The following is a 72,089-nucleotide window of genomic DNA, read 5'->3' as shown; positions in this document are numbered from 1 at the left end:
GTAACCAGACGACTGCGAGGTGACGTGAGCCCCGGCGAACCGTTGGAACGGGGACAATTTTGGGGTCACGCTCTTGTTTTTTCTGTGTTTAATTTTCTATCGAGCGTGACACAGACCGTGGCGTGATCCTACCTGTGGTATCATCCTGTTTAAAGTGCATGCGCACACACACGCACGCAGCCTGGTAACTTACAGCCAGGCCCAAAGCGAGCCAATTGGCCCACCAACTCTCATGTAAGAGAAACATGGAAGTGGTGGCCTGCAGCGCCCCCAAGTGTACAATTCCCGAACTGACTTTGGGTTTCTTGACAGTATGGCAAAACGAGCGAGCACCTTTGTACATATACTCAATAAATAAGATCGAGAATATAGTGGAAAACTCGACCTACCTCATTTCACTAGTTCAAAAAGTGAAACCCGTGCATATTAACTACACACAGAGTGAACATTTTCATTATTTACTATGAATATAAAAGATTGAATATGGAATTGATGATTAGCCTCCAGCTACAAAGATCCCGAATTCATCATGAAATTAGATTACAAAAGAAACTATCAACATAGTATCAGAATTTGGATTCAGAAGAAGCATCACCCCAAGTATTTAATCAATCTGATTTTCCAGATTGGACTCTCTTTCACAATCTGTATATGCAGGTTGCAATTAAAAAAAATAAATATTACAAAAATAAATAAAAAGACAAAAGTTGCCTTTGAACCTGAATTACCTTTCATAATCTTTAATGTGAAGTAAGAAACTTACAGGTAATAAACCACAATTTCAAGCATCCAAGAAAGATGTATTTAGAAATAACTACATTTTAGAGACAACAGAAAATATATGCATGCAATTTAAGTGTCTGCATAGGAAAATGTGATTGTGAGGTTTGTTTTGAAGACCTGCATGTGAGATTTCCTGGAAGGGAGACATCGACTCATCCTTACTGTATTATGCCGTATTTATATGTTGACTTTTTTTTTCTTGACCGTTATTATGGAGCTATATGCTGCACTATCACCTGAGCTCAAAAGTTTGCTTCGGCAGCCTCCTTGCGCCGCTCAAAGTTCAAAGTGACACCAAATTCTCAGAGAACCCGTTGCATCACAAGCACGGTGCTTCCCTTCATCTGATGCTAATGTAGAACAAAAAAAAAAAAGAGAGAGAGAGCTATTCTGGCTTTAAAGACATGGCCGTCTGCTGCGCTCGGTATTTGAAGCCTTAAATGTGACATAAGACTTCAAGAGGAAACCCGAGACTGGCGGTTTAAAGATGAGTGCGAGGCAGGCACGAGCATCACGGTTCGTCTCCATCCAGAGGGATATTCTGCGGCCAAGCTTGATTATTGGAGATGAAGGACAGCCTGAGAGGATGTGGGATTGTTAAACCCTTGAATCCTTTCAACAAAGCCCTCCTATAACAATCTTCTCTTCGCCGTCGCTGCATTTATTTGTGTGCACCCTTTAGTTTCCTCTCTTTTCTCCCTCCCGTGTTCACATTCAGACGGAACAACCGGCGCGGGTATCATTTTGGCATTCACTGGTGAAATGTAGGTATTTTATTTATCATCAATTGTGCGTGTATCGTTTGTTCAAAAAAACAAACAAACAAACAAACAGACCTTGAATGGCTAAAGGGAAAAGTGTTGGCACCATTTCACAGGTTCATCCTCGGCACCAACTAATCACGACGCCTTGCTGTATATGTAGATGGCACTTCAACCGTCATTAGTATTATGCGAAACCCTGGCTGTGGACTCAAAACCTCTGCTTCCCCCCCCCTTTTGCTATGAGAGGGCTACGCTTCATTTAATGCCCGGTCCATTATTGCCAGCATATTTGAAAGGTGCTAAGCCTTGAAACGCTTCCCGTATTATTTTCGGGCCGGGCTGAATATTTCACGGCGGGAGGCAGAAAATGAGACCTTCCCTCAAGAGACTGCCTGCGGAGCATTCTACACGGCAAGGTCTCACACTGTGCAAAAACACCCTTGAACAAACAATTATATATTCATCCGTGCACTCTTTTGAGGTTCTGCTTTATTTTTCCTGCACGTGCGCCGCGGTTACAGGTAAAACGGGAAAAGAGATTCAACATTGAAATGCGCCGCAACGAAAGCTTCCTCTAGCTAGCTTGCGGAGAGCCAAGATCAGTATGCGGTGAGTCATCAGCGACCCATAAAATAAGGTGTTTTATCATCACCTCGGCGGCGGGAACGTATTCCCGGCAAAGTGGAAATCTCTTCATAGAGCGGCAAGCAGGTTAAAAACAAGGACGGCACCGCAGTGATTGCTGAGTCGCCTTGTGCTGCCTTGAAAACCGATCTCAGTCTTGAGAGGTTAGCCAGAAACGGTCGGTGGGCTATTGCTTGATTTGAGAAACGTGTCGACAATTGCCTCATCTGTTGACAAAGTCTTTTTTGGGGGGTATTCAGTTGAAGGTTTTCTTAAATGCTTGAAGGCGCATGATTCCTTAGTTCTAAAGAAGAAAGGCGAGGAAGTTTGAAAGAAAAAAAAAAACAAAACTCGAAAGTTGTCTACACACATTCCAATTATAGGATCAAATTTTAGCATTTAGATTCTGAGATGTCTCTAAAGCAGATCCCGAGTGTACGTATGTGTGATTATTTACTGCGGCTTGGGATGCGACGAGTGATTTTCCCTCCCAGATCAGCTCGGATAACGAAAATGTTAAACCTGTTCACAATTCCTTACGGGTGTGGTCAACAACGATTCTGATAATGGCATGAAAATTGGACCGCAGTAAATTAGGAGATTTGCCGAAGCGCAAACTGTTATCAGAGAGAAAAACTGTCAAGTACTTATAGAGCTTGTAACTCAATCAACACGTGAAAAAATAGAAAAATAAAAAAACCTTGACAATTTGAATCCTCATAATTTCTTTGAAAATTTTGGTATATGTCAAAAGTGGAGTTGTGTACCACGCCTAAGCGGCATATTGGAGCTATTCTAGTCGTCAACCCACTAACACTGACTTCAGCACATGTACTGCAGACAGTATCGCTTTATGATTCACCATATTCCACTTGGCAACTCGCAATATTTATGTTTATTCAGATATGCAGTTTTTAAATGCCATTTCCTGCGCAGCCCGTGATGTTATCGAAACATTTCTTCCCCTCATTGACATTTTGAGTCAGCATTCATAATAAAATGATCAAACCCGGAAAAAAAAAAAAGACAACCCTTTGCAATTTACGAGTGACATATAGAAAATGATTTGATTCCATTCACCGAAGGTTGATGTAACGGAAGCGATTTGCACCTAAAAGTAGATTTGTTTTCACATAAGCAAAAAAAAAAAAAAAAAAAAAAAGTCAAACAACAAAGCTTGCGCTTAATCATTGAGACTTCAGCCGGCGCTGACCTTTCGCGAAGGATCCATATCTCCCTTTTCCTAGAGGAAACGATGTGGGTAGCCAGGCGCTTGTGTCCTTTGTGCTTTGTGAAGATATTGAGCGTTTGATGTGTTAACACTGACACTAAGCCTTTGGGGTGAGCGGGCAGGGGGAACATGTCATACAATGGGACGGGACTTGGATCTTTGCTTCACCTCTGCTGACCTCTCACTCTTATTGGGTTTTCGGGCTTGCTCCAGCCGAGGCTCCTTGGGAGCTCACTGTCCTGAGTCCTGGTTTCCATTTATTCTTCTACTTTCCGTTTCTGCATGACAATACTTTTAGTGTGTTACCGTCAGAGGAAAGAAGGTGGCGGTAATGGACAGAAAGTCAACACAATTGGGGAACTGGGGATTCAGGGTGCCGGTCCAAGTCCTGAAGTGGCACCTGAGAATAAGTGGCACGACAGACCAAACTATGAGGAAAAAGTGCGACCTAACGCTGTTGTAAAATCCTAATTGCAGCAAATATGTGAATAAAACCTCATCCCAAATATCAAATATTTAAACAAAAAACAATGACAGAAGAAATAATTCCTTGATTTTGACACTTTGATTTTAAAATTTTATCTCAGGAATTACTGGGTCAATTTGCATAAAACAGATATTGTAGGAAAGGGACTCTAACGAGGATTCCAAATCTGCAATCATTTAGAAGACCGGTATGCATTCGAGAAACTTTACATCTTCACCTCTAATTCAACATTGACTTTGTGGATCACGTGACCTTAAAATTTGTCACGGAATGTTATCACTCGCATGCATATTTTCTCTACAACGTGAAAACGTTTCAGAGATTTTCAGTCTTTTTTTTCTGGTTTTTTGGCAATAATAAGGACTGAGAGGATCCATACTCTCAACAAGTACAGCAAGTTTTATCCATACGTCCATTTTCGAATCCACTCATCCTCACAAGGGTGGCGGGTGTGCCGCAGCCTGTCCCAGCTGTGTTCGGGCACTAGGCGAGGGACACCCTGAGTCTTGACTTGCCAGCCAATCACAGGGCGCCCATAGACAAACAATCATTCGCGCTCACATTCACACCTCGGGACAATTTAGAGTGCACCGTTGTCTTGCCACGTATGTTTTTGGAATTTGGGAGGAAACCGGAGCCCCCGGAGAAAACCCACGCAGGCACGGGGAGAACATACAAACTCCACACACGATGGCCTGGAATCGAATCCTGCACATTTGCACTGTGAAGCAGACGTGGCAACCAGTCATCCACCGCGCCACCAGCAAGTTAGTTATATTGTGATCAAAATCCGCTCAGTAAAACCCATTGGATGATTTATGACAAAATCCTAAAGGATTTAAGAGTCCTGAGGCGCACCTTTGATGACATTTTTCAGCGCTGACTTAATTGGAGGACGACATGCATGCTTCATGATAAAAACTATTCGAACAGTGGCGTGACTCCAGCTTTCATTGTCCTGCCGACTATGAGACAACATTCACTGTCACGCAAATGACCTTTGTTAATGAAGCTTTGGATTTCGGATGACAATGTTTTTGTGTGATCTTCCCATGTTAAATGCCTCCGGTACCTTGTCTGACATACTCCATTGAGGCCACACATAAAACAGTGTGCCATCTGCACCTGGAGCATTGCTATCGGCCCACGGTGCCCCCCCCCCCCACCCCTCTTTCTCTCTGTGCCTGTGCTCGGGCTCCTTCCTGCCTGACCTCGCTCTTCCCATTCCGGGCTACACAAGCCGAACCAAAGGCAGCTTTCAAGGGGGCGACTGTCTGCCCGTATCAAGTCAGGGGGCCTTTTCAGAATAGGTTCAGAGATCATAGCAAGTGGAAGTCATGGAAGAAAATGACCCTTTCCTCCAGGCTTGATCGGATCATGGCCCAGTCAAACCCGGCAGGGCCCGGGTCTCTGGACAGCTTCGTCTCTGCGGGCTTGGACTCTCTGATAGTGGGAATGAAAGGGGGCACTGAGAGAGAGCAGCGGTTCCGACGTGTCAGGCTCAATGTTCTGATCGTCTCGCAGAGCCAAGTGGGCAAAGCAAAGGACACCGCCAGCAGGCAGCAGGCCAGAACAAGACCCCTATATTGTGTGACATGTCATCTAATGGCTGTCGTTTTGCTTTAAGTCTGTGCATCGGGGACAGTGACATAGGTCATAACGGGTAAGGAAAATAAACAACTCTGAGCCTACCGATGAACATACTGCTGGTAACACAAAACACAAACAAAACAAGAAAAAGCAACAACATTTGCCTATTAGTGCCAATTAGCATTTGTTGATGTGATAAAAACCTCTCTTAACGCCATTGGTATTTACATGCAGATGTTTTTATGTTTGTTTACATGGTGATAAAACAACACCTCGCTTGGAAAGTTATTCCTTTTGGATTCTGGCACCTATTTTTGCAGCAGGAGGGTCAAACATCTTGCAGACCTTTGGACCCCGCTCGCTGTAAACACGCATACGTTGAGACAGAGAGAGCTAGTTGCTTCTTGTTGACGCAAGATTATTCACCGTGCGTGTCTGACCCGCCTCTACTTGACTCGGGAGGGCCCCCTGTCCTTGTCCCCCCTCTCGCACCCACCTCCGCAGAGCGCAGCATTCATTAAGATTACGTATTTACTTTAAGTCTGTCGCCTCTTTGCATAATGGTGAGCAGGTTCCCCCGGCTGGTACTGTCTCTTTCAAGTGCTCGGCAAGGATGGGACTGAATTTTAAACGCACCGCGCCTCGCCTCCAAGTTGACCTTGTGCAGAAAGCCCAGTGATCTCATTCTTTGCCGCGGCGCAAAGCTGCTGATTTCCTCTGTTGCGGCGTTGCTCATGTTGAAGAAAGGAGCCTTGTACGGCCCGCACATCACTGCAGGCTACTTCCACAGACTGGCTCTCTTGAAACAGAGCGGCTAGGCAGGGAAAAAGGCTTGATTCATAACGCTTTGATATGGAAATCTAGGTTAATTTCTCTCTCCAAAGGGAGTAATTTCCAGGATTATTATCCATCTTTGGCAGGTAGATGAGCACAGCCATTTTAAAGCAAAGCACTGAAAAGCGCCTCCAGTTATTCATTTGAAATGGCAGAGAGAAAAACAAGACTACACCTACGGAACCAATTAATATCGTGTGGATGAATAATATATGCACGCTGCGCCAAAAGTATTGGAACGGTAAGACCGAGTCATTCGGATGCCGCATTGCAGTTGTGATTTTCTAGAAAAAATATATATATATATATAACACACGGATGCACCATTGTGGGCTGTAGGCAGTCTCTAATTGCCACACAGAGCAGCGATCAACGTTACATGATCCGCAAGTGGAGATCTTGCAGTCTCCTATAAAGGTGCTTAACGAGCTCCAATCTCCTGCAAGTGACTCCAGCGAGTGTCTCTGCGCTGAATTTAAAGGCAACAAAGTCTGACAATGGAGACTCATTCCTACTGCTGTGTTGTGTTGAAAGCTGAAATTGGCCACGTTGCTTTTGTCTATTGTCGGCATATCCCATTAGTCTACAACGTTTAACATTACATGTGAGGAAGCGGCTGCTTTGTGCGGTTTTCCAATAGATGCAACTTGATCTGAGACTCACTTGAGACCTATAAAATGTCGGTACATCGTCAAAGTACTGCACTCTTTACAGTGAAACCAGATCAACTCTTTTACAATTGAATGAAACAGAGTATCGGCAGCGGTAGCTTGTTCTTCACTGGACCTGAACATCATCATACTGTATGTATTAGAAATCAAGCGTTTCAAAATACATTTAAAATGGAGTGCGGGGGGTTGGGGGTGTCAGCTCTCTGTGTCGTATTTACACTTGCAAAAAGTAGTTGAGACGTTTCGAAAACGAGTCCCTCACTTGCCAGTCATCATGCTGGCACCACTTCATCCATGTCTCTAAGTGCCTGAAAGCATTTATTAGAGTGTCACCCAACAGATACTCTGATACTGTGCCTGTCAGTCTCAGGCAATGCCCGATACGACTCAGGGAGGGGTGACGAAGGTTAATATTGCCGAGCGCTCCAAATTCAAATGACGACAAGACGGGTTCATTGATGAATGACTGATAGCCCACCCCATATTTCACTTGTCATTGCACCGGTTAATGCTTCCTCAGATGAGCGTTGTCAGGGAGAGGTTTGCGGCTTAACCCTCGCTCATCTTCGCCTTTCCTCTGCGTCGCCGTCACAGCCGATGACTCGACAGAGCTTGTCGTCAAAAGTGATTAAGAAGACTCGGCGGCATCGGTCGGCGGGTGGATTTTCTTCACATGTGTACGATTCGATCACACAAGTAAACTCACTAACTCTAATAATCAGGTCAGCAATCCTGCTCTCAACCTTGTTGCGTGAACTGACGAAGCCTACTCAGATGAGAGTCAAAGAATCTTCTAAGACTAACAGTTTGGGCCAGTTGCAATCCATTTAACGCCATGGGAAAGAAATGACAATATCCACAAGCATCTTACTGTCATCTTTTGACCTGTTATAATGGAGTTGGGGTTCGTTTGGCCACACGCGGTCAAGTGAACATCAATCAACACAAATCTAGAACACCAATTCTTCTGCCATTTCTCCTTGAGCGGGACCAGAGAGAATTAATTTCAATGTATTTCTTGTTTTTTGAAAACAAAACCAGGATCAGATTGTGTTCAACCTTCGAGGTTCCACTTGAAAACCCAAGAGAAACATCGACTGTTCTACTTGCTGGCACTATGTAACGTCTTGTCTGTTAATCGTGACCTTTAAAAGAGAGAGACTTTAAGGCTATGATACATGGATCACCTTAGTGATGTCGCATGCTATATTGTTAGATGGCCTTCAGAGAGTAACCTCCTCAGCTCCGAGCCGGATCCTCGATATGCCATCGCTGTGTTCAGGGCTCGATAGCCGCGTCTTGCCCCTGGGTTTTGCTCTTTGGAGTTTGACTGATGAAACCTTGCGGTGCATGAGGGCAATATGCCAGATGGGAGCACTTTGAGCGGTAAAGGGAAGCGGGCACAATAATGACTTGATGACATGACATCTGTGGGTCAGCGGGCGCAAAGTCGAAGGGCAAAAGGATATAAAAGCCACAGTGAGATGTAAAAAGGTCGCCTCAGTCAAAATGGATACCGTTATGATGTTAGGTGAGTTGTTTGTATTTCCCCCCACCCCCTTATTGGTAGATTTTGAAACAATTTGACCGCGGTGACTGCAGAACAGGTAGTTGTTAAAAGTCATTTCTTCTTCTTCTTCTTCTACACTCGAGCATGTTTCATCATACCTTGCTATTGGTGAATAAAATATATATCAAGCTTATATGGAGTAAAACATCATAGGCTTCCTGTGTCTCGGTCAACATGGTCGTGTTCCGTCTTCCCAGACTCGGCACCACACAGCCATTAAGCACCATTAGCGTGCAGGGCCATTTCATGGTCAGAGAGCATTTCAGTGTCGGCCCTCCCTGGGGCCACTGAATCAGCCAAGTGACTTCCAACAACAAATGTTTGACATTTTGTTGTGTTTTTCATTCCACATTTTCCCTTTAACATCTACCCACCATGCACTTTGACTCATCAAGTGTAACGCTGCTATACATGACTGATGCCAGTTCGGTATAGACGTATTGAACTACAACCCCCATAGACGGGTTTTAAATTCTGTTCCTACAGGCAGTTATAGTTGACATTGCCACCCTGCATAGTAGAAATAACCACAGAAAACAATTTACACAGTCAAAGCAAACTGTGAAATCAAATAAAGTTGATGTCAAGCAGATTTGCAGAAGTTGTCTCCCAAAATGAGCAATCTAGATCGGAATATGGACAAACTGTAACATGTTTGTGAACAAACAGCAGCGGCTTATGGCATCGAGACCAGCAGAGTACTTGTATATTAATATCAAACTAAATTCACGAAAACCATTTGTGACCTTTGAAACTAACGGCGAAGTTCTTCAAACCCTGACAAAAACACATTTGCCACGTGCGCACACACATGCAAACCTTCGCCCCTCAGCTAGTGTAATGCCAACGATGCTAAACTACATCAACGCGCAAACAAATGGCATCAACATTGCACTCAGACAGTACCGTAATATTCACAGGCATGTACCGGTATTCTTTTTCCCCTGCAGAAATCGACAAATATTACTGCAGTTTACTGAGTCACAATATTTGTGAACTGCTTCTTTGCTTGTTTAAGATGTTATTATACTGCCCTCGGTGGCCACATCTCACGCAGCAGAAGGAGTTGCAGTCAAATGATGAACATCATAATTAATTGTTCGGATTCATGGCATTTCCATTGATTGCAACCTCGAACGCCTCTCGAGTCGAACGACAGAAGAGAAGGCACGGAGACGGAGAAGGACGTGCCTGTATTTGTTGAGACTGTGAAAAGCATTAATAAAGTATACATTTTAAAAACCAACACCACAGCTCTCCTTTTTCGGAGCTGCAACATCAGGCACCAATGAAATCCAGAGATTCAGCAACACAGACTTGTTGTTCACTGCTAAAGGTCCACCCGCCAGTTATTTATGATAACTGGCAGCGTGCACAAGAGAAACTGACTGAAATTTTCAGAATACAGCTCAATCAGGGAAGTAAGGAAGCGGCACATACATTTTATAAAGATGACACCACCACTGGGCGAGGGGTGAAGAGACCACCCGCTGTCAAGTTGTGCATCACCTCAATCGTCAAGTGCTGACAGCCACCACAGATGCACTCTTTACGTTACCTGATGTCTCGAAAATTTACATTGCTTTCAAACGACAGAATAAGACCCCCCCGCCCCCCAAAAAATCCTTCTCATATATAAGCTACTCGTTTAGATTTTTGTGTGATGAAAGTGAGTGCGCAGGTTGCTTATTAATTTGTGCCGTCACACCCGTCAACTTGACGTTGTCGTTCAGTACGGCGGGAATCCAAACATGCCGCTTCTGCCTCACGCTGCTGGCGGATGACACTCGGGGAGAGATCACTGAAGCTCAGTAGGAAGCTTCCTCTCAGCTGAACTACGCAGCTGTTTAGCTCTCAAAACTTGACTGCTCGGCATATGTTGTGGAAAATCATGGCGGTGGCAAATGTCTGCCTCATTTCAACACTGTCTTGTACATGTGATGGATTCCTTGTGGAACTGCTTCTCTCGGTATTCAAACTTCCTGAGACTGGCGAATTTGGCGAATGAAATCATGAAATACTTCACTCGTTGAGGAATTAATCGATGTAGTATGTTTTTATGTTGAAATTGAATTCTTGAAATAAATTTGCAAAGTTTACAACAATATTCGAATTTATGGGTTGCATTCATAATTGTGATGGTGGTGGTGGGGTAGGGGATAATATTTAAAGACTGTCAATCATCAGTCAACATTGGTGCTGATGTCCCCAAATGTGATTAACTGTGAAACGTGTGAATGATATTAAATTAATTTGACTTTCAACAGGGCAGCACGGTGGTCGACAGGTTAGCACGTCACCCTCACAGTGCAGAGGTGCAGGGTTCGTTTCCGGCTCCAGCCTTCCTGTGTGGAATTTGCATGGGCTCCGGGTTTTCTCCGGGCATTCCGGTTTCCTCCCACATTCCAAAAACATGCATGGCAGGTTAATGGACCACTCTAAATTGTCCCTCGGTGCGATAGTGAGCACGAATGGTTGCTCGTCTATGTGTGCCCTGCGATTGTCTGGCAACCAGTTCTGGGTGTAGCTTGCCTACGACCCAAAGACAGCTGGGATAGGCTCCAACACACCCCGCGAGACCCTTGTGAGGAGAAGCGGATTGGGAACTAGACGGATGGACGAAGTTAAAAACCGTCAATCAAAGTGAGGAATAACTAGATGAATAATTTGATTGTTGTTGCACCAGACTGTTTCTCAGCATTTACACTTTGAATATTCGCAACACCAGGAGGGTGCTGTTGACTAATGTAGCAGAGCGTTTTTTTGTTTTTTTTGTGCGTGTGTGTGTTGTGACCTAGCAGGACGACACAGCAGGCCTCAGGACAAACCTCCCTGTCTCCTGAGATGGCGAAGCTGGCCAACTGTGTTGACTGATTGTTAGCATTAGTGGCTGTGAGTGTGATTAATATGGCTGCCCCCTAACATGGCGCATGGGGGGGGGGGGGGGGGGGGGGGGGAAGAAAGAAAACGACGGGTGTAGAGTATGACTGAAGTGGCACGGCTACATTTCACACGTTTGAAAGCAGAAAATGGCACACCGTGAACACAGCTCAGGTGTTATTGCATTAATTCTTCCAGCCTGGTTCTGAGGGAGGACAGGCCGGGTCTAATGAGCTTGTTGTGTGGGATGCTGTAAGTGCTGCCGAGGCGCTGGCATCTATTTTCGTGAGTTTTTGGGAAGGCGGTAATTGCTGCGGTGTGAGGAGATTTTCTCCTTTGACGCCTAAAGCTAAACACTTCCCGTCTGGATTGAATGGTCACGGCATTACGACACCTCTTTGGCCAATAATTTAAGAAGTCACATATCTCATTACAGCCTCTTACTACGCTGGCATCCTTTAAGTACTTGATGACACGAGTGCCAAACCGTTTCTAATAAAAGCCAAGCTCATCATGGAGATCACGGTTTTAATAAAACAATCTTTTTTTTTCTCCAAAGATTTGCATGAGCCTGCATACAAAAGCCTCCATTTTGGCATCTTACAATTGGGATTTCTTTTTCTTCTTTCAGGTATTTCAACAATTGTGGCTCCATTAGCCGAATAAAGCAAGATAGACACCACAATAGTTAAGATCTTAGCTAATTCGTTTGAGGGGGAAAATACAAGATGTGCTGCATTTGACACTAAGCACTGCATCCATAATTCATGTCAGTTGTAATACCAAAACTGACCCATGAGAGGCAGCATTTTGTTTAAGGCCATGTAGACTACATGAAATTAAAAGAAGAGTGAATTTAGATTTTGATCGTGATCATGATTTTATTCAAGTAATAGACTGCATCCCAAAAGTAAAATAACTTAACTAAGACATTCAAACTTTGGCACAATACGAGACCCATTATCGTTTAAAAAAAAAGTGACGGGCGTGGTTGGTTGCCATGGTAACAGGGACTCTAAATGAGTACCGTGATTTCACTAGTAATGCTATTTCTCAGGCACTACGGGTTGTATTTGATGTAGGCCTGTTGATACTGCATACTTTGTGGAAGAGTTTCAATTCCTGGACAATGCTACACACCGTGGAGGGTCTGCAAAACTATTAGAGGAGAAGATGGTTGTGACCGGATGCAGGTTAGTCCATCAAGATCTTGATGAACGGTAGCTCAGCAAGGTGGCAGTGTTCTTGCGACGGCTTGTAAAGTCGTCAGACAAAATAAGAAGAATCCTGTATTGATACTAAATGGGGTTCGGCAGCTTCCCCGAGCTTCCTCATTGGCTATCGGAGTCAAAGTACTACGGCTCACTCTCTGACTCTGCTCCTGTTTGTGACGTTGTGCCAACCGAAGTGTCTGGTCCTTTAAGATGACGTCCAAACAGTCACTTGTAATGGCTCTATAGTTTTCCATTTGCGTGAGGGCCATAAGATAGCGTAGCGATTACGTGAGCTGCTCACTCAACATCTGCCAGAGGTTCATCTGTGTAGCATAGATCCATGACTCGGGCACTCCCTCCGTGCCCCCATGGAAAAAGGGGCCTGCCAGAATGAGGAATGATAGCCAAAGCCCTTATTATGAGAATTAATTGTCTTTTAGTCATGCAGTGAAGCAGGAGTGCCAGGGTAAAGCAAGGTGGGGAATAATGAGGGCTCTGCAGCAGTCTTCTGGTTTTCTTTGAAAGGCACCCCATCATAAGGCAATCACTGGGAGCCTCTCGGCTCGATCAAGGTGATTTTAGCTCGATGACAAGTGGGAAGTCGCGATGATGTGAAATGGGTTCCGTTTATGAGCAGCGATGAAAAAATAAAAAAAGATCACAGTGATGCTTGTTCACATCAAAACACAATTGTGCTCCCGTCACACTGACCTCCTTCATGTACTACTTTGGTTTGTTTGACTTCTTACCAATGGAGATTAGGTTCAAACAAAGAGTACTTATGAAACGTTTCAGATATTTTCAAACAGTTCCATTCCCGCAGCGGTGGCACAACCTGATTTTTTCCGTCTGTAACCAAACCACTAACGAAAGTCTACACAGCAGATTATTAATTTTCTCGCCAGACACTTAAAATAAAATAGTTGACTATTTTTCTGGTCAAAGTTGGATACGCTTTGCATTACTGCGGTTCCAGCAAGACATCTGTGAAGTCAATTTAGTCGCCGTTAATTTTGGTCTTTCAAGATGACCTTATGTTAGCTTAGCAATTAGCATGGCTTCTCCGTGCCTTCCCTCTCTAAATTACAACGTGTAATCCCTTCATGAGAACAATGCTTGTAAAAACTGGTGATTATTCACCACCATGTAAGTGAGATGATGGTGTGACTTCTGAGCTTGCAGCAAAGAAAATCATTTTTTAGCAGGCAATGGTAGCCAGCCGATGCTCGTTGCTAAACTTGCCATCGCTAGCTGCCGCTGCGTCTCACCACAACTTGTCGGGACGTCTTTGCCGTTCAATTGTCGATAAAAAAATATTTAAGCATCACATTTTGAAACCCGACAGGGTTATTTGTCATCCCTGCAGCATTTCTTGATACTTCCCAGTTATACTGTAGCGACTGGTTCAAATGCCAATTTATGTTTTGCTCTGACATATTGCCGACTCCATGTGGCGTATGTATGTTGACATTTTTTAATTTATTTTTTTTTGTGAGCGTGCCTACGTTTGTATGCCCGTGCTTGTCCATGTATGTGTTTGTGCGCCGTTACTGTTTGCGTTATGTTGTGTTCACGGCGGAGGTGGCTGGTGGCGCTGCACCAACTCGTCACGGATGCAGGGGGATAAGATTTACCATTTCAAAAGATGCCTGTGTTTCTAAAGTTTACACACGTACATGCAAACGTGCGTGTGCACACACAGCGCTACAATCGGCCACCCACACGCCGCTTTCCCCAGCTTGTGGACGTGCAACGTGGGCTGCAGAGGCTTGTGTGAACAGATGGGAGGAACCAGCATAAAATAAAGTTAAACTAGAACAGAATGACTATGCAAGTGGTTTGCCTGCCCTTTGTTTGCTAGGAAGGTGATCCTCAGCAGCTGGGGATGATGGAACGCATGATTAAAATTACCAGAGGGAATGATTAATATCTCCTTAAAGCCCACACTTCCAGCATATCAATCATCTCATTACAGTGGAAAAGTTAATTGTGTGCGGGGAGGGTTGGGGCCTCTAAACCATGAAAAAGTAGCCCGCCCCTCGACATGTTTACACACACAACAAAACCGGCCCAATAACTTGACTCTGTACCCAAAACATTTTTCACTCAAACAACCCCCCATGCAGTCAGGTAGGCAGTCATCAAAAACAGTAACAAGATTTAACAAACTGACAAACCTTGTGAATTTTTTTCAAATGCATTCTTTATGAATGTTAAGACGTACCAAATTTTCTGTCAGATTCCACCTTACATGCTGACACTTGCCTGACCTCTGCGGTCATAAAAGTGCACACAGAGGTACATGGGATCCTTTTAGGGCAACAACCCTGAATTTGTACGGAATGCGATCGTTAAGCAACACTAACGCAGTCGTAAAATTAAAGTCACTGTAATAGTATTTATGAAAAACATATTAGGCCGTATATCAAATTTAAAAAAAAAAAGCTAATGCAAAGTACAGCAGTAACTCAGCAGGCCTTCTTGTGATGCATGGCCACAAACTTTCACGCCACACATCTGTCATTTTTCACAGATTTCATAACTTTGAATCATTGTACGTCGGGACGGTCATAAACCGAGGACGGCCTGTACTTCTATCTGTGCCCAAGGACATTTTAATCAATTACCAGGGTTTCCCCGCTGCTAGAAATGTGCTTGCAGGAAATCATGGATTCTTTGGCATATCGAGGAATTAAGTAATGATAAAGAACAGCAAGGATCTCCTGTATTAGCATTATAACTGAACCGTCAGAAGAAAAAAAACGTTTCCACATCGCACTTCAATCTGGTGACCGAAGCTTGTGTTCGTACTTTGGCAGCTAAATTTGATCTTGGTGAACAGTTCAACAAGTGTCAACAAGTCAATCCACTCACTACATACGGCAACTTTAACTTCAGTTTCTCCACACTCGCTCATTTTTGGTGACCGGGGCCAGGCCCATAGACCGCAAGGGGATTGTTTCTTTACACCAAGTTATGTGTGTCTGTTTTTGTGCGTGGCGTAATAAGTGTACGCTCGCAACAGCAACTGGCTGTCCGTGACTCACCATCGCCCAAATTTCACTTCCGCCCAAAGTTGACTTTGGTTCATCTGTGCCTCCCGGCACGCAACCGCACAAACTGCATTGACTATAGATGGAAATGTGACATCACAAATGTTCAGCAGGTGTTCGTTCTGACTGTACCATGATGAGATTGCCGACCAACCTCTGATTTTAATTTGGAATTTGAAAGAACTTTTCTGATTGGAAATAATGGAAATACGAATAATATATGGCAAACTTTGGAAGGTACAGACAGCCCTTGATGACCCCCTCAGGAAGGGAATAGAGATTCTTGACTCACTCCCAAGTGTGCGCGCCATGTTAACAAAATGAACGTACTCACTCTGGCTTTTGCCATCTTGGCATTTTCTGCTCGATTTAGCTGCACCGTGATGTTGCCGAAGTTGGATACTCTCACATGCATGCATGTCGTAGTACACTAGGAGAAAAGAAAGGCAAAACAAATGAAGCGGCGTACAAGGCCAGATGAGGGGAGATGAGAGTTCCCGTGCCTACGCTGGCCTGCATTGCCTTTGCCTTGCCTCCCTATCCCCTAGCTGCCAGTATGTCCTCCTCTTTGCCCTCTCTGCTCTAGCGCGCTCGCTCCCGACCACCCCTCCCACCTCTCCCTGCGTGCCTATGCTGGCTGAGCCAGCTGCTCCCACTTCATCTTCAGCAGCGTCACCGGGCGAGGTATTAATCATGTTTTTCGAGTGGGACACTCTGCTATTTATCTCCCTGACACCTCCAGCATTCAGAGGCCCGTTGCCGGGCACAGCCCATTGAGTAGTAAGATTACACATTACTTCGCTCCATTGCTTTTCCCTGCCCTCTCCATTGCCTACATGTTCAACGTTGAGCTCGCACAATCTGACATAATTTATGCTCCACATGTAAAAAACACACAGTCCAATTTCACCGTTATTGCCATATTTCACATCATGTGCAGTGCGAAGCATACGTCCAAGAATCAAACATCTTTTGGCGCCCAAAAGGCCGCTGCACACCGAGCGATGCGACCGAACCCGACTGAATTCTCACGCAGTTTGTGGGGCTTGCCAGCTTTTCTCATGAGTGGCCGAGTGATCGGTTCTGCGATTCAAATTTTGATTCGCAGTCCCGCGATGTGGCGACATCACAGGTTACAGCAAATCATAATGCGCATGAACTTTCACAGACACATCATCTCAAAGTGAAGTCAAGAAATAAAATGTACCTTCATCCATCCATCGGTCCATCCATTTTCTGATCTGCTTTATCCTCACAAGGGAGGGGGGTGAGTTGGAGCCTATCGCGACTGTCTTCGGGCAGTAGGCGGGGGACACCCTGGACCGGCTGCCAGCCAATCGCAGGGCACACAGAGACGATCAGACCATCTGCGCTCACGCTAACACCCAGGGACAAGTTTGAGTGTTCAATCAGCCTGCCATGCATGTTTTTGGAATGCGAGAGGAAAACTGAGTACCTGGAGGAAACCCACGCAGGCATGGGGTAAACATGCAAACTCCACACAGGAAGGCCGGAGCTGCAATCGAACCCGGTACCTCTGCACTGTAAGGTCGAATCACTACCCACTGGACCACCGCTGCAAGATCGAGATTTTCGTACATTATGTTCAGTAAGAGTAACCTGATAAAGTTGGCAAATGAAAAATTGGTGTCACGCTGGCCAAATAAATTCCAATGTAGACAACATCTGCCCGCACTAAGGTACGAAACTAGGTTACTGCGGAAGGGAATGCATTAATCCTTGCTATAAATTGCAAAAAGTACTATTTTTGAGGATCAAAAAGTTAAGGTTTTGGACCTCAGCGATGACCTCAGTCAAAGTTGCCTGTCAGGAATCCAATTTCACAAGTTGACCCTTTACTTGTTCACTTAGACGGCATATTGACACACTAACATCAATTACAGCGGATGCCGCGGCTTCAGATCTCCATTCCGAGATGCCCTCGTGCTTTGATGGGGGGGGGAGGTATGAAATGCAGGAAGGGTTGCGCTGCCATTTTCCACCTATTTGCTTCAGTTTCAGTTGGTGAAAAGCCTGAAAATTTGTTGATGGTAAGAACCCGCTACCTTCTGCGGTCAGAAGATTATCAAGCAAGTGAATTATACAAGAGGATGAAGACGGTGTCTTGGAGAAACAGGAAGCAGTTACGTTGGCTGATGGTCAGCCTAATGGGGTGATGGGAAAGCGGAATGAACGAGGGATTCTCCTGGGAAGCCGGCAGCGAGTTCTGCTCGAGTGTCAACCAACTCCACTTGTGAAAATGGAGGATGAAATTGCTTGAAATCCTGCCAAATAGTTAATCAAATATGTGCTCAAAAGGGAAGTGAACATTTTTAGAACAATGAAGCTAAGTACTCTCTCAACCTCGCCACCATTGTTCTTTGCTGTTATGATTCACACCTTTTCTTTTTTGCCGAATGGCATATTTAAAAAAAAAATCACTCGTCAAATAATGGCATAAGGAATTTGTGTCATGTAATGAAGATGGAAATTAACCTTATGATTTTCAAGATTTCCAAGGCTCACCAACTCAAAGGCTGGCCTACAGAATAAGAATAAGAAAACCTTTATTCGTCTCACAATGGAGAAATTTCCAATTTACACCAGCAAAGTTCTGAAAGGAAGAAAGTAGAAGAACAAAAAGTATAGGAGCTGCTGTAAAGGCAGCCACTCTCGCCATTAATCCGAATAATTAATTATTTTGTGCATCATTTGACTGTAACTCCTTCTGCTGTGTGCGATGTGGCCACCGGGGGCAGTACAATAACATCTTACACAAGCAAAGAAGCGTGTCAGAAATATTGTGACTCAGTAAACTGCAGTAATATTTGTCGATTTCCGCAGAGGAAAGGCAGCCACTCTTGTCGGGCCATCTTGAAGTCATAATAACACAATAACAAAATAATACAACACAACAAATAAGACTCAGACAGCCAGGACAACTTTGACAATATAACTATAATTATGGATCATCAATAGGACCCAGATGATGCTTCCTTTTACTGAAGATCATTGGGAGAATAAAATCTGAAGCACTGTGAGATAAAACGCATCCAACCAGCCTCTTGGTGGCGACACAAAGTGAAGATGTGTGTCACTTCATAACTAACGGGGCAAATGGTACTTTTGGCGCGAATAATGCTTCAGCATCAAAAAACGCACTACTGGAAAACAGCAGATGAAAAAATTAAGTTTTCAGGACTGCCGCCAAATCTGAACACAAAATATTTTTAGTTTGTTTGTTTGTTTTTTTTAAGGAGACAACAAAGGCCTCATAGCCTGATCCTAGCTACTATGCAAACCTAAAAATCTACGCATCATGACAGGTTTATTTTTATTTTCATTTCTGCGACATCTCCACTTGCGTAGCAGTTTGCGCATACATATTAACACAAAACGGGTTTGGAAACGTTCAACATCAGACAGGCCACCGCTTCTTAAGACTGTTGGCGTCGCTATAGCCTGGATCTCTCAGATGAAAGCCATGGCCACTCCTCAAAACCTTGAAAATGGAGCGCACTCTATGGCAGTGATAACAAGAATTTTGCTTCAAACAGGTACAACATCAAATAGGCCTGTACGTGTGTGTGTGTGTATGTGTGTGTGCGTCTCTCTGGCAGGTGCGCTCGTCGGGTGTGTGAATGTCACTTCATTTCTGTACGTGCTGGATGTACATTTCTGCCTACTTCTCTGCCATTATGAGGTTATGCTAGACTGAGTGCATGGCTGTGTATTTCCACTAAAACCACAGTCGGGCCTCTAATAACCCAGTGTATATTGTAGAAGGGACGACGAAAGTATTTGGATACATGTTCACCTCGCTTTTGATGGCCAGAAATGGAGACGGGGAAGAAAGGGGACAACATTTGGACCGGGGATTCACCAAAGGGAACCAAGATGAAAAGGAAGAGAAAAGATGGCAAGCGACCCCCCCTCCCCCTCTCCTGTCATGACCGACAGAGTGGCCCATTCATCTGCTCTAATTCGGGGCATTAGTGCCTCACAGGATCAACAATGTCAAGGCTACAAACAAGAGTTGTTGTTGACTTCACTGGTGCTGATCCTTTTTCATGTGTCCGGCAGCATTTTTTTTTTCTTTTTATATACAGTTCACAAGTGCGGCATTGTCAGGTTATCGTGGGCGCATCAAAGTTATAGACCTACTTGAAAGGAGAATACAGCACACACAGAGGCAATATATTCCATTTAACAGCATTAAATTTCCAACGACTGTCACGAGGATATTTAGCGAGAGGAATGGTTCTCTTTCTGCAAACGATAAAAAGCGACATCAAATACGTCATAGGATTCAAATGACAATGTTACGAAACAAAAGGCAAAAGGCAACCCCGATGACAATCTTTTTTTTTTCACCTATAAAGATCAGGCCAGGCACGTAGGGCGTCCTTTGCTTTGATAAGTGTTCAGATATAAAATAAAAAAAGATAATTAACAGGATATTGCGATTAAAATTATTTTTTTTTAAAAAAGAAAAAGTTGACGCTGAATAAAAATGTCCTGATGGCAAAAAGGGCACGCTGTTGCCGCAGTCCTGTAATAATACTGATTACAGTGATCATTTTGATCTGTACAATTGTGATATTAAATTTTCCATCCAGGTTTGTCTCCATTTCAATGTGGTGTGTGGAGTGTGATGTGACCTCAAGAGTCAGAGGAGTAATAAAGTGTTGGAATGACTTTATCCGTCACAAATTCCTGGAGGGCCGCTGATATTCCTCCGACAAATATTCCATTGATTCTGATCAGTCCGTGTAAAGTTGTGGCATGACCTTTCTACCCGATTCCTATGGTCCTGTCTCGGCCAGCATCCGTGTCTGTCTGCAGCTGAGAGGCTCGTGAATGGTTTTGTAGGTACCGCTATGGCCATGTCCCAGCACTGAACTTAGAATTTCTTGTTGACACCCACGGAAACTCGAAATGCTCTTTGCTGGGACTGTTTTGTAAAACATCTCGTTTTACAAACTATACACATGATCTGCATAGAATTCATTACAAGGCTTATCTGGGTCCCTGGGAGCCTCATGTTAGAATATACAATGCAAGACACAGTCCACAACAACTTTAGTTGACACAAATGCAATGCAGTATTCCATTTTTGAAATGTGAATATACTGTAATTTCCCGACAGCCATGCGTACCCAATTAAAAGCTACAACAGCTAAATTTAGGCATTAAAAACAAATATGTACATATCGTGGTCACTTCGCTTGAATTGCTGCAGGTCTCCATGTTATAAGATTTAAGATATCCTTTATTTGTCCCACACTGGGGAAATTTCCAGCCTCCAGCAGCAAGAATGTGGGTAGAAAGAAGAAAGAAGAAAAAACAAACACCGTTCAATTAAGTGCAATATAAATACAAAATGAATAAATCGCAGTGCTATTTATAATTGTTTTTCACATCATTTAATTATTATTATTATTGTTGATATTTTTATTAAGCAGCCTGACAGCAGTTGGTAGGAACGAGCGTCAGTATCTCTCCTTCTTGCAGCGTGGGTGTAACAGTCTCTGGCTGAAGGAGCTACCTAGTGCTGCCAGGGCGGGCTGGAGAGGGTGGGAGGGACTGTCCATCATAGCTATTAGCTTAGTTAGCATCCTTCTGTTGCCCACCTCCGCCAGAGTGTCAAGGGAGCAGCCCAGGACAGAACTGGCCTTCCTGACCAGTCGCTCCAGTCTCTTTCTGTCCCGGGCTGAGATGCTGCCTGACCAGCAGACAATGCCATAATGGATGGCCGAGGCCACCACCGAGTTATAGAAAGTCTTAAGGAGCGACCCCTGAACCCCAAAAGACCTCAGTTTCCTGAGTAGGAAGAGTCGTCTCTGTCCTTTCCTAATCAGGGTGTCCGTGTTTGTAGACCAGTCCAGTTTGTTGTTCAGAAGAACACCAAGGTACTTGTAGGAGGTCATCCTCTCTATATCCATACCCTGGATGTTCATCGGTGCTGGTGAGGACTGTTTTCTGCAGAAATCCACAACCAACTTTTTTTCTGCGGTTGATCTGGAGGAGATTCTGCTGGCACCAGTCCACAAAGTCCTTCGTCAGTCCCCTGTACTCCCGATAGTCCCCCTCTGTAACGAGGCCAACAATCGCAGAGTCATCGGAGAACTTCTGAAATGTGAAAATGGTCACATCGAGGGATTTCTGTGTATTTTACTACATCATCGAACCATATTTATAAATTCATTGTGTTCCTGTAGATGAAATAGCAAAGCTTGTGGTATAGTCTCAGGATGTGATGCTCAGCTCACATCATAGGCAGTCCATAGTGACTCATCAAATGTGCAGGGCGGGAGTGGCCAATTGTCATCTTTTGCAATGGTTGGGTCAGAGCCGTGTTCGTAAGCTCGCGGCAAATTCGCCAATCAGGATCTGCAGTTGGACTCAGATAGTTTCATTGGACCACTGTGATGCGATTTCATTGGTCGGATATGACGAGACTATCTGCATATGTACTTGCAGCCTGAAGTGAAAAAATGATGAATAAATGTAAATTTCCCCAGTGTGGGACAAATAAAGGATATCTTAATAAACTGTATCAACCACCCTCATCCTATGTTTTTACAATAAAATGAATGACATGCCGGCTCAGACGTCGCCCGGCCAAACAAGGTCTGCGTCAGGTGCTGGGGAACCCGAGCACCTTGATGAAAAATGGGCTACTGGAACAAAGCGGAGATGGGCGACATGCGATAACATGGCTCTGTTGGAATGCTACTACTCAAGCAACCCTAGTCAGAGGGGTTACATGCAGAGAATGTGGGCTAAATGGTTACTTCGAAACCCACAGTCACGGTTGACCACGAAACAACTAGTAGCTCAGTGTTCCAACATCCACAAACGGCAACTGCTGTCACAACTTGAGATTGATGAGGCACAACGTGAAGGGCCCCAGGCTGCCAGATCAGAGGATTGGGAGGCAATCCAGATTGAGGCAAGCCCCAATGAATGCAGATGATGAGATTGGGTGGCCAGCCCGAATGAATGAAATGCTGAGCGAGCAACTGAGCTGAAAGCTAAGATCATGGCGAGAATGAAAGCTGGGCAACCTAGAAACCGATTACAACGGCTATGTGAAGTACCACCTGAAAGTCTCATGGAAAGTGTGAATGCAGAGGGCTGAGGGCGATCCCTACCGTAACGATCACGGAACCCAATGAGCTGATATACGCTTCAGCATCAATGATCCTTGAGATGCTTGGCTATAAGAGCAACTGTGGAAACCATGAGATACGTTACCCACCATGGAAAAGACGCTTGGAGGCTAAGATCAAGGCAGCTCGGAAAGATGTGAGTCAATTGACGGAGGCCCAGAGAGGTGTGATGAAAAGGCCGAGACCCGAGAGGTACATCCAGATGACCATACCTGAAGCACTCGAAACTGCCAAACAAAGGCTCCAAGCCTTGTCCAGCCGCCGAAAGCGGTACACGAAAGAGAATGAGGCCAGACGAGTAAACAGGCTGTTCGCAACACAACCTGCGAAAGTGTACGCTCAGTGGCAAGTTCCTAACAACCCACAAGCTGACCCACCAAGACTGGAAACTGAAAGGTACTGGAAAGGCATATGGGGGAAGGAGGTTGCACATAACAGCAGTGCACAATGGCTGGTGACCCTGAGAGAGGAGCACAGCAACCTCAATGAACAGAACCCAGTTACCATAACAGTGGCAGACATACAGGAAAGAGTCTCAGATATGAATAACTGGACAGCACCAGGCCTGGACATGGTCCACACCTACTGGCTAAAGAAACTCACTGCACTCCATGAGCGCCTAGCAGTACAAATGAACCAGCTGATGAGGGATGGGACTCACCCAGGATGGCGAACCGAAGGGTGAACGATCCTGATCATGGAGGATCCCTCAAAGGGTGCAGTCCCATCCAACTATCGGCCAATAACCTGTCTCTCCACAACATGGAAGCTCATGTCAGGCATCATTGCGGCTAAGATAAGTGGAGACATGGATCAATACATGAGCAAAGCACAGAAGGGCATTGGTAGAGATACCATAGGAGCCAAACATCAGCTCCTGGTTGACAGAACAGTCGCACAAGACTGCACTTCCCGACGTACCAACCTGTGCACAGCCTGGATTGATTACAAGAAAGCCTATGACTCAATGCCATATACATGGATCACTGAATGCTTGGAGTTGTATAAGGTGAACATGACCCTAAGAGCCTTCGTTGCGAACTCGATGAGGATGTGGAAAACCACACTTGAAGCCAATGGCAAGCCACTTACCCAAGTGTCCATCAAATGTGGCATATACCAAGGTGATGCATTCTCCCCACTGCTGTTCTGCACAGGACTAAACTCCCTAAGCCAAGTAATCACCAAGACAGGCTATGGATACCGCCTCAGAAATAGAGCTACGATCAGTCACCTCCTCTACATGGATGACATAAAACTGTATGCTAAGAGCAAAAGGGACATAGATTCCCTGATCCACACAACCAGGATCTACAGCAGCGACATCGGGATGGCATTCGGGCTTGAGAAATGTAGTCCGATGGTGACTAAGAGAGGAAAGGTAGTCCGCACTGAAGGGGTCTCACTCCCTGAAGGAACAATAGCAGACATTGAGGACAGCTACAAGTACCTTGGTATACCACAAGCCAATGGCAACCTCGAACTGGCAACAAGGAAAGCGGCTACGGCCAAATACCTCCAGCGAGTGAGGCAAGTCCTAAGAAGCCAGCTCAATGGCAAGAATAAGACCCGGGCAATAAACAGCTATGCCCTGCCAGTGATCAGACACCCTGCAGGAATAATAAGGTGGCCAAAGGAAGAGATTCAGACCACAGACGTTAAGACCCGAAAGCTCCTAACCATGCATGGAGGGTTCCATCCCAAATCCAGCACCCTGAGACTGTACGCAAGCCGAAAGGAAGGAGGCCGGGGACTAGTGAGTGTGAGAGCCACTGTCCAGGATGAAACATCCAAGCTCCATGAATACATCAAGGAGAAGGCTCCAACGGATGACGTACTCAGAGAATGTCTCAGACAATGGGGAACAGAAGATGAGGCGCTGGAAGAGGGACCATCATGGGAGGACAAGCCCCTACACGGGATGTACCACCGGACCATAACTGAAGTAGCCGATCATAAAAAGTCCTATCAGTGGCTAGAGAGGGCTGGCCTGAAGGACAGCACAGAGGCACTCATCCTGGCTGCTCAGGAGCAGGCCTTGAGCACCAGAGCCATCGAGGCCCAGATATACCACACCAGACAAGACCCAAGGTGTAGGTTGTGCAAAGAGGCACCTGAGACGATCCAACACATAACTGCAGGGTGTAAGATGCTGGCAGGGAAAGCCTACATGGAACACCATAACCAGGTGGCTGGCATAGTCTACTGAAACATCTGTGCGGAGTATGGACTGGAAACCCCAAGGTCAAAATGGGAAACACCTCCGAAGGTGGTGGAGAATGACAGAGCGAAGATCCTGTGGGACTTGCAGATCCAGACCGACAAGATGGTAATGGCGAACCAACCAGATATCGTGATCATAGATAAAGGGCAGAGGAAAGCCGTTGTAGTGGATGTAGCGGTCCCAAGTGATGGAAACATCAGAAAGAAGGAACACGGGAACACGAGCTGGAGAGAGCATGGAAGGTAAAGGCAGTCATGCCTGTGGTGGTTGGAGCACTCGGGGCAGTGACCCTCAAACTAGATGAGTGGTTGCAACAGATCCCGGAACAACATCGGACATCTCAGTCCAGAAATGTACAGTGCTGTGAACAGCAAGGATACTGCGCAGAACCCTCAAGCTTCCTGGCCTCTGGTAGAGGACCCGAGCTGAATGAGGGACGCACACCACCCGAGGGGGGGTGAGACGAGGATTTTTTTTATATATAGCTCTAATTGATAAACAAAGTTTTCTGAATTTGAATCAAGTTTAAAGACAAAAGTAACGGCTTCTAGTCTGGAAAGTATTTTTAATTTGCTGCAAATATCAACTGTGGTGATATTCAAAATGATCAAAGCTCAGTGTCATTTCACAGTGTAATCAGCGCTGTCATTTTAATTAAGTGGCCATATTTCAAATGCCTGTTTTAATAACTGGCCTCTTCGATTATTCATCTCGTGCGGTATCTTCATGGTCAGCATCAATAGCTAATCATGAGCAATACAAAGTGTGTGTCCGAGCTTATAATTAAACATGTGGTACTGAAAACAAATTTTCATTACCAAAAAGGAAAAAAAGGGAGGTGGGAGGGGGGAGTTTCAGTTTGCACTGTAAATCGCTTTGAACACACATTTTACACTGTCACATATGTTTTTTCTATACTGAATATTCAAAATGCAAAAAAAACCACCAAGCATTCCAAAAAGCATATTGATATGTGTATACACACACGCGCGCACACACACACACACACACACACACACGAACACGATATACATTATATGTTTTACTTTAGTTAATGTGAGTGTTTTATTGTTGCGTTCACTAATGAAGACATAGAAGATAAAAATGATTCCTTTGACTCGAGTAAACATATTAGACACAAATTTCTAATCGAATAAATAATGAAACATCATGCATCTTCCGCACTAAGCAATTTATTGTTAAATATATAAATATTAAGAGCTGTAAGCTTAACAAGTTGCTCATTAAAAACAGCAGCCCTTTTATTTATTTATTTAGATTTAATTTGTTTAGCCTCAGTCTACCTTAATTTCACTTCAGGAAAAAAAAAAAAAATTCTTGTCTCCTGGGTACATGTAATTCATAAACTATTGATCCAATCAAGGATCGTCATAATCAGCACCGTGCTGTGTTAGGTTTCTCATTTCACAGCGAGTAATTAAGTAAAGCGAACCTTAAAAACAAACAAAAACATACCAAACAAACCCCCCAGAATCCTTCTGTTTCTGTGCAGATTGCTGCTCATGTAATGCACACTGTCAGCAAACCGGAGCTGTGGCTCTAGTTCAATCATGCAGCTAATTTATTTAAAAAAAAAAACTTTAACGAAGCTCATTAAATCATGCCAATGTTTCTGATGTGTCCAATGATGGTACAATCGAGGCCATTTATTTGAACTTCACCCTCAAATAGAATCACTGAGCATCCCCCGTGTATGCAGAGAGGAACACCATCGATCCTTTAATCCTGTCCCAAAGGTTCCTTTAGAGAGGTGCATTAAAGAAGCCCTTAAAATCCAGAATTGCCAATAATGAGCAGTCATTCCTCAAATTACATCGAGTGCTGATTGGGTTTAGGGTAATGAAGAAAACATGATCAATCATCATCACGGCCTTCTGCCATGATGTCAGATCGCCAGACTTGCATTGTGACCGGCAGGGCGGAGCTCCACCTACTGGAGCCAACATCCCTTTCAAATGACCCTCCATTCTCAAAATGTCAAAGACGCATGCAAATGAAGCAGAAGCCTAAAGACAGTACTACGCTGTTATTTATAGGGCTTCAAATCCTGTCACAAAGACCAAAAAAAAAAAAAAAAAAAAAATGATGGCCACTATACTTATATCAAAGGGTCACTTTGCCGAGAGATTTTTTCCTGAGAGGTATTTTGTAACCAGATTCTGTACGGCCGACATCTTCCCACTTTTTTTTGCCCTCAATCTCTTGTCGCAGTCGCCGCAGAAGGTGCGGTGCAAAGTTTTATTGCTGATCCATTCCTAGTTTAGATCCAACGTGCACCAAAGCTTCTAAAGTTGCCTTCCATCAATAATGAGGTCTCATTTACACAAATTACTCCGAACGCTGATTAGGTATTATCTAACAGCGAGGGCCACTACGATCAATCATCATCAGCCCGGGGACCGTCGATGGACATCGAAAGGTTAACCCGGATCTTAAAAGGGCCTGCCGGTGTCAGCAGAATGCAAGCGCGAGGCCTCTGCGATGTCGATAGAGCAGCCCGACAATTAGGTAATGATTAAAATAGCAGCACCCGGGACTCCGTGAGAAAATGAGCCATCGTGGCATAATTTCACAATGATTTGTTTATCAATCCATACGAGCCCAGTAGATAAAAGTCACCTTAGTGGGAGGTAGTGATATGAACCCGTTTGGCTTGTCACGGCAAACTTTCTTTGTCGGAGACCGGCGAAGAGCTGCTTGACATTTTAGCGTGAAGTTAGGACTCGCGGTATTGAGAAACGAAGTGGAAACGGATTGCAAATGTGGATCAAATTGGTTAATCAAATTGGTTACTATTGACGATGAGTCCTCACTGTATTTGCCAACTCCTTTGACGTCACAAAGGCATGGAAGCGATGGCCACAATTCTCGACGCATGCCTCAAGAACCTGTGTGACAGTCAGCGATTGAATATTATCCTTTTGTTACTTACAACTGGATTTGTGTCGGCAGACAAAATGTGTTCCTGTTCCACGGGAGTGTTGATTTTGAACGATTGGATTTATGTGACAGCTTTCTCAGCTATGGATCCCTATGATGGCGCTATGACAGGGCTAAGTGGCATCCGATCCAATCTAGTCCTCGCTCCATAAATTTGCACTGGCAATTCCATTTCTTGGCAGGATGAAGACAACAACAACAAAAAATGTGCTTTCGAAATATCACTCAAAGGTTGGTTTTGTGTTTGTTCTTTTCAAGTAATGATTCTTTATGACAGAAGAAGGAACATCTATGTCAACAACGCCGGGTGTTTGGGATTTGATTCTCAAAATTAAACGGCACATTGTCTACCTTTGTTCCATCTCACTTATCTTATTCTACTTGCATTGTAATATCAATTTTTTTTTAGTTCATGGATTTTTGTTGGGTAGGTGACAAATGAGTCAATTACCAAGGATGTGTTTGATCATTAAGACACTAAGAAATATTATAAGAGCTGCAGATAATATATAGGTGTCATCCATAGAGATTGGGACAAAAGGATAAAGTCCTCCAAAACCCGACCGCCTATGAATTACTGTGTATTCTGTGCCAATTAAAGGCCGCCTTTAGCCAAATGTAATGCTCATCGGAAAACCTTGTTACCCAAATCAGCTGGTGGCCCTCGGCATATGGGTTTGAAGGCCAGGGCATGCTGTGTGCCTCCTCTAATACAAATGAACTTCTTCAGATAGGTCTGACTCTTACCGCGGTGAACAAACGCTGTAGCCCTTTTTATGTAATGGGTAGCAGTGGGGCACAGAAGAGAGACGGTGAGACATAAAGGGCCACCGCCTCCGGATGGGGGCGACTGCTTATCAGGCCGCTGGGATTATCGCATGTCCCCCCGCTGCCAAGTCACATCCACTTGATGCTCTCCGACAAACAAGTCACGTTATGAGTGTTATTACTTTCACCTTTCATCGGGTCGCTTTTGCTCAAGAGATCATCAAATGAACCACAGGGCACCAGAAGTACATAAGCCACTGAAGGGGAGGTCTTGAGATGCTCATATAGGTTGTCGCTGAGAGAACCAAAATGGCATGGAAGGAGGTCCAGAAGATAATGGCGTTAGCCTTTTGATCATTATGTGCTTAACACTGTGGATCTTCAATATCAACGCTATTTTTCGTTGAATTTACGTTATTCCTCCGTGACCTAGTTCAACTGAATCGACTGGGAGCTCTGGCGGAAGGTAATACACGTGCTTATTTAATGAAGACTCCTGCCATGTACAGTAGTACCTCTACTTACGAACGGTCTTCATATGAAAATTTCAAGTTATGAAACGCCTCAACGGGAAAATATTGCTTCTAGTTACGAGAGGAATTTCGAGTTACGAAAGGTAAAAATACAATGAGCCGTGAGTCGCAGTTCCGAGTTTACCTGAACGCACCATACTGATAGCTGGTCTGCCATTGGCTACTACCGAGTGTCACCCTGGCATCCCATTGGCTAAGAGGGACCTCTATAGTATGTGTCTATGTGTTTAGATAGATAAATAGATATGTGTCTATGCAGTGCCCTCGTCATTCGCCCCTTGGCCCATGAGGCGTTCCGATAGTTTTACAAAAATGTGAATCACCCAGATAAAGAGTTCACCAGTCCGTAGATTGCTCACTATGCGGATGTTTGCCTTTGCGAAGGATTGTTAAAAGCCGACAAAAGCAAACACCCTTGGATCAGTCCGTGACAAAAAGCCAGGCAAAAACCATTTCTGAGTGACAACCGGAACTAGAGGGTAAAAAACGATGAGGAGGCAGTTAAAAGTGAAATGGCCATCATTTTTATTCTTTATTTTTTACATTGTGCACAACTCTAATTTATTGTGCAATTATGTAATTGTAACATGTATTTTTTATATATCGTGATGCATTTTTATGCTTTGGAAAACATTTATGTCTGAATTTTGGGGGGGCTTGGAACGGATTAGGGCATTTACCGTATTTTCACGACTATAAGGCGCCATTAAAAGTCTTAAATTTTCTCCAAAATGGACAGGACGCCTTATGGTGCGGAGCGTCCTTTATATGCGCTGAGTTCCAAAATCTGACTGACAGCCGACACGCCGTTTATATGGAGAAAAGGCGGAAGTGACTGTGAAAGAAGTCGGCCAATCAGGGAAGGGTGGGCGTGTATATATACATATATGGAGAGGGAGAGAGAGAGAGAGAGAGAGAGAGAGAGGGAGAGAGAGGACAGACAAGCTAGTCCGCCAATGGTGAAGGGTGGGCGTGTACGTGGACGCCTCAAGCCAGTACCAACACTTGTATAGCGTGTGGCAATGTGCATTGTTGCAAAACAACTCCGGTTTTGGTTTCTAAGAACCCCTGAAAATAAATTCGACAAAGAGACATGCCTACGAAGCTCAGTTAAAACTTAAAGCCACCGGTTATGCTTTTGGCATGCGTGACCATCTCACAGCAGCGGTGAAAAATCAAGTCAAGCAAATGAACTCTGAGCTTGCCGTTATTCCCGGAGGCTTGACTAAAGAACTCCAACCGCTGGACATTGGCATCAACCGGGCGTTCAAAGTAAAGTTGCGAACAGCATGGGAACAATGATCGATGGCAAACACAACTTTACAAAGAGTGAGAGGCAGCGCTGGGCGAGTTACGCCACAATACGCAACAACGAGAGGGAACGCGGCGTTTTTGATGGATTACGGTACTTGCACAATTGTTCAATTCTTTCTACACACACACACGCGCTGCCACCATGTTTCGCTCTGTTCTTTACTTTCAAATGTGGGAAAGCTTCACACGAGAGAAATGTTGACTTTGCTGTTGCTACTCCTTCTTTCCGCTCGGCAATGCGTAGCAACTCACACTAGCATGTGATGCATTCAATGACAACTGAGATGTGCAGTCCTCTGCTTCTGATACAGAGGATGAGGACTTTGATGGATTTCTGGGTGATGATTGATCGAAAACGTGAGAACATTGTACGATGGCTAAATAAAATACACCCGAACTCAGTTCTGCTTTCGTTGCCTTTTTAAAAACGTGTTTTTATCTTATCTGTATGTCTTGGCATGCTACCGTATGCTTCAAGCTAACGTGTTAGAGTGCGCGCATGCATGCCGTATGTTTAAGCTGGCGTATGTTTTACCACTGTAAAACTGCGGCTATTCGTACGATGCGTCCTGTGTATGTGTAAAATACAGAAATGTCACGCATTAATGAGACTGCGGCCATTAGTACGATGCGTCGAATAGTCGTGAAAATACGGTACATGGAAAACACATCTCGATTTACAAAGTTTGAGTTAAGAAATTTCTTTCCGGAATCAATTCATTTCATAAGTAGAGGCACCATTATATTTGAAAAAAAAAAAAGGAAATAATTGACGACATCCATCGAGTGGAAGTGTTGCGGAGCATTACCATACGTGTCCGATGGCGTCTGGCGGGCGAGGATGTTCCTATCGTTGCTTCCCATGAAGTGCTTCTGCCTGATCACTGTCAATAAATAAATCTAATAATTGTCAGCAGAGACAGCTGTTTGTGACAGCTTTGTTGTCTTGACTCGCTGCATCCTGTCATTCCTGCCGAGGAAAAACGGAGTTTTATATACTCTGACTGCCATCCAGATAGCGGGAACATTTGCACATGAATCAATTGTCAGCATCACTGTTCTTTGACAACTCTGTGACAGCTCCCGATATGCCGTCTGTGTTGTTGTTGTTCACATTTCTTCTCAGCAGCGTACAAAGTTTCCACAGATATTTTTTTTCTCGTGTTTGATTCAAGGAATCTGGAATATCAAGGTTATAGCTATCATTATAAAAACACAAGTGCAGAAATCTTCTGAATAATGGACTGCAGCAGAATGGGCAGAAAAGTAGATGAAACATCCTTTTTTAAATATATATATTTTTTAATCCTCTTTCAACATCTACTTGAAAGTGAGCTTTTCAATTGTGATTGTGGTGCTTGTTGCTCAAGATAACTGCTTGACATTTGCTAAATCAGTCGGTGTCAGTTCTGCCTCCTTTACTTCTAAGCGCTCCCAACTTTGGCATTTGGCAATGTTCTGTCACTTGAGTGTTTTTTTTTTGGTCCTGTGCGATAAACAAAAACCCTGAAAGCAGAGCAAACAAGAATTACAATTTAATAAATAAATACAAATGAAAGGCCCTGCGAGTTATTGTTTTGGCCAAGTCGGAGCAGCATACATGTGTTTCTTTGACAGTGTGGGTTGGGGGGGGGCACTGATGAGACACTATCTTTTGATATTTTTTTTTTCCCTTGGAAAATCTTTTGAAGGCAAGATATTTTGTTTAACAGATTTTAATTGCTTGTATATATTTGACAGTAGTTGGGTCTATGTATGAACTTATAGAACCAAGTGCAATGGTTCCTCTACTTACGAAATGAATTGATTCTGGAAAGAAATGGCGACCTTGGCTAATGGCTATCTTGAAATTTCTTTCGTAACAAGAAGCAATATTTTCCTGTTGAGGCGTTTCGTAACTTGAAAATTTCGTACGAAGAGACGTTCGTTAATAGAGGCACCACTGTATCTCTTTTGTGAGCTGCCTAATGCATCTCCTTTCAAGAATGAAAGAAAACAAATGACCAATTATGCCTTAAAATATCTTAAACTGAATCTTACCAAAATAGCTCCCACTAAATTTGTCTGATTAATGAATTAATGTTCAGTAGCGCTGTTGGCATCAAGTAGCTATCCTAGTTTAGGGGTTAATAAGTTTAGGGCAATGAAGAAGAACCCGAGCCAACATAAAGCCACTTACACTGCTCGGCAGCGGCCCATTGATCGGCGCCGGCGAGAGGAAACCCTCTCCAGTTGCACTTAATCCCGCACGTCTCTTCAATGTTTTGGCAGCGTCAGTGCACTCGGAGGGCTCCTGGTGCAACGACAATCACGGCGATCAGTGTTCTTTGAGGCTTGACCAGCCACAATAATCCGTTCACGTCAACAATTTGTTCGCGCACTTGTGCCTAATGGCTCTTAAGTTCCTCCACCCTTCGAGCTTCCCCTGCACCCTTGCAGCCTGCAAAGCTCCGGGGGTGATCAATTAAAATCACTACAACATGTTAAAGGCCCGTCAATAAACAGTCCCCGATGACTCAACGCAACCTGTTGAAGTGTGAATGGATTTGGCTCACATGCATTCTCTCCCACCGTGCACAGCCAATGGATCGAGGTATCATAAATGCAATCAAGGGCAGTTGGAGTTTTCAAATAAATGGAAATTTGATTTGAAATATCACACAAATTATTCAAATTAGAGTCATTTAAACAGGTCTTGGAGCATGCTAGAAGAATTGTGCAAATTTTAAACAAATTCCAAGTGCTCACTGTAATAATATTTGATAAGATGAGGTCACACCGCATGTAAAGGAAGATGTGTGAGCGGGCTTCCTCTTCCAATGGGTTCCGGTACAAGATGATAAGCGTGTGGTACTGGGCTAGCCAAAAATGGCGAACAAAATATCCACGTTACAATAAATGCTTTTAGATCTTTTACTGATCATCCGCCAGGCACATATTTCCTTGGTTATTATAAAAACAAAGAATCATGTGTAATGTGTGTTCATTACAATTAGTAAAAGAAATGTCATTTTTTATTCTGTGGTTTCGAAATGACCTTTCGAGGATTGCACTGTGTACTGTCCTAGTTTGTGTAGTGCGATCCGAATTTTCTGTAGAATTATTTTACATATGCATACAGTATATATTTGAAATCTGGGTGAGCAAGGCACGGTTGCGTGACAATGCAGAAGCCGAAATTTACTCACTGACGTCTAGTAGAAGATTGGCGCATGCAAAATGTGTCTATATATACTGCAAGTTCTCCCCTTGCGGATCATCGGCCTTGCATATAACAAGGGCAATCGGGGACAGCGTACGCGCATCGGAGGCACGTCATCTCCAACCGGTGGAATGCCGAGCGAGGCGCAACAAAGTCTCAAACGCTGTAAACTAGACTTGCCCTGGCACAAAAACGTAGATGTGCTTGTTCTGATGCCGATCGCAAGGGCACCTGTCCACAGAAATCGTGCCCTTGGGGTTAGGACCGTCATAAACCGGGGGACCCCCTCTATGTGACCGAGGTGATACTCTGCATAATAAAATCCACCATTAACATTTACACACAGGAGGTATAAAGGGTTTACACTAAATGATTAAAGTCCAGGTAGACTTGAGAAACATAAAAATTGCATTGGACATAGCAGGACAAAAGCATTTTCATGAGGAGCACGGTTTTATGGCCACCTCTCTGTTGTTACAGAGGAGATTGAAGTCAATGCTATAAATGGGCCGAGGAACTCCCTCAGGAGGGAATCAGATGACACGAGTTACTAAATCTTATGGAGACACCATCTGCCACTGTATTGGGAATGCCGACCTCTGCCGACATTTATAACTGATCAGACCCCCCCTCACTCCGCACCCTCGAAAAGCAGACTCAATGTCAGCTGTAAAACTCTGGGTCAATCTCTCGACTGTTTATTTTCCAACAAAGTTGAATGGCTCATGAGCCAAGTTCAACTAGCACAAAGTACTCTCTATACTTATGTTTACGTGTGAATCTCCTATTTAGACCGCAAACTGCAAAAACTTCCATTCTCACACTCCATGAACATATTTACCGCCCGCAGCAGTACCAAGTGTTGGCCAGTGTGTACAGTGATCAAGTCCAGGCCGTGTAACTGACACGTTACACGGCCATTCGTGGGTGGATAAGATCGCCTGCGGCGCGGGGTCGTGACACTGACGTGGCGGACTTTCTCCCTGTTCTTAGCGAGAGTGACACCACGGGGCCGCTCGCTGATGCCTTTCACGTGGGAATCGCCGCTCGGAGCAATACCGAAACAAAACCCGTTTGCGAGACTCTGTGGGAAAATTCAATTTTGAGTTGGAGAACCCCTTCATGTTTTCCTCTCAAGTAAACTTGCAAGTCCAAAGTTTATTGTTTCAGACTGGCTTTTTTTTGGTCCAAAATCAGGGAGCAGCTGTGTTTTGAGTGTTGCCCAGCAGGTCAGACTATGGAAGGCAACTATAAATAAATGGACTTGTAAAATCTTGGGAGCCATAGTTGTGGATTCAGAAGCCAAGTTATTAACTATCAAAGACATACAACTCTGCATTCACTGGGCTGGGGGGCAGGGGGGTATTTTTGATTTCAAGAGTGGATTTTTAATTGGCATAGACAGTCAAGACGCATAAGCGCCGCCATTTCGTTAAATATTCTCAATGGAGCAGCCTTTAACTGGAAAGGTGTCAAAGTCTCTGCTTTGCTGCGCTAAAGCTCTGAGCAGTGCTAATCAGTTTTATGCGCATTGGAAGTTCTGACTACTGAGTCATACAATCTCCACACCTCAAAGACACCTCTCCTATGGAACAGCAGGGGGGCTGCTCGCTTTACACACGGCAAGTTCTTTTTCGCAGAAGTTTTGTAGGCTTATTACCCTAGGGGGGTCTTTGCCGTTTTCTTTTCTTGCATGTCCCATGGGTGTCTTTTCTTGCTGTAATGAGGCCTCCTAGACCAGAAAGCTCCCTTTAAAACAGGGAGTAATGAGTCCTTGTTGGCAGAGAATAAGGCTTTGCTGTACCTGGCGGAAAGGGAAGGTCACAAAGAGGAGTTTTATTTTGGGAAGCCGTCTTGTTTCAGAAGCAAACACGGCTTGAAGGTAAACACTACAAAGTCCCCGTTCGAGAACTGATTGTCGCAGTCTGATGGCACCTTCAACACCTTTGATGCACTGAGGTAAACTTGACAGTTTGCGTTCTACACCTAAAGTTTGGAATCGCTGGCAGAGGAATGGTCCTTAGGGTGAAGTAGCTCTTCTTCCACAATGTGGATATTTTCAAGGGGCAGACAAACCAAAGCCAAGGGCAAACATATAGACAAGCATGTCTGCAGTCTAACATGGGATAAAGTTAAACATTGCGTTCTGTCAAATATCATTACAGTCATGTTATGAGCTTTCCAAGGTCAGATTCAAGTAGGATTGTTTTTATAGGGAATACATACCAAGTGCAACGCGAGCTACGATGTGAAAGGGTAATGCATGTATTGCCACACGAGAGGCGATGTAAACGTTGACGTTTACAATCGCGAAATTTAAGCAATCCCATAAAAAGGAACGGGCGGTCATTGGACAACCCGTGCATACTTTAGCCTGCAAATAGGTTGTAGCCCGACGCTGACCTTCAGCAGAGGAGATTGAGTTCAGCTCTTGCTAACCTGTGCTTGGGTGGAGAGGCCAGACACTCGGTGGCAGCCTCACGTCATCCCTCCGTTTCCAGTAATAGCAGCCGAGCCGCCTGCCTCCGTGACACGTCTGAGTATAATTGGCCCTGACAAGAGGGCAGATCATCAACGCGGGCAAGATAAGCATTACAGCCCCGATGACAGCACGCAGAAGTGTATTAGCAACAGTGTGACATATCGCATTACCGCGGTGAATACAATGAAGGAGATACTCAACATTATAGCGGCTTCGATGACCGTCCATTTCCCGCCAGGACGATTACGTGCTGTTTTCCATTGCTAATTTGTTGCACGGATTGGCGTCACCTTAAAACAGACCTAATGGGTATAACGGGGAAGATCGGGGCGATACTTTAGATAAGGGATTCATTCATGAGCCGATTTCTTTTGTCACACTTTCACTTTTACTTGACTGTGGCACTGAAAAGATCACTTGCGCGTGTTCACAAGTGCAGTCAAAATCTTCCCCAAAACGCAGGATGTTTTTTAATATGTGGGTTTGTCTGGATTACAGAAAAAAACAGCATCACCAAGTGTGGAAGTAAAGGGACCAAGGATGTATTTTTTTGGGTGAGTTTTGCAAAAGGGTGCTAGACATAAATGGGCAAAATATCAGGACGATACAACAAGTCGGTGGGACTTACTGGAATGATGGAGTCATTTCATACATCCATTCAACCATCTTCCGGAGCGCTTGAGGTCGTCCGGGTCGTGGGAACTGGAACCGTGCACACCTGACAGAGGGAAAAACAAAGAGTAGGTTACACTTGTGCCTCGCTCATGAGATTTTTTTTTCATCTTTTCTCGTCAGCCTAGTCCCTTGTGTTAACCAATCAGTTCCCTCCAAACACTCGTGTCTATATCGGTAGTTCCCTGCGTCCTTTCAGTCTTTGTCAGGTAATTCTTGTGAAGTTCTTATCAGTTCCCATTTGCGAGTCCACACCCATTTTTTTAGGTTTGATACTTTTGGGGGGGGGGACTTGTAAATGCCTAGTTTTGTTGTATTGTGTTCTTTTGGGAAATCGTTAAGTTTTGAGTTGGCCCTGCACTCGGATCCACCTTTTCCCACACGTGACTCGTGGCAGGAATGCAGACCTCGTGATCGTAAGGCCGACGTGCAAATCACCTTTGCGGAGTTTCGCATGTCCATTTTTTTGAACACTAAGATCATCTGTGTGCGACCTTATTCGTGATCGTCTTCCCAATAAAATGATTTCCTTTGAATATACAACAAGGGGTCCTGGATTGACAAAGGTTGTTCTGCTCGACTTTTGACTTTCAGTTAGCATCAGATGCTTGTTTTTGGAAAATCGAGAGAAATAATGATGTGGATACACGCTCACTATTCTTGCGCATAAACTGGCAATGTTAAACACAATCCCACATAATGTTTTTGAAACTAAATGGTTATTCTTTCATGTTTTCAGTTCAATTTTCCAACAGTTTCTGCTGTGAGACGGCTGATTTCTCACAAGCAGACAGTGGAAAATCCATTTCGGCAGGGCAGCACGCAGTGTGTAACGGGAGCCCCAGGGTACCGCGACAGGTCCTGAACCTGATAACTTGTACATGTTTTATAGCCGTTACATTATAAATTATTTCCACAGGCCGCGGTCCCGTGGGAAAGGGGGGATTGTATTCTCCTCAGCTTCAGTTCCTGGTAACATCTTTTAATGACATTAACAAATTTGTCGCTCTAGTGTTACAAATGCTATCTTGGAAATCTTAAACGCCTCCACAGTAAATATGAGGTGATGATATTATCCGCTACATCTTATTGTGCGCTCGGTGGATCGTATGGCTTTTAAAATCAGGCCGGCAGCGGTAACAATTACGCGCATGAATGCCCCGCGCTGCCGCCGAACAGCCCGTCTGCATTTCCTGTTTTTAACTGTGAACTAAGGGCCTGAAAACACACCGTTTTATTGGCTGCAAACACACCATTTGACGACTTAGTTTTCCCGTTTTTATTTTTATTTTTTCCTCCAATTACTCATTAACATTTTGCTATTCCTGCTCAGATAGCTAACGAGGTACTAAGACGAGCCCCACACATGAGTGAGCCTTTTGCACACTCATGTTATGTGTTGCTATTGTATAGATTCATGAGGCATCCACTTGTCTTCATTAATCACGTTCATGCGTTCACGGTGAGGATAAACGGTACAAGTAATGTGGCCTTTTTCTTCCCCAGACATATCCTCACAAATCAGACGCCCATCTTTGTAATGTTTTACATCATGAAGTAATAAAACCCAAGCGGCGTAATATTATCTAAGCTTTGCCCTTCACATTAGTCAATGTATGAGCGGAGGCTAAAACTAATGGTCCGATAAGACGATGGGACGCTAGAAGAATTATAACTTCATTTAATTTAGCCATGCCTTGTGTTTTATTTAAGTTTGTGTGACATTGTAATCTAGACAAAATAGCAAAAGAGATAAGAACGAGAATTCTGAATCTAATATCGAAGCCCGGGGAAGTAATGAGCTGCCAGATATTATCCTAAAAAGCCTCGAAGACTTATTCTTACCTGTGTGGCCGCACGAGACATGACAACTTTTAATCTTGGCGCGGGAACTGTGCCAAAGCCCGTTTTATCCCCAAAGACGGGGCGAGGGATTTGCAAGCAATAATCGAGTTCATGGATGGGAGCATGCCAGATAAGGAGTCACTGGAAGTGAGCGACAACAGCAATTTTGTGACTCTTACGGCCATTTTTCTGCAACAATGCTGACTTGCGATTGCGGGGGTGGGGGGGCAGTCTTGCTGCATTAGAGCAGTGTGAGCGCCAAGCGAGCCGACAGATATTCATGGGCAATGACAGTTTGCAAATATCTCAATCTGGCGAGAGCCACTCGGGGTGACAATGAGGAGCGCTGTGAAATTGGAGGAGTCAGCAGCCAGCGTTTATTTCATCAGGCCCTTTCCCCGACGAGGTGCAATTGCCTGACAGCTGGAGGTGATTGGTGCATATGTCAAGACTCCCACAGGCCCGTTGTCACCGCTCGTTTCTCTAATTAGAACGCGCGTCGGCGAGACAAAAGAATGGCAGCGGAGCACATTACGCCCCGTCTAAAAGGTCTGAAGTCACATCCAAGTTGTCGCGGGGCATCATGATGGGGGAGGAATAGAAATTTGACAGATAAACAAACAGGCAATGCGCCGAGTTGAAGCGAAACTGGCAATAATGGAGCCCAGAATGTTGAAGTCATGGCTTTGATAGATTGACATTTTGGACTCTAAACCCCAAAAATATCATATCAAGAACTGTCTCAGTTTTTGCGCTTTTTTTTCATTGCTTTTCAATAGCGCTTGCAGGTGGCTATTGGGGTATCCACCCGCTATTGTCCATCTCGGCTGACAAATGGCCTTGTCACACCAACTTTTGTTTTCTTTTGGTCATTCACGACGATCGCGCTGCCAGAGTACCAGATAAATATCGTTCTTGTCTCAGACGAAATGTCAAAATGTCACACAACAAGTCCGTCACAAACAGGACATCGTTCAATTGTCTGTCACGTGCTTCCGAAAAGATTCAGTCCGTCGGCGCAGCTCCGTCGGTAACACGGGACAAGCAGCTGTCAAAGGAATGTCGAGGAGGTTATTTATTACGTGCATGGCGTTGTTTCTATGTAAAAAGTTTAAACACAACTTTGGTGTGCATCTTTTTTTTTTTTGACATTTTTTTTGTTTTTCACGGTATGAAATCAAACCAAATATTTAACATTTTCTGGGCTTTCTATGTTGTTTCAAGCCATTACTTGTGGAAAGATTTAAACTGAGGCACAAAAAAGTGTGTGCAGCACAGTAAAAAGTTAAATGGGTTAAACTCAAAATTTGTAATATTTAATGTTAAAAGAGCAAGAATGCTTTATGAAATTTGTACTGGCCCATTACAGTTCCCCAACCAAATATTATTAACACGACTGGAATAACCCAACTCTGACAATAATAAAACCTGGTCTAATCTTTGAAATCGAGTGGTGTCAAAGAGAATGACTCACACTCGACATTTCATTCGAGGAGACGGAAAAGTATTTAGCCAGGAGCTACGCTCAAACAGCTGTCCCAACAACATTCAACAAACTGGGACAATATTTTCAGAAGGAAACGGGCCGCCGCCCCCCCCCCCTCTAAAATCAAGGGCAAGGTGAGGACGAAGATGCCACAAGTGAATTGCTAGCACCTGAGCGCCCCCCCCTCCACCGTGACTGGCGTCATTTCCAACTTGTTCTTCCCATTTGAAACAAAGACATTTGCTTCTTTGCGCCCTTCAAGTGACACTTGCAAAGTAAATATGAACTTATATCCCCCCCGCACCCCGCCATCAAAATGTAATTACGTTAAGTGCAGGCATATGTTGAATCACAGACCTGGTGTCGCGCAATTGTCATTTGAGTCAACTCTGACCTTTTCAATGAGGTCTGGAACAAACTGATTTCATCTGCAACAGCTGCTGTATTTTCTTTTTTGTGTGTGCGTTTTTTTCTTTTTGGGGGGGGGGCACGACTTGTGAAACGCTCAAGATCCAAAGAGGGGTCACGTTTCTGTCCACTTGCATATGTCAGGACCTCTCTCAACACTTTGGGTTTCAACTCGTATTATGTGGACCCGCGTATAATTGAGCGTGGCATTGCGTCTGAGGCACATAGTGTGTCATGGAAACACTATATAAACACACCACCAACTATCTGCACTTCATATTAAATTATGCTGCATTTAAATTGCAGGCTTAAGTGCGCAAAACTGGTTTAATGTTCATATATAACCAAAATAAATGCATGAAGCTCATTCAAATTGCACTCAACGAGCATTCACAACAGACTGTAGCAATAAGGAATAAAAAACATCCATCCACATATCCTTTTCCCGTCACGCTTATACTCACTGTTGCGTGTGTGTGTCTATCCCAGTTGACTTTGGGCAGAGGTGGGGTACACCCTGAACTGGTCGCCAAGCAATCACAAGGCACCTGGAGACCAAAAAAATACACCTGTGCTCACATTCACACGAGCTAAAGAGCATGTTCAGAAACGTGGGACAGAGCTTCGTTAGCCCGCAAAAACCCATGCAAGCACTGGAAGCATTGACGAAGAAAAAAAAAATAACCAGATGTGCTTATTTTTTATTTGTTAAAAATGGATTATGGTAAATGGCGTATGCAGTATTAAGCCATACCCATAATCTACACCGTTTCAATAAAAATGATGTGTTTGGTCCTAAAACCGTGGCCTTCTCCAGCACTGAAGTTGCTCATCCCTGACCTAGCATGTCAAAGGCATTTTATAAGATATTATTTCGAGGTGTTAATCGTTTCAAGGGTTGTTGTTCCCTGTAATACTAGTAGTAGTAGTAATGTGTGTTTTACATACTTTGTGTCATGCTGTTATTTTTGTTTTTTGTTTGTATAGCGAGTAAGGCTAGTATTTTGCTAAGTGGTGTTTCCATGTTGGAAGGGCATGGAAATAACTGTATTTGGGACAGTTCTGATGATAAACAAGCTCAGTCTAGAAAGATAATTTGTACGGAGAACTGACCTGTGAGCCATTGAATTCACATTCACTCTGAAAAAGTGACATGTACTGTAAGATGGTTCCTGAACAAGCGGGCGCGCATTTCACAAAAGTGTGACATTTTTCAGGTGATGCCTGAATGCAGCAGAAAACCTTTTTCAGGAGCGGAAAAGCAAAAAGAAAAATTGGGGCATCACACGTTATACATATGAGGACATATGAATAGAGGAGTGACGGAAAATGACACGTTCCAACTATGCTAGTGTTATTGTAGCATAACTTGAGGGCCTGCTCTAATGTCAGTGGACGCCATTACTTTTTTTTCTTACAAATGTTACGGATATTTAAGTGACTACGAAATAAAACAGTAACACAGGGGGATGGAAAATGAAAGTAAGTGACACATTTTTTTGTTGTTGCTAACATTGGTGTGTTAGTTTTAATTTGTGCCTTAAACTCTGGGAATGCTCACGTTGCGATGATTGTCGCGAGCACAAAGTTAATGGACGGATGAATTCTCATCAAAACAATAATCCACAGGAAAGTGAAAAACAAGTAATCATGTTTAATCAATTCACGCCTGATGAGCCGTTGAAAGCAAGGTCAAAACGCGCCACCGCCGCGCGTGCTTTGCAGTCGGCGAGACAAAAAGCGAGTGTAAAGCACACCATTTAGAAGGGACTTGTGAGGTGATACTTTTTAATTGCTTCAGACAAATTTGTTTGGAGGCGGCGCTGTCACATTCAAAACATGAAAGTGGATTTCAGTGGGTGAATGCGTAAAAAGGTGCGTCCTTGGGGAACGCTGTGTTCTGCCAGTAATGAGTGGTGGGCATGAAAGACTCCACTCCGACAGATGTATCCATTTAAAAAAAGAAGAAAAAAAAAGCAATGGCGGCGTTGAGCACGGCGCACTGAACAAATTGCATGCAACTTTCACGACAGCGAGTGTTTACTCAGACTTATGGGGACGTATCATTCTTATCAGGCCCCTCAGGACGTTATAGGAGAGTCCCGCTGGCCCCACGGTCTAAATAAACCGTGACTAGTATTCTACTTTTGAGACAACTCTGCGTTGCAATCGTAATTGGGGTGACATGGAAGGGAATGAGCTGTGGGAGTCGGTGGAGACGGGCCAGCTTACTTCCCTTGAGCAAGGCAGATCAGATGTACATGTAAGGCATGCTTATACTTTAGCAAATAGCTAGTCAACATGGAATGAATTGAATTCCCCCTGGCGGTGACTGTATCTCTTGTTCTTTAAATAAACAATACTTTTGTCTTGCAATTATATGAACACATTCTTGACCATATTCAGTTTGAAGATACGTTTTCTTAAAGAATCTTCCCTCTAACACAAATTCCATTAGCATTCTTCGGACCACGGTGCGCAACATCGGCGATGCAAACAAAAGACCAAACCAGTATCACACCCGCGCAAACATCTGACATGTATAAATAAGTTACCTGATGTAGGTAAGTCACAAAAAAAATCAAACCACCTTTATCTCAAAATGGTCCTTCAACAGTTTTGTGACACGAATAAAATGAGCCCTAGTTTGTTACAAGGATTTTATGCTACGTTATATGTCGTGAATCAGCTCCAATTAACTTGTCCAGAAATCAATGTAAGTAAATGGGAAATGTATAAAAATCATCATTGTCAGTTCATTTTGTCTTCAATATTTGCTATTTTAGAAAATCTAAGTGGAGAGTGATATGAGCGACAATTTTCATGACAATATGGGAGGCGCTCTGTCTATTTTTGCTTTGGGCCTCCAAATGACGAGCTGGTTGGACTGAGCCGGCCCAAGTGTGATTATTAGCAGCTAGCATCATTGACGAAGGCTAACAAAAACGCTATCAAAAACGGAAGGGTGGATGATTACCACTGACTGAGCCAAGATTCAAAGCAAGAACAACAGTGAGGCTAGCTCATCACGTTGCCGTCGTCCACACATCCCAAAAAGTAAATACAAGAGACGCTTCTCCAGTTTTTGCCGTGGGATGCATTCAGGGCAGCGCTGTTCCTCAGTTTCCTGGTGCTATTTTCAAATTTCTTGACAAGGTTTGAGGCTGCTGGGACTTGTTGCCTGTCATGTACTTCCGGCGAGCCACGGAAGGTCAGCGGACTCAAACAATAGCACTGACCACTTCTTCATCCCGCACGGACAGGAAGTGAAAGACTTTAGTTTCCACTCCTTACGCTGGCAATTATTTGTGCCACCTTTCCCCTCTGTAGGCTGGGTGACACAGATGTGACTCTGGGGGTGATGGATAGTGCTCCATTGAATGAAGATGAACATTTTCCTTCTGGCGAAGAGAAGGTGTTGACATTCTGTGCTCTTGGCTTCCTCCACTCCTCCTGGAGGGCGCTGTCATTTATCCTGATTTACAGCAGAGCGGTACATCAGTACTTCCTCTTAGCACTGGACAGAGACGGATGCCGCGGGTCTCCTGATCCAAACCCTCTGAAGGATGCCGCTTGCAATGGTGGGACGTAATCATCCATTTTCCGATCCGCTTTATCCTCACAAGGGTGGCGGCGGGCGCTGGAGCCTATCCAAGCTGTCTTCGGGCAGTAGGCGGGGGACACCCTGAACCGGTTGCCAGCCAATCGCAGGGCACACAGAGACAAACAACTGCTCTCACACTCACATCTAGGGACAATTTAGTGTTCAGTCAGCCTGCCATGGATGTTTTTGGTATGTGGGAGGAAACCGGAGTACCCGGAGAAAACCCACGAAGGCCCAGGGAGAACATGCAAACTCCACACAGGAAGGCCGGAGCCGGGATCGGACCCACTGCCTCTGCACTGTGAGGTCAACGCGCTAACCACTTGACTGCCGGGCCGCCTGGATGTAATCATGTACAAATATTTTCTTGCTTCAAGAAATGTGTCTTTTGCCTAGACCTTATTTGACTTTTTACTGTTGAATCTTTACTTTGTCAAAATAAGCATGTTCCTTTTTTCAACCTTTTCAACCCGAAGAGACAAAAAGAGGCTGTAAAGTAAATCTGGGCGTCTTATAAAGCAAGAAAAAAAACATGACAGAATGTAAACCAAGGGGAATCCGCGACGGTGATTCAAGAGATTCGTAGAAGCAAAATATTCCCCATCCATGGCCTTATAAAACTCTCCTGTTGTGTTACGAGTCAAATGGGCCCATTTTTAAACACTTTTGCTGTGTTGCTCAGTGTAACCAGTTCAACAAAGGCTATTGGAATCTTCTCTGGAATTGAACGTGCACTGGGTCAACGTTATTGCTGTACCTGAGAAACCAAACAAAACAGGAGGGTGAAAGACTCGTCGGTTTTTCTAGGTATCCAAAGACAACGGTGAGTTGTAAGCTGTTTGTTTCTTTGGTACACCTAAAATTTTGGTGGGGGTCAATGTTGTACATTTATTTTAAATGTACATTTATTGTAATTCCCCCTTTATGCAAAGGGGTCAAAGCGCGACTATACAGTAAGTTTGTTGGTTCAAAAAAAAAAAAAGGCACAGTTGCCCCCCGACACTGTTAATGGCGAGGACGTGGAAATAAGTGCCTAGCCATGGAGTAGCAGTGGAGGGGGCGGCGCTGGGGGGTATTTGTTAATTGAAAGTTAGGATCACTTTGCGGCCATTACACAAGGATACCCGAGACGCGTTAATGCCGGCGAGTTAGGCGGCACCTGCTGTCACCGGCTAATTGCGTTGGGCTCGGTCATGTCTGTCACAGAGCGAGTGTTCCCATCATGCTCTTCGTCTACTTACGGGGTGTATTACCAGCTGAGCTGACATTACCCAGGTGGCCACGGGGGAGCTGGAGCCAGCCTGTGACCTCGAAAGCCTACATAGATCCCAGTCATGTTATTAGTCCACCATTTGATTGCTTTCCTTGACGTAGTTTACCCTCCCACATGCTTTGTACACACTATATGCATCTCAATTTATCAAAACGCTCATTTTACAAACTATGGGAGGCCTAAACTATGTCAGGAAATCATGTATGTATTGTAGTGTGAGCTGTAAGGAGGCTGGCTGGTTGGCCCGAGCTATGGCGAGTGAGTGTCCGGGCATCAGCCCCCGTGTACGTAAGTTCCTCGTGTTGATGTGATTTTATTCTTGTCCCAGCATTAGACAAAGTCTCTGAAAAGCGCATAGGCAACCGTGGGACTCATTTCCCAAAGGCAAGGGCACCACTAATATTTTTCAACCATTAAAATGCTCGCGATAAGGCACAGATTTACGTGATCTAGCAGGGATTGTGGCGACAGGTGAGTCCATACGTTCCACAGAAGTTCTGAAATGTGAGCAGTTTTTCTCAGATGTCATGCTCCTGAGCAACGAGCAACGCCTGGCAGCACACTAAAAAGAAAGACAAGCTGTGTCTCCTATTCATCCTCACTTACATATGCATCAGGGCCAGGCCAGGGTGCCGTGCAGATGACTCGCTCAGGAGCCATACTGTGCTTTTGAGGACCCTGCTAGGGCTTGCAATGCATAATCTGATTTAGACCAGAGCACGCTCCTATTTATTTTTAATTGTCCCACTTTAGCATTTAAGAGCTATTGATTCCCCTGCCGGAAAAGCATGAAGTGACAGAATCACTATTGTGCTCCCTGCTTGGGGAAGGTGCATCAAAGGGCATTTTAATGTCACTGACTTTCTGGGGCCAATTTGAAGAGCACACAAGGGCGCATATCGTTTGCAGGCTCAGGCAGAACCGTACGAGACGGTCATTTGTAGTCAATCAAAACGGGCCGGTAACTGATTCCATGTCCAGAGCAGAGATTTCATACAATAACATTTGATTTTAAAGCATTTGAATCAGCCATTAAGGTTAGGCTTATTCTTCAATGCATTTTCTTCTCCTTGTGTTTCAAATAGGTCTCAGGTGTTTTTTTAATAAGGTGAGTGACGTGCTTTCACCAAGGGTGAACATCCTTTTAGAGCTTGCCTGAACTCCAGGGGTTTAGTGGAGCTTACTGTCTCATGCAACAGAGTCCATCCATGCTACGCCCCCACCAAGTTGACCATTCTAATGAACAATCAAGTCTGGGTTGATTAGTAGAAGCTACATCGGTTAGCCAACACTAAGCTTCGAGCTACGGCAATTTGAATTCGGTTTAGACTGCGCAACGTGACTGTCGTCTGGAAGCAAGCAATAACAAAAAGGTCCATTTTCCAAAGTACTTCCCGACAAAGCTGATTTTTTTTCTGCAACTCTTCTAAGTAAAAATGTTACATCTCGATCCTACAACCCATTGATTCATTTGTCCACTAACCCTTGCAACCGAGCCAGTATGTTTTCCCGCCAAATACATCCGAGTGAGACCTCTCCCTCCTTTCCTCGCTCACTCGCTCTCCCACCGCCCACAGATGTTTTGATTAGCAGCAACTCGTATGCTGGTCAGATCGCGGGATTAATGATGGATAATTTGCCTAAGGTTGGCACGGCACACCACCGCACTGCCAGACTTTAGATGCCATATGGGCAGAAGCAGCTGTTTTCATTACTCTCCCATGCCCAGATGTGTCAAACAGGATGCCGACTTCAATCCGCAGTCTTGCTGGCACTTGGTAGGGGGCTGCTTTCTACTAGCTTGGCAGCTAATTACTTTAATGTACCCTAGGATGGAGGCACAATATTTTTTTCATTTTTTTTTTTTTAAAGGACTTTTGCAAACAGCCGAATGCCAGCTGTCACCTCTGTGCGCAACGAGAGAAGATGGATAGGTACTCGCTGTGGATCTAATGAGGTTGGCCGCTGGCACCAGACCGGGATCAAGGGCCTCCTCTTCTCGGGAACGGCGGGAAGGTCATTGCAAAATATATACGCCGTTAGGCGCACGTTGCACTTTCTCCGCGACTTTTACATCCCGTCTCGTCTGCATTGTCCGCGACTCTGTCTCACTGTTGAATGGAACGGGGTGTAAATGGCAGCAATCTGAGACGCCGGGGGTAACGTGCCAAGACCACACACGGGGAGAAGCTGGCATGGGAACAAAGAATGGCGAGTGAAAACAGAGAGGAGGAGGCTGCCAGAATGTCAGCTGGGCCTTTACATGGAGTTGCACGCACCGTGGAACATGTGTTGGGCGTGTTCCCCGGCCTGCTGAGCAGCTCGTTTTTATTGTTCACCGATAAGTCCACAGATTTGTCACAAACGCCACTTTTCTTTAAAACATATATTGTTGCTTCTGTGCAGCACAAAGCCCTTGTGGTAAACACACGTCTGTCTAAAAGTTTTTGGTTCTGAGCTCCGGCTCTCGGCATACACCAGCTTCCTCCCACAATGCAAAAACTGAAACACATTTTTTTGATATAGTGTCGAGATAAGTTCATCGCAGGCCGCGTTTACATATCATTGGTTGATGAAACGTGAAAAGCTGAAATGATGAAGCCACATGTTTGTGTTATTGTTGTAATCTGAATTATGGCTTAACCCTTTCAGGGACAGCGGTTACGACAGTGGACAGCTTATCATGTTATCAGGTTGCAGGCTGCATGAAAGGGCTAAAGGACGTTGGTTTACACGATACGTGTTTTGTAGAAGTTGTGGCAGTGAATGCTTAAAAGACTGCAGCGTTTCGAGACGGATCGATTTATGTCGACGGCGCATGTGCGCTCGGGCGCATCTTCGATTTCTGTGCAGGTGCAAGCCTCCTTGGGTGTGGTGTGTTTGAGAATTTGGCAGCCCGTGCTGCACTATGTAGGGGGAGATCCAGCAGACAAAGGGCCTTTTTTTTTCTACATGCCCCCAGTGCGTCTGACAATTGGATGGCTGAAAGTCGAGCTGAAAGCAGGTCTAAACTTGTGGCACAAGTGGTGTGACATGATTTTGGTGGAGTTGATCGAGAGGTACTGGCAGACAGATTCTGAGCTCCGTGGACATTTCTGGTGGATGTCCTCGTATTTGATTTGAAAATATGACAACGGCGTGCTTTAAATGCATTGTAGAAATGAATTATTGAATGCATCATTAGGGAGCGGCCAAACTTGCATCATTTGCACGTGACTTATAAATGTTGTCTTGTTAATTAATTGATTGAGTTTGTTCATAAAATACGAGGGAAGAGGACCTTGAAAAAATATTCACAATTTTAATCGCAATCACAATATCGAGGAGAGAAAAATAAAATCGAACTTCAATTATTTTTTTTTTTCAAAATGTAAACTTGAAACCGTCCCTAGATGTGAACGTGAATCCTTGTTTGTCTGTGCCGTGCGATTGGCTGCTGACCAGTCCAGAGCGGCCTCATGCCCAAAGTCAGCTGTGTCACACACCAAGTCACCCGCGACCTTACCGAGGATAGAAAATGGAGATGATTGACAAGGGTCAGATTAAACACGTCTCTTTTTCTGTGGCATTGACACGTGTCAAAGCTGAATGATACAAATGCTAGCTCGGTGCAATTCGATCAATCCCATCATCACGGCAGCGCGAGGGCATCAATACCTTTTCATTATGTCGAGATGCCATGTCTATATTTGCACTTAAGCAGTGCCTGCTGGCGAGAGTTTTGCAGCGACATTGTGATGGAAGGGGTCTCGGGGATCCTGTCTGCAGCCTCTCGATATATCCATCAATAAGGTGTCACGCTTTCGCACCTGCCCGTCCTCCAATGACAGGCTGCCCTTAGTCAATCGGCCGTCATGGTTCCCTAACAAAGGCAGCGCGGGATGGGTGGCTTTGGCTTCATCTCGTCGGGGGTGCGAAGTCTGCATTCGTATGATTTGACATACAATTTAATGCTTTTGGCCGGCGTGGCGAAGCGGTGTTTATAACGTGCCTCGCAAATCTGAGGTCCGGCATTTCAATCTCAGATTTGGCCTCACCCGTGTGTAGTCTGGATATCCTTCTCATGTTCGCATGGGTTTTCGTCAGGTACTACGGTTTCCTCCCATCTTCCAAATACAGTACACGCGTTTGGTTCATTGAAGACAAGAATTGGCCACAATGAGTTTTGTTTCTACAGTTTTTCCAAATTATGATCGGTTGTGTGGTTGATTTTTTGGTTTGTGCTGTGAACCAAAATCTGAGGGATGACTAAGGTTCAGATACACCAACGCTCGAAAGATAAGCGAGCGAAAAGAATATTAGAATGCAGAAAAATCTGTGTGTAAGATAACATTTAAAAAAACCTATTTGTGTCACAATGGAGACATTCCCAATTTACAGCAGCAAGATTATGATAGGGAGAAAGTAGAAGACCAAAAGTACAGTTTGTACAAGCATATTAAAAATGAGTGAGAGGGGGGAGTCCAGGTTATATATATATATATATATATATATATATATATATATATGCATTTTATATTTTTATATATGTATTTTTTTAGTGCTCTCAAGATTGAAAAAATATATATATATTTTTTTTTAATTAATCTGCATATATCAGAATAGGCAATGGCCTCACAATGTCCATGTCCATTAGTAATTATCTATAATACCAGTTTATTTATATGTGAAATACAGGGCTGCTTTTCTTGACTAAAAACATCTTTTTCAGAGCTATAATGAATTAGTGACATTTCAATTCACATCGCTGCCAAAAACCGATTTGATATACGAATCCCACAAAGCCACCAGGGTGTTGTTGGGTTTACAGCTGTCTGCTTTTGCATCAGTGTTGATCTTAATGTGCCACTTCATCTTTTGGCGCCCATTGGGGTGCGGGGACAAGCAAAGAGCGTGTTTAGCGAATCAAACGCCATTTTTAGGCAACACTTTCTTCTCCTTTCCCCCGACCCCTCCTCTCATCATACTTTGACTGACATTTTGCTCAAATTACCAGCAATGCCTAAGGGAAGGTGCGCGTCAAACCTTTAAACTGTTATTATTCCATACACATGGCCTGTTTTCCATCGGCGAATGTATTATTCAAAGTGGTGTTTGTTCATTGGGACTCCCTTTACACTTTTGCGTGTAGTGCGCATCCCCTTCAAAACACTTTGGAGAGTCACGTTCACTTTTGCCCCCCCCCCCCCCCCCCCCCCGAGTGGCTTCTCCCTCAGGAGCCTATTATCCATTTTAGCATATGCAAAAAGAGCTCATCCGATCGTGTATCGCACTCACTTAGGGACTTGACACCCGCATGATGAGAACCGCTACTCAGCCGGCAGTATTGCAGGGGTCATGTCTCGTTTAGAAGAAGCAAAAAAAAAAAAAACTCCTGGCTGCCTGAGAGGGCTTCTCCACAAAAGAAAGTCACTCAGCGTTTGGAGCAAACATAGAGATGCGTCACAACAGCCGGGAGATTCGTATTCTCTGTTTGATCGAGTCAGAACAGCCAACATTTTAAGGACGGTGGAGATCGAAGCTGGAAATAATTCCATTGAGATGGGGCCATGTATTTCATGTGTACAGTTGAGAGTAGAAGTAGGAGGAGGTATTTGGACAGATAAATGACCGGAAACGGTTCATATGAGCCAAAGCGTACATATTTTTTAGAATATGAGAGGAAGCAGGAGCACCTACATGGGCATGTTTCCAACTCTGAACCTCAAAATCATGAGGCCGAAGTGTTAACCGCTAGCTGACCTTGCTCAAAGTCGTCACTGGCATTGCCCAAATGTGAAACTGACAGAGGACATGAAGTGACATTTTTTTTGTATTTTGTTAAGGTCCACACGGTGTTTATTTGAATCGAACTTTGCTCGTCCACATCCTAAACTGCAAAATGGGATTTTCTTCATGAAATCACTCCACCCCAGAGCGCCTTGCTCATCAAAAACTCAAGTGGGGCCGGGTGGGAGCATTGGCACAAGGCAATGAGAAAAATTTTCCAGGGTATTTTTTCAGGAGGATGCATAATGCTGGTTTGTAAAGAGAATGACATGTTTTGTTGTGGACATCCCCCCCCATTCAAACTGCTTTTTTTTTTATTTAACTGGCCGTGTCTGCTTTCTTCTCTGTGTTGTGCCAGTATCAGCCCCTGAGCTTCTCGCCGAGAGAAGGCTTTTGATGTGTCTCGCTGCGCCACAAAACCTCCCCCTCGAGCCCTGATTGGTGGACAGCCGGTGGTGCTGGCGGGTCCGGACGTGGGAGTGGGATGGGACGGGAGGGGTGGATGAAAGCTGGCGGGGCAGCGAGGGGGCACCTGTACACAGAGCCTGGCCTATGCGCCTGCTTCTTCTTCAAGCGTTCGCCTTGACCGCCGGCTGAACTCGGGTGTCAGCGACCATCACACGGTCGCCGTGACCTCCCTCTCTCTCAATTTATTTCCTTTCTCTCTCACTCCACATCCTCCGCTTTTCTCTTTTTGGATTTGCCGCTTTTGTCTGTCGGCCTCTTGTGTGACAGGTGAATCACTCTGTTAATAGGAATGAAATGAGATTCTCACGAGTTTTAAAACGCATACAATGTTCAACACAAGTCGGAGGGGGGGAAAAAAAAGACCATTAAAGAGGTCTGTAAAGAACGATGCTCTTCTCACTGGTCTGTGGGAATTGGATTAAGCATAAAACAATCTTGGTGCCATTTTAGATTTATCCAAAGGTCAAAGAAAAAGCGCCACCCCGTCTTTTTATTCTACTGAGATGTCCCAGCAATAAGCGTGCTGTTTAAGCATGAATGTGTGTCTCTGTCATCTTATTTCCTTTGATTCCCAAAGAAAGGGGACTTTTAGTTCGTGGCTGATGTATGTGTGGTCAACGATGATGGTCAGATACACTGGCAAGATATTCAAGTAAACCTGCTCGATCTAACGAGAGAAAATGTGTTCTTTAAAAACAACAAAACAATAATGCTCTTTATCTTTACATCAAGGCATTCATTTAACCTCTGTTTAATGCGCGCGTTAGCATAGCGCTATAGTGAAAGTGCATGATATCAAACTAGAGTCTTGAAATGAAACTCGCATGCATGTTTTTAGAATGTTGGAGGAAATCCCACAAAAGTCTCGGCTGGGAAACGAACCCAGAAACTCTCAGCTGTAAAACAGACGTGCTAACCACGAGGGATTTGTGCTACGATGAAGAAAGCCCACTTGAAAATGTAAACAATGGTCAAACCTGAGCATCCGTCTTATTTGATGATTCGTTATCCGTCACGCTTGATGTCATTCATGGAGAACATCAATTTGGACAGTTCCTCGGGAGTTCCTGAGGAAACAAGGACTGAAAGTCACATTTGGTTCCCGATGACCAACACACAAAGTGATTTAACATTTATGATTTGTAATCCTGGGTAACACAAGGGTTAAGAAGCCTCAACTGTATTTTTGGGAGCTGTTTGCCAGCACAAAGCTCTCGGGTTGACCCGGTGTAAATGCAGTTGTTGCAAGAGATAACCTGCTTGTAAATGAGGGTCATGGTTCAGGTGCTGGAGGTCAGCACCGTTGGCCCTCTCCTGAGCACGGGGGGCACCTTAGCGGCCCACTGCCGAGTGCTGAACATGCATTTGATTGTGTTCGGGCCAATAAGGGTGGAGGTGGTAGGTCACCTCCTGACACATTGAGATGTGAGGTGTGACAGGCGGGCGAGGTAGAAGCCAATAGAGCTCAAACGGCATCTGTCAAATGCAGCGGACAGGAGTGTTTGCTCAGCAATCAGCGCATTCTTCTGAGGGCACGCCAGCACTTGATAGCCTGTTTTAAGATACTGACAGTGTTGTCCACAACAATCAAAAAACAAATTATTGATTATAAGTACGAGTGGTGTAATAAAAAACTCCTTTGAATTCAAACCAACTTTAAAATGCATCCTCCTTGAATGTATTCTCGCACAAAAGTGTACATTGCGAACTCTTGAAATGATTATCAAACGAAGACACGATGCTGTGAAAAGCAGAAATAGACTCGCCGGAGTCGATGCGGAAGATCGAAGGACGCAAAATAGATTTCTGAGGAACTGCAATCAGAACCTCATGGATAGATGGAACGTAGGCCAGGGTGATCACAGATCAGTGGACACTTTGAGATCATCTTTCACCTGATCGTTCTTGTCTCTGTGTCTTAAAAACATAACAGAGATGATAATCGGACAATGAATATATTTTTACAATGATTCACCGGTTTGATGCAGGCTGTTGATATATCTTGGAATGAAATATGCTGACATCCACCACACGTATCGGTGGAGCTGGGAATCTGTGTTACACTACCTGTGCCACAACTTAGACCAGCCCAGTGGTGGACTAAATTCTAGTCTATTTTGAGTTAACAAATTGTAACATGTGCCAGGTAAAAGAAAACGCCCTTGGTTCTCAGCACGAAACAGTGCAATCTGCCAAATTCCCAAATACGGTGACACATATTCATTCATTCATTCATCTTCCTAACCGCTTGATCCTCACTAGGGTCGCGGGGGGTGCTGGAGCCTATCCCAGCTGTCTCCGGGCAGTAGGCGGGGGACACCCTGAATCGGTTGCCAGCCAATCGCAGGGCACACAGAGACGAACTACCATTCGCACTCACACTCACACCTAGGGACAATTTAGAGTGTTCAATCAGCCTGCCGTGCATATTTTTGGAATGTGGGAGGAAACCGGAGCACCCGAAGAAAACCCACGCAGGCCCGGGGAGAACATGCAAACTCCACACAGGGAGGCCGGAGCTGGAATCGAACCCGGTACCTCTGCACTGTGAAGCCGACGTGCTAACCACTGGACTACCGGGCCGCCCCGGTTACACATACTTTAGGAAAAAAAAATAATGAATATGCGGCAGTTTTTACGTTGACTGCACATGCACCGTCTACAAAATAAATACTTTGGCTTTGCAACCCTGCTTAAACCAACAAACTTATTTTCCTCACTATCAGTTGGACAGCTGTTTATTTGTCACCATGACCACCAAGTCTCAAACTTCCCCAAACGTGAGGAAGCATCCTTGAGTGTTGAATCACATCATTCCCATCACACCCACACACCCACACACACACCACATCCAGGTGTTTGTCACTGACGGTATCCAGCACACTGAGGAATTTATAAAACAATCCTAAACGCTGATAACATTTAACAGACTGAAAACAGCTTTCCTTGTGTTCACTTTCCCCCCCAAAAATGGAAGGAATTATTAGCCCTCCAAAATAAGAGAGACAATCGCATGTAAAAGACTTTCAGGGCCGCCTGCTTGCATGTGTGTGTGTGTGTGTGTGTGTGTGTGTGTGTGTGTGTGTGTGTGTGTGTGTGTGTGTGTGTGTGTGTGTGCAGGAGAAAGCGGGCGCATCACAGCACCACCACGCAGATCACTCAGACTAAATCCCAAAGGCCGTGACTGGCGCAGCGTGTCCCGCATTAGCTCCACCGCAGCTCGCTGAAATGCACTCGCCTGAGTGGAATGAGAGCCACCAGGCACCATGCACACCACGCCGGCGGCTTTGTCAGACACAGATCAATGCGCGGCAGCGCTCACTCAGACCCAGCCGCCGCCCCTGCCTGCCTGCAAGGACAAATAAACTATGTTGAGGGGGGTCATTGATACGCCTCGGATGGGATTGTCTTTGCCTCGCCGTCTTAAAATCGAGCTTTTCAACAATGCCAGCAAGCCATGCTCTGACTGGTAACCAGTCAGGGGTGTACACCGCCTCCCACCCAAAGTCAGTTGGGATAGGCCCCGCTTCTCCAACCACACACACTATGAGAAAAAAAAAGGAGGGATCTATTATCTGCGGATGTGACAGCAGGATTGCAATTCGTCTGTTCTCCAAGTATGGGAGTGTGAGGCTAAATAAATGAGTTCTAATAGAGAAGTAAAAGGGTCGAGGAGGAGCAGGGGGGGATGCAGTCCCAATGAAGATCTGCATTATTCGGTTAAAGCTGCCACTAATTCCAAGATTCAGAGAGGAGGAAAAACGATGACCATGACTTGTGTCGAGGCACTAAGTGAAAGTGGGTCATTATTATGGAGCTGAACTCCGCTTCAGCCGCAAAGCAGCACTGAGGACAATCATTTATTTATGAAGTGGCCTGTGACTTGAGAGCTCTTGAACTTGGATCCATGGATCTCGTCCCCCCCAGAGGGGTTTACGGTGCAAGCCGTATCAGAAGCAATGTGCGTTTAACACAGAGAAGGTCACCAACTTTGAGCCAACGAGCTGTTAATAATACTCATTTAAGCTGCAATGTGCAATTTGTCTTTAATGGCGGAACAGAGCATCACACTAATGCGGGGTTTGGATAACTTCAAGCGCCTACTGTGTAACGCTTGCCTTCATTAGGGTTGCGGTCGAACTGCGGCTGACTCTGAGCGAGAGGCGGGGTACACGCAGGTTGACATTAAACTTGCTGTTGACCCGTGTGACATACTGTTCAGTCGAAATAAAGTCGATTTTGCAGAACCCAAATTTGTACATGAACATTTTTTTAACTCTTTCGTTGACCCTGTAGCCCGATAACATGGTAAGCTGTCCTCTGTCGTAACCGCTGTCCCGAAAGGGTTAAGTTGAAACATGCTGGAGTCTATCCGGCTGACTTTTTAAATGCTTATATTTGCCCGTATAAGTAGTTTATTTAAACCATTATATATACTCGGCAAACTCTTCGGGGTGTGCATCTCTCCACAAAAGACGCTTCTCTAGGGTTTTCACTACGGGTGCACAATGATACAAGGATGGCTCGAATTGCCAGTGGAATGATTTGGTTCGACTCAGTAGGACTACGATTCGATTTGAGATGGTATGACTCATTTTGATGGCTTAGGACGGAATGTTTTTTTCATCGTTATTTTAGATTCTGCGCATCATTTGATTGAACTTCGATGCACTCATCTCTTTTAAATCCCAAAATGATTTTCCGGTTCAAAAAGTTTTTTTTTTTTTTTGCTAAAAACTATGATTCCAAATCTGATACATATCATTTGAAACTCATCTTTCTGTGTTGAAGACTCTCCGTAAATTTCACCAATAACCCAGCCTAAACTTAAGCTCCTCCCACCATACACAGCTTGCTTCTCAGTTGAATTTTATCACCTCAATATGCTGTCTTCACTCAAATTACTTTTTTAACAGAGCTTTGTCAGCATCTCGCGCCATCTTTGGCCATTTCAGAAAGAGCATGATATATTTGTGGCTTGTGAAGCATACATATCAAGGCGACGACCGTATTTGCGAATGGCCTCTAATGAAACTGGCGATCCGCGCCGTCACCAAGCGTATGCGACAGAAACCTTCAAGGAGGCAGAGTTGAGATACAGGTGACACATAAGGAGACTCCGTCAGCACCCGTTCGTCACCCGGCCGTGTAGTTGACATGACTGGCAGTGCCGGCCGCTCATCGCGACTCAAAGCGCTCTGTCGCGGAGAAGAGTGTAACTCGGGGCCCTATTGTTCAACAGCTCCCAAAGACAGGAGGACACAGAAATTATTCTGAAGAGCAGGAGGCACACGCTGGAAGGTGACCTTTAACTGCACTTCCTTAGCCGAATCTCATCCAATTAGAGGACTGTATATTTTCCCTAATAGCAGCTGATGAGGCCGGGCGTATGAGCCGGCACGCCCGGCCGGCGTTGCTATGCAGCGAGATGGCTGCTTAGGCGGCCGAGGAGCGCTGGGGAATAAGTGAGCAGAGAGCTTTAATTTGATAGGGTTAGAATCCTGCAGGCTCCGGGGTCGCGGGTCACCGGGAGCTCGCCTCGCGCCCAATATGAAGAAATCACAAGTAAATTGCTTACATCTGCCGCCGCCGGCTGCGATTGGATCCCCGGAGGTGAGGCGCTATCTGACGTGGGGGTAGGGAGGAGCAAGGCGCACCGACGGACTTGTAATTGCTGTAATTGGGAATTGATTGTTTGAATGCTTGGGGAACATTGGCACATGTGTTATCGTGGACCCAAGTATTTATTTATCATTATTTCCCCCACTTTTTGGGCCTTCTGCAAAGTCCACATCTCTCAACTGACATAATGTCAGACTGACAAAATAGTAGCTTGGATGTTGCGCTCATTTTTCCGATAATTCCCTATTTTTCCACCGTTTTAAACAAATTCTGACAAAATGTGCAACATTCCATATTTTCGATAAGAATAAGAAACCTATTCGCATTTATGGAGAAATTTCACCGTCAGCATGGCAAACGGTTGTCCGCTCATCTGGCTCACAGTCTCAAGGTTTGAATATTGCCATGTTTTTTGTTTATTATCGTTTTGACGAATGGCCTCATTATGGCCAAAAATTCACAAACATGTTTGTCCTGGTGAAAAGGCACGCTGTGTCGAGCGTTACAATTTGTTTCAGTCCATATTTCACATTGGAAAAAAAAACATTTCTCAAATGATTCAATGTTCAGCTGACCCCAAACTGTTCAAAAAATGTTCACGTTTTAAAAAATCGCCACTTTTTCGATCATTCCAAATGAAACGCAAAACCATTCAAATAATGGTGACAAATTTCCCACATATTATCGAAATGAAAACAACTGCAGACTGTCGAAATTCAGCGTTTGCTTTTTTTCACATTCAACATTTCTAATTACCTGGACAACATTTCAGTTGTACGGCATTCGCATTTTCTACATAGATGCCACTTCCTGGTTGACGTTGAAAACGCTTTGAGGGAGGACACGCGCAAGGCGTTACGTCGCAATCCCGACAAGCAGATGCAAAAGTATCCCCGACGAAGACCCGAGCTGATAAATGAGGTGCAACAAAAGTGCCACGTAAAAATGACTATCCATCAACAATGTCCCCAAGTCTGGAACACCGGCAATAATAAAGCCAATGAATAATCTTACATCAGGTCAAAGTTCTAGACGCTGCATATTGCATCCTCCGCGTTCCCGTCCGCCACGAAGCGCCTTGTTTGTCTTCTATTCATTGTGATTATACCTCGGCCATTTTCCCCCCACGCGTCCCTCATCCTTGGCTGGCCGGGCGGCACTGGGACGCGTTCCAGCGGTAAAATGGGGCGGGGCTGTGACTTATCGCAAAAGCTCTGGCACGTGACACCTCATTGCAAGGTCTTTGTCACCAATTATGTGTCTATTAAGAAACAGTCAATCAGTCAATGTGCAAATAGGCAGGCCTCCGAGAGCCCGCCGCTATTGACGGGATGCTGTCAATAGTCCATCTGATATGATTTAGCCTGGGGGAAACGGTTTGCTCCGTACACACACCCCTTTGCTTATTGACCAACAATTACTTGAACGAGCCTTTTTAATGGACGTCTATTATTCTTCGCATTGGATTTGCAGTTTGTCAACCTTTTGCCTTACACATCATCAGCGGTACGCGGGTTTCCTTTCAGTACGTGTTATGTCACGTTTTGTCCGCTGGCAATGTTTGACGCCGCCGCACGACAAATTGGATGTCTGGCTGGCTAATTTACTTCCCATCCAAAATAGCCCGAAAGGAAATTCCCGTTAGTTGCTTCTAATGATGGACACTAATGTTGTGATTTGAGCGTGTTGGCGGCACGCCTCGACCCGCCTTGCTCATCAAAACAGTTATGTTGCATTTCGTTACCGTTTACGCTTAAATGATTGCAATGTGCCGTTATGTTCGGATGTATAGCCTCAAAGAAGATGAGAAACGTTTTCACGCATTTTCATATGAAATTCGTGATGGCGACATATTGGCTAAAATTGACTTTTTAATTGCTTGTGTACAGATAGTTGGGTCTCTGGAGTGCCTGCCGACCCCTTCAGGGTTGAAATTACAAAAACAAGTACAGATTTTTGAGCTGCCTGGTTCCCAAAATGTGCTTGTGTGTGAGCTCTTCTGGATTTTTGATACATTGTGAAGTCACAACTGTTTACTTCAGCAGCAATTACATTGGGTTTTAAAACAACACATAATAGTCACAAATACAAAGTGAAGCCACATCCTGGCAATTTAGCATCACCCATCTGTCTCGGATACCTGCTTCCATTTGGGGCTCATCTGGACCAACTTCCTCATTTAAATTTTGTCAAAGTACGAGCCTTGGATTTCACCCAAAATGGATGATTTACACCAAAAATAGCCATCATTCCAATTTCGTGCATGGGTCTTTTTCATAGTTCCTCTCTATCAGGGGGCAACTTTTGAGTAACTTTTGGCAAATTTTTTTCTCCATATACATATGCTAGCCAAAACGAGTGAGCAGACTATACCCTGAACTGGTCACATATAGAGACAAATAACCATTCACACCCACATTCACACCGGCACCGAGTGGGAATCAATCCCACGCTACCCGCACACCAGTGCTGCGTGTGTACCACTGCATTATCAGTGACTTTCTGATCCGCCTACCCTGACAAGGGTCACAGGGCATGTCCCAGCTGTCTTTAGGCAGTAAGCGAGGGACACCCTGAACCGGTTGCCAGCCAATTGCATGGCAAACAGAGACATACAACCATTCACGCTTTGACACCTTGGGACTATTTTGAGGGTTCCATTAACCTGCCATGCATGCTTTTGGAATGTGGAAAGAAAACGGAGTACCCGGACAAAACCCACACTGGCAGGGGGAGAACATGCAAACTCCACACAGGGAGGCCAGAGCCAGAATCGAATTGACGACCTCTGCACTGTGAGGTCGACACGCTAACCAGTTGACCACCTATGTGCGTGTGAATGAAAAAAAATATATACATTCACACACACACACACACGCAGACACACGCACACACACACACACACACACACACAAGCCTTAGGAAATCAGGGATCAATAGCAATGGCATCAAATGAATACTTTAACTTGCGTGCCGCTAACTCCAGCCCAGACATTTTGATCACGTCATCCCCTCTGGAAAATTGCAATTAAGTTCTGAGAGATAAAACATGCCAACTACTCTGCATTTCAAGGCGTGATTGGCCCATCAGTGAGGCAGTGCACTGCCGTGTTTTTTTTCATCACTGTTAATTGATCCTTTCTAATTAACGTGGAAAGGGAAGCCCGTATCTTGCACGCCTTGTGCCTGTCTGTCATAACACAATAAAAGGTCCTCTTCCTGGCACCCTCGTCCCTCCGCCGGCTGGCTGGCGGCCAAACGGACTATTTACGGTGCGGCGATCTCACCACGATGAGTTCAATGGCCGGCTTCATTAATGCCGCTTTTCGTCGGCAAAATCTCATTTGCATGAGGTGACGCACTGCTTTTAATATGCAAGTGAAGGTTAGTGGTAAGGCCAAGCCGCTCTTTCTACTACGATTGCTCGGACTATTGTTCCTCTAGCTCCTCCTTATCCCTCCAATGTCACCGATACTGACACTTTTTCCCTCCGATTCAATTAGACTGATTTTTTTTCCTTTTACGTTTTTCTCCTCCTCTACGGTCTCTTGCCTGAATTTTATACAAGAACAGATTCAGATTCTAATTTAACACTAAAAGAGCAGAAGTATGATCCTAAAATGCGTCGAAGATACCTGCTTCGAGTTGGGGCGCATTTGGATCAATTCCCGAGTAGGAGTCAGTCAAAGCAGAAAGGTTTTTTTTTTGTTGTTTTTGTTTTACACTTGCAAACGTTTTAAAAATGTCGACTTGCTTGTCCTTTGGCTTTTTGTGTTGGTTACAAATGAATTTGAACTATCACTAACAAAGGAAGAATGTTTGATGTGATTAATTTTACTTTTGTTACACTTATTGTTTTTCATATTGTCTGGGGAAGTAAAAATTAGGAATTTTGAAAATTGCTAAATTTCCATGGGAAGTAACTAAAACAAGAGGGTCATTCAAGCATACACATTTTGCTTTTTCATAAGAAGCAAAATGTGTTAGAAAATTAGATTGCTCTCCTTGCCCACATTTTAAGGGGCATTTCTGAACTTCAAATTGCTCATTTTATGGAAAAGTATTTGAGCAGCGACATGTCGGAACCTTGCCTGTATCTCAAGTCTCAGCTTGCGACCCGACAACAGAAGCAAGGTTTTGTAACTCGTGAAGTATTATCAAGCAGCAGTCTTCAACTTTAGTACATACCCGTTTTATTCTCATGTCAAATACCCACTTGGAACCGTGGCAGATTTTGCGAACCCATAAAAGAAAGTGACTTCAAACAAAATGGTGGCTGCCTCCGCATTGTGATTGTTACCATGCCAGAGTTTTCTTTGTTGGAGTTTCCTGGGTGTGGTCTTTAAGACTTACTTTTTAATACTTTATTTTACTTCCCCTTTTTAATGGTATTTTAGTCGTTAGCCTGCTATTCTGACAGCTTTACCTGCAGTCATGGCCGCCTCCAGGAAGTGTGAAGCTGGGTCGTAACACTTGGCCTTTTTTTTTCCACCGAGCGTATGTGCAGTTGCCACTGGAGCGTAAAGAGTGTTTTTCTTTTTCTTCTCTTCTCTTCCTCAGCAGAGAGGCTGCGGAGAAATGAACACGTAAGTATCTGTTTCTGTCTAATTAAATCCACCGAACGGCCCTCGAGCGTCCACTGCCAACACAGACACTCGTTCTGTGGGTGCACACTGCCACCTATTGACCAAATACATAAATACATCATCCACACCATCCTCTCTCGGCCAATCTTACTTACTGCCTTGATTGCTGCTAACTGCTGATGGTGGCATCAGTCACGACGTGCCAGGATAAAACAACTCTTTTAAGATCACATATCTCTTTTGAAGGCTTCTTTATTACTATTTGTACAACACGCCGGGGCCGCCTCTAATGGCTTCAAATCAGCCAAGCCGGGGCGTAAATGCAAGCAAGCGAGCAAACGTCGGCGCTCTTATGTGTTATCATTGCCGCGAGGTGTGTTTTGTTGCAAAAAGGCCTCCTCTTTGAGCTCGCTTGGTCGCTGCTGTTGCTTTGGGAGAACAAAGCCAAGAAGCAGAAGTGGCGGCTGGAGGAGCAATTTTTGTCCATCAAGGGGGGTGGGGGGTGGGGTGTTTGTTGAAGAGTTCAATTATTTGTCTTGTGAAGTATTCCGAGGATGTGGTCAGCTCATCAGCGACAAGAAAACGTCCGAGTGTTCAGTGCGTGGACTTGAAGTCCTTTTTGTGTGAGGACAGGATGAATTATACAGTCAACCCTGTTTATCATTGGTGGGAGGGGGGGGGGGGGGGGGGGGGTGCGATAAAAGAAAAACTTAAATGTTGCCCCTCTCACACACTATAAACACATTTCAAGTTATTGAAACAAATCTTTAAAGTGTCTTTAGTGCCTGGATTAAGATGCAAAGTGTGCTTGCTTTGAGTTGTTTCTGAGTTGAAGTTAATTGTAAAATGGACACATACAAGTAAAGAGAATGTGACATATATTAAATACCAAAACATTCAAACAAACCATATAATTTCCTCTACAAAACCTAATGTATGTTAACTTCATGTGAACACATAATGTGAAATATTATCGATGGGCTAATGGTAATCAGCGCTCGATGTTGCAGTAGTTCGTAACCTTCAAACAACTGCTAGCTTAACACAGAGTAGCAACGCATACAATTAGAGCCGACAACAATAGTCACCGGTGTGCCTATTCTCTCTATTCTGTGTGAACGTCGACTATGTCCGAAGCTTTGAGTAGTTGGGGACCTTCTCTGCCTCTTTCTCTTCCCGTTCATGATGCTGCTTCTCTTCCAGCAGAGCCACTCTGATTATTCTGAGAGAAAAGTGGGTACCTACAAATACCCCCCCAAAAAACACTATTAACTTTATCCTGCTAAATGCATTGGCTCAGTGTGAACAAATTTAAGGGAGTGTGAACGTGAAAAATGGCGTGGCAAGACCGGTCCTTGCCAAAAAAAAGAGGTCTTCTTACATTTCAAGTGATTTGTGATTTTGCTGGCGGAGGGGAGAGTAAAATAACAATTGTTATGAATAGAGTGTGTTCAGAAAGTTTTTGTGCACTAATTTTTTTCAGTATTTGTTGTAATATTAATACCATATTAAAATGTGGATTGCATCAAATGTTTTCATGCTCTAGCTGCAGGCAAATAGAACCTATGTGACGACAAGCGTCACCGAGACAAACTGTATACTGGGTCTCATCCTTTCTCTGCAGTTTAGAGTGAAAGCCACGCAATCTGACTTCTGATTGCATCTGATTGACTCCGAGGAGCATTTTACAATCAACCAGCCTCCGATTTAAGAACAAGGAAGGCCTCCGCATCCCCTCACTGGCTACCACAACTTGAGCCACACACATTTGAGCCAGGGAAGGGAAACGAAAAGAATTGAGATCCAGTGCGGTTAAAGTGGCTGTTAAAAGTGAAATCCATCACCAGTTTGTCTCAAAACGGATCACTTTCAGAACTCCTGATAATGCCCATCCATTTCTTGCAGTCAAACAGACTCTGGAGAAGTGACGGATTTTACGGCCAACTCAATCTTCAAGAAAGCGCATGTAGCTTTAAAGCCGCGCAGCTCCAGTGTGCGCATGTTAACACCATTAAATCACCTCAAATGTCTCCATGATTCAATCTTTCCCACCGCCGACGACAAGCCAATTGGATTTCCCCAAAGTGGCTGTCCATTTCCTGTCTGTGTGTGACGAGTGGTCACCGAGCTGTGTGTGCGTGTGTTGGGGGGGGGGGGGGGGCGGGGGTTAGGGGGGATTGGCATACCTATTCACTATTTCGTTTGATGTGGACATTTTGGGGTGGTTTTGTCCATTTGCAGCAAAAAGATGTGCTTAGGTGGAAGCAAAGTTTGATGACTCAGCATAAAACACAAACGAATAGCACCTCCTGGATTTTCTTTGGGGAAAATCCAGCCCTTAACGCCAGTTTCATTTCACAACATGAAACTTAGTCGGCATGTCAAGTCTCAGTGGAATCTCTTGTCTTTCGTGGACAAGAGATTAGTGCCAGAAGTCACTAGCATTACTACAGCAATGTGAAATTTGGTAAACACGTCTATCAAAAGGAGATTTACAAATATGGCTCAAGAAGACACACTTCAAAACATGCAGGAAGAGGTTTTTTTTTATTTTATTTTGAAGCGGTTATTTTTAATTCATGACCACTGAAAGGGCAAGTTGTGCGCCGCTCTCTAACGTTTTTAACCGCAATCCCCACCAACCCACCTTTTGCCACATAGGGAATTGTAATCATGGTTAAGTAGTGTTGTAAAACATGTGCACTGTATGTGTAATCCATCTGTTGAAGCCCCCACCCCCACCCTCAATATTATGTGTTGGGTTGTTAACTCTCTGCTAGTATAGTGGGCAGAACAAAGTTTGATGACTTGCTGTAAAACATGAAAATCTCCGAACTCAACTCCACAAGGTCATCGCACGACCCAAGTTGTGTGCTGAAGCTCAAATGCAATTTTAGGTGCTTTCCCGTCCTCTAAAACTCGAGCACATTTTCATTTGGTGTTGTGGGCATTGCCATCCAAAATTAGCTTTTGGGGAAAATTCAACCACTCATGCCAATGTCATTCAGCGACATCGAATTTGACAGGCATGTCTATCACGAATAGAAACACAAAATAATTCTCAAGAAGCAATTCGTGAAGGGATACAGGACACATGCCATTCTGGTTGGACGCGGCCATTTTAAAGCCATTACCAGGCTTCTCTTTATATATTCTCCGACTGATATCAAATTGGAAACATCTATACGACGTCGAATTGGGATGCTAAGTGGCATTTTTGTCATTCTGGGAGGAGCATAGTAGCGCAGTCTGATGCTTCACAATCAAACGCCAAACTCCAGTTACTCCATAAGGTATCTATTTTGTCATTTGAGGCTGGAGCTGAATGTTTTCTGCACCGACCGACCAGAACTAGATCTGAGATGGACCACTTCCTTTTATCGTGTTTCAACTTAACATGGTGCAATATTATGTGCTAAACATTGCCCACACCACATTCGTTTCAACCTGGTTATCCAGGGAGGGGATCCCTACATCTCTTCTCAAGAGGCTTAGTCATGTTTAAATGTTGCTTCAAACAATAATTAATAATGGTTTCATGATTGCTAAAGTTACACATTCCATTTGAAGTGACATGAAATACCTCAAAAAAGTGGCAGCTTGATATTCATCCTTAGAGAGGTTTTTTTTTTTGGCGTTTCTGTTCTTCAAGGTTGGATATTTTGGCCTTCTTCTTTTGTCACGGGGGATATCTTTGTCGGCGGCCCATTCTGCTCTTCGAATTTTGGGGGCGGTGCACCCAGATGAGACCGTGGCCTTGTGGAAGGCTGTCAGTGGCACTCTATAGCACGGCGGCTCTTAGCGGCCATGACTCCAATGACCTGCTTTCCCGCTCTCTGCTGAATAGCTGCTGGCACCTCTCCCTGGCCTGTCTACTAGATGAGACACAAGTTTAAAGAGATAGTGCACCCCTCCCCCTCCTTTCTCTCACCCCCGCCCTACTACCATTACATTTTGTCCTTGATTATGTTATTATCCTCAGTGCGCTGCCTGTGTGTGGCTATTAGAGGAAAAAAAAAATCACACACCCACACAAATAAAATAACTCTTCTGTCTTTTTGATTTCATTTTAAACAAACCAAAGGAAGCTTTTTTTTCCCCTCTAAATATTTTTGTTTTACATGCAAGAGTTCAGAAGGCGCACTCTGAAAAATGCGATAATGGAATAAGTATGTATTGCGAGGATTTTGTGCGTGAAATGCTTTTGGGCTCAAAAGTTTCTGAAAGGTTTTTTGTCGTTTTGCGTAACGATCTTCTGCATTGTATAGGTGTTAGCGAGAGTGAAGGAGTTTTTGGGGTTGGAGTAAGCGTTAGGGTGGAGGTTTGGGATTTGTTTTTGGGCCAGGTTAACTTATCAGCTGTTTGAAAAAGAGGCCTCGGGTTTGTGTGAGTATTCGGGTTAGGATTGGTCTTTGGTGCACTTTGTTTGGAACGAAGTTAAGTTTTGTGCTCGGGTTAGGAATTAGGATTCGAGATGTTTTGGTGCTTGCTTATGGTAACATGGTTATTGTTTAAGGCAGTGGTTCTTAACCACTACCGAACCCAACCAGTTCATATGCACGTTCACCGAACCCTCCATTAGTCAAAAATAAAAACATGATTTTTTTTTTACAAATTCAAGACATAAAAAAATCGCATTTATTAAAAACAGAACAACGTAAAGAAAATGTCAAGACACAAGTCTAAGTTTTTTCAATTTTATGACGTACTATCATGACAGTCACACGGTGACGACTGAGCGAACTAAATTTTGCGCAGTACTGATTGGACAAGCAATGCTCATCCGCAGCCAGTGATGGCCAAGCGGCCGTGTCGTAACTAATTGACATCTTGAGTCGGGTGTGTCTTAACCACCATGGAAGAGGCTCTGTCGATTCACCGAACCCAGGTTAAGAACCACTAGTTTAGGGTTAGTGAGGACGGGTAAGAGTAAGGATAGATTTAGGTTAGAGTTCGGATTATAGGCACATTTGGATAAGGGTTGGTTGGGCCTTGGTTTCAGGTTGCGTTTGTTGCAACATGGTTACAGCTTGGGGTTGGTGGTTAGGGCAAGGGTTTAGGGCAGGCATGTCCAAAGTCCGGCCCGCGGGCCAAATCCGGCCCGCGGTCGAATTTCATCCGGCCCTCGGCCCCCGTCATAAAATCAGTGCCGTCTGGCCCGCAGTTTGGGCGCAATGAAACACGTGTTGCATTGACTGAGGTCTCGTAGACTGGCGAGTGATGTTTCATAGAGTACTGCTTCCCTCTAGTGGCTAAATGAGTAATAGCATTCACTAAATGAGTAATAGCATTTAGACACTAGAGGGCATCACTCACGAGTTAACAAGACATCACTCCGTGTTTATATTGACTGATATGTCATATTTCAAATTCCTGTTTCAAATGAACCAAAAGAAATTCTTAAGATTGTTGAAATTAAAATAAAAATGGAAATGTGAAACAGACTGGCTTACTAAAATTTGTTGAACAATATTGTTCTTCAATGTAAAGAATGTCAGCCAAGGTCGGCCCCCCGACATTTTACCACATAAAATCTGGCCCCCTTGGCAAAAAGTTTGGACACCCCTGGTTTAGGGTTAGTATTGGGGCCTGCCTGTTGGAAAAGAGTGAGAGGGTACTTATTGGACTCAAGTGCAGAGACCCAGACAAGGGGGAGCTCATGGAATGGGGCGGGGAGAAGGGGGGGGGGGGTCTCAGAAAAGTATTTCTCCAAACAGCAAATGAAGGTACGGGGTACCAGGACAATACAAAGATAATCAAAAAATAAGGATACAAAGTGAAGAAATAAACGGGGGGGGGGGGGGGGGGGACTCACCACTGCAAAAGACAGGCATCAGGACACTCTGAGTACACGTGGCATTTGAATGGCATGGAAAACGGGGAAGTTAAACAGAAACAGACTGACGAGATGAGGATGAGGGCTAACGAGAATAGGTGGCGGCAAAAAAAACAAACAAACAAAAAAAAAAACATTGGGAAGACACAGGAAAACTGGACAAAACCAAATCACAAAATAGGAAAATGAAATGACCTGCGGCGGATCTCACGTGAAACCAAAAACAAAAACGTTAACAAAACACAGATCAGTTTTGTCTGACACAACTCGAATCACTCATGGAATTACAGAGGGAGAAGGAGAGTTTAAAATAAAATAAAATACATAAATAAACCTTAGCAGGTGTGCGATGCTTCCATTCGCTCCAACAGACAGACTGGAGCAGGTTTACTACCGACTTAATCCTCCGCATATTGAAATGGTGTTTGGCATCAACACACTGAAGGGAATAGCCAACTCTCGATTGGCGGGCCTTGTCGGAAGCCCCTCGGTAAGTTCCCAGGCGCGAAAGAAACAGCTTCAATATCCCTTTCAACACCGCCATAATCATCATCATCTCCTTAAAAAAAATAGATATCCAAATAAATAAATATCGCATTAACAGGAGCATTTGAAGGAGAGTGATTCATACATGATTAAATAGGGGGGCTCGTCAATGGTCGCCAGTGACGGTCCTGAGAGACCCTCAGGTCAGTCCGTGTGCCCCTCAGTGACGAGCTGTGGGCTCGACAAAGCAATCTAATGAACGCAAAAAGATCTGTTCAGTCCAGTGTCGACATTGCAGGAGTCATTCACTTGACCATTTGAAGGTGGTTACGTTTCAGCCGGCACCTTTACGTGTGGAAAAAAAAAGCACGTACTGGTTAGTGTTAGCATGAAGAAAAGATGGGAGGAAGTCACGTATGTGCAGATCCGAAGTCCGCCTCAAGTGTATAGCGGCAACTTTCAAGCAAGTGCAGTTCTTGCAAAAAAAATAAAATAAATAAAAATTAAAAAAAGCATCAGGAGCAACAAGGCGTTGGGTAGCTTGCTCAAGGGTACGTTGACACAATCACAAGAGCTGAGGATCCAACCCCACAAGCTTTGGGTTCAGAGGCGACCACTCTACCACCTCAGTTACGCCGCCATCGCTGTTCAGCGGAGCCCTGTGTACTCGCAGTTTAGCACGCACGGATTCACAGATTTATTTTATATACAGTATACATACATACATACATAAATATATATATATATATATGTACACAGTATATTTTTGGGCAAAGTTAAGATATCCCAGTGGATAAAGGATATCTTATCTTAAGCACAGTAATCATGCAAACGGTTTAGCACGACATAAAAAGAATAACGGGTGGAAAGTACAAATACAGCTAACACAACGGTTGTGAGATTCACAGGCACCCGTGACAAGAACAAAATGTCACAGCAAAAACTCTGTAAAACAGTCCAAACATGAGTAAAGCTATTGTGAGAAAATCAAAAACCTCTTCAGTTTCAAAAACGGGAAACTCCATGGGAACATACCTGCATTTCCACCACATTTATTTTGAAATCAACTTACCTGAAAAGTATATAACGGCCGGCGTTCCGTCTCTTGAACTCAGGTAACGTCTTCTCTTCCACTGACACGTCAGCTATTCAATTTTCCAGAGGCGTCAATACCGACGGAAGCTGCGTTAGTTTTTCACCGACGGATGACTGATGCAAACTTCACTGGGGAAACACGGATGGACTAAGCACCGATGGAAAACACGCAGGCTGCAAGCACGGCTGTTGCCCAGGAGGGAAGTCATCGGGTGATTTCAAAACAATTTTTATTTATTGTTTTAAATGACTCCACTTCTGGGCGACACATTAAAAAAGGACCACAACACCTACTTGACGATCCGACTATCCTTCTTCCAACGAAGGACCGTGCAGTAATACCAAAATATATACAGTAATCCCTCGTTTTTCGCGGTTAATGGGGAACAAAACCACCCGCGATAAACGAAAATCCGCGAAGTAGCCACCCCCCCATATACAGTAGGTACATGTACATAATATTTATAAGTCCAAATTTAATAGTATACATGCATGGAGAAGTAAATTTTGACGTAATTAACATGACTTAATGCTGCATACTAACAGATTTAATCATCTATAAGTTGGGTTAGTTTTTGAATAACAAAATACATGAAACATTCATTCATTCATTCATTTTCCGAGCCGCTTGATCCTCACTAGGGTCGCGGGGGGTGCTGGAGCCTATCCCAGCTGTCTCCGGGCAGTAGGCGGGGGACACCCTGAATCGGTTGCCAGCCAATCGCAGGGCACACAGAGACGAACAACCATCCACGCTCACACTCACACCTAGGGACAATTTAGAGTGTTCAATCAGCCTGCCATGCATATTTTTGGAATGTGGGAGGAAACCGTAGTACCCGGAGAAAACCCACGCAGGCCCGGGGAGAACATGCAAACTCCACACAGGGAGGCCGGAGCTGGAATCGAACCCGGTACCTCTGCACTGTGAAGCCGACGTGCTAACCACTGGACTACCGGGCCGCCTACATGAAACATATACTGTAATTTTTTTTTTAAGTCCGCAAAAAGTCTGCAAACGGTCCGCGAGGAGCTGCGAAAGTCAACAAAACAACAGTGAGTCGCATAGAGCAACATATACAGTACTGTACTACAAAAAAATGATGAATGTTTGAAAAAATCTGCAACGCACTGAAGCCGCGATAAACGAATTGCAAAATAGCGAGGGATCACTGTACATTTAAAACCCCGAGAGGTTTTAAAGTCATTGACAAAGACAAAAATGAAGGACATTTAGTAAACTAACTAAAATATCACGATAGTGAAAAAAAGTGATCCTTTTTGGACTTGACTTCTCCTTTAATAGTTCAGAGTGACTAAGGTGCCACTAAAGGCGTGGGAACCAAATGCACCGCCCCTGCTCCTGCGTTTTGAATATTCAAAACATCAATAAACATGCCTCTCACTTTCACTTCTATCGAGCTTGGTGGAGAGGTGCAGTCATTGCACATTCAAAGCGGCGGGCTTCACTGAATGAGAGCGTGCGGCTCTGCCGGCCACCGGGTCAGCGAGCAGGCGGGAATGAGACGAAGCAGGGCACATAAGAGCGTCGAAGTAACATGTGGGCCGCATTAGAAAAAAAAAGTAGCCGCGTCGGTCCTTGGGAAAGAGAGGAGAAAAAAAACGTCTTTGAGGGCGCGGGAGGCCGCGGAGCAGCAGCAGGTTAGTGTGTCAGCGGGGAGTCCACGTATGAGAATGATTAGAGGAGCAGGTGCCGCTTTTAGCACTGCTCAATGCGCCCTCATTAATCTTACATTGTCATAAGGCATTACGGCAGATGATACTTTACGAGCGTGTCACATTCCTCCTCCTCCTCGTGTGTGTGCGTGCTTTGTTTCATATGGAGAATATTTGGAGCGTCATTACCATTATGGAGCGCTCCTTCATTACAGCCTTGAATGTGCGCAGAGAGGAAAAGAAGGGGCCTCTTAATCACTCTAAGTGGATTACCTCACCTCGCCCATGACATCATGCTACATATTACATACATCATGTATATTGTTTGACATTATCACAGCGGAACAATCATCTGGGCTGCAGGTTTAAACGGGAAACGATCAAGGGGGAGCTTCGAAAAGTAACCCCTCCGCGCCCCAAAGATAGACAAAAGAGAGGCTACTCATTTGGAGATGTGGAAGCTTTTGTCGGGCCATGCCTAGTTTATTGGTTGTTCACAAGTTGACTTACTTTTACACTTGCATGCAATCGGCAGGTTGGAAAAGAATAAAAAGAAACGTGTGCTATCATTCTTCATCTGTTGATTTTTGGAATATTTTGACAGAAACATTTTATTAGGATATCGGGGGAACTGTTTGAATTGTAGGGGGGTGCGGGGGGACATGACTCCTTTTTAATTCTTTAAAAAAATTTTTTTTTATCAGGTTTGCTTGAACTTTTAACACTTACATAATGCGCTTTTCTTTTCCAAAGTTTTGACCGAGCAAAACTCTCCACTGCGTGAGTGGGTGGCGTCGCCTCAGTAATGATTCACCAAACAATAAGTGGAGGAATGAACAAATCAATAAATCACACTCTCTAGATATTTGCAAGGCAACCTTCTTTTTTTTTTTTTTAACCGT

The 72,089-nt window shown here is 44.4% G+C and overlaps 2 long non-coding RNA genes across 2 annotated transcripts; both read right to left on the bottom strand.

Annotated features, from left to right (window-relative positions):
- Positions 1 to 31,337: 31,337 nt before the first annotated feature.
- LOC127597479 (uncharacterized) lies at positions 31,338 to 36,659 on the bottom strand. Its single transcript, XR_007961664.1, has 4 exons — positions 36,562 to 36,659; positions 36,318 to 36,414; positions 32,856 to 32,969; positions 31,338 to 31,646 (listed from the first exon to the last, which is right to left on the bottom strand). It is a non-coding gene; the product is annotated as an uncharacterized LOC127597479 (long non-coding RNA).
- Positions 36,660 to 36,992: 333 nt separating this feature from the next.
- On the bottom strand, positions 36,993 to 63,637 carry LOC127597476 (uncharacterized). Its single transcript, XR_007961661.1, has 4 exons — positions 61,934 to 63,637; positions 52,863 to 52,952; positions 41,232 to 41,319; positions 36,993 to 37,078 (listed from the first exon to the last, which is right to left on the bottom strand). It is a non-coding gene; the product is annotated as an uncharacterized LOC127597476 (long non-coding RNA).
- Positions 63,638 to 72,089: the final 8,452 nt, after the last annotated feature.

This window comes from Hippocampus zosterae, chromosome 3 (genome assembly GCF_025434085.1).
Source record: "Hippocampus zosterae strain Florida chromosome 3, ASM2543408v3, whole genome shotgun sequence".
NCBI classification, from domain to species: domain Eukaryota; kingdom Metazoa; phylum Chordata; class Actinopteri; order Syngnathiformes; family Syngnathidae; genus Hippocampus; species Hippocampus zosterae.
The sequence above is the reverse complement of the archived record's forward strand: the minus strand, read 5'-3'. Positions and strand labels throughout refer to the sequence as shown.